At 54.0% G+C, this 68,851-nt stretch overlaps 5 protein-coding genes and 1 long non-coding RNA gene across 10 annotated transcripts in view; 3 read left to right on the top strand and 3 right to left on the bottom strand.

Moving 5' to 3' along the window:
* Positions 1–400: 400 nt before the first annotated feature.
* On the top strand, positions 401–3,280 carry Muted (biogenesis of lysosome-related organelles complex 1 subunit 5). 3 transcript variants are annotated; one of them, XM_037220006.1, is made up of 5 exons: positions 401–474; positions 1,513–1,598; positions 2,016–2,204; positions 2,668–2,835; positions 3,197–3,280. In XM_037220006.1, the coding sequence occupies exons 1-4, from the start codon at positions 453–455 to the stop codon at positions 2,827–2,829; spliced, it is 459 nt and encodes a 152-aa protein (XP_037075901.1). In that variant the 5' UTR covers positions 401–452; the 3' UTR covers positions 2,830–2,835; positions 3,197–3,280. The 3 variants fall into 3 exon arrangements, with proteins under 3 accessions (XP_037075901.1, XP_037075900.1, XP_037075902.1); XM_037220005.1 differs by having other exon boundaries at positions 3,230–3,265; XM_037220007.1 differs by having other exon boundaries at positions 430–482; positions 3,230–3,265.
* A 160-nt stretch (positions 3,281–3,440) lies between these two features.
* Positions 3,441–5,703, top strand: LOC119096701 (transmembrane protein 199). The gene is made up of 3 exons (XM_037219595.1): positions 3,441–3,488; positions 3,979–4,090; positions 4,815–5,703. Exons 1-3 carry the CDS (start codon positions 3,441–3,443, stop codon positions 5,078–5,080), a joined length of 426 nt encoding a protein of 141 aa, XP_037075490.1. The 3' UTR covers positions 5,081–5,703.
* Positions 5,704–9,242: 3,539 nt separating this feature from the next.
* On the top strand, positions 9,243–21,885 carry LOC119096702 (angiomotin-like protein 1). Its single transcript, XM_037219597.1, has 14 exons — positions 9,243–9,255; positions 10,459–10,565; positions 11,436–11,495; positions 12,721–12,792; positions 12,868–12,899; positions 13,747–13,885; positions 14,594–14,822; positions 15,336–15,493; positions 15,943–16,017; positions 16,762–16,901; positions 17,606–17,689; positions 18,551–18,697; positions 19,323–19,435; positions 21,875–21,885. Exons 1-14 carry the CDS (start codon positions 9,243–9,245, stop codon positions 21,883–21,885), a joined length of 1,380 nt encoding a protein of 459 aa, XP_037075492.1.
* Positions 21,886–26,646: 4,761 nt separating this feature from the next.
* LOC119096703 (extensin) lies at positions 26,647–30,047 on the bottom strand. The gene is made up of 3 exons (XM_037219598.1): positions 29,836–30,047; positions 29,082–29,793; positions 26,647–27,118 (listed from the first exon to the last, which is right to left on the bottom strand). The coding sequence occupies exons 1-3, from the start codon at positions 30,045–30,047 to the stop codon at positions 26,966–26,968; spliced, it is 1,077 nt and encodes a 358-aa protein (XP_037075493.1). The 3' UTR covers positions 26,647–26,965.
* Positions 30,048–51,958: 21,911 nt separating this feature from the next.
* On the bottom strand, positions 51,959–56,793 carry LOC119097003 (uncharacterized). Its single transcript, XR_005094114.1, has 3 exons — positions 56,713–56,793; positions 53,539–53,683; positions 51,959–52,044 (listed from the first exon to the last, which is right to left on the bottom strand). It is a non-coding gene; the product is annotated as an uncharacterized LOC119097003 (long non-coding RNA).
* Positions 56,794–59,897: 3,104 nt separating this feature from the next.
* The window catches only part of LOC119096859 (ephexin-1), a 10,395-nt gene continuing 1,441 nt past the window's right edge, over positions 59,898–68,851 (bottom strand). Inside the window, exons 2-13 of one of the 3 annotated variants that reach the window (XM_037219822.1) lie at positions 67,415–67,635; positions 66,123–66,454; positions 65,451–65,715; positions 64,857–65,051; positions 64,407–64,578; positions 64,010–64,214; positions 63,669–63,787; positions 63,231–63,374; positions 62,737–62,866; positions 62,080–62,284; positions 61,711–61,769; positions 60,617–60,703 (exon numbers count right to left, since the gene is read on the bottom strand). In XM_037219822.1, coding sequence (XP_037075717.1) covers positions 61,747–61,769; positions 62,080–62,284; positions 62,737–62,866; positions 63,231–63,374; positions 63,669–63,787; positions 64,010–64,214; positions 64,407–64,578; positions 64,857–65,051; positions 65,451–65,715; positions 66,123–66,218 — 1,554 coding nt within the window. In that variant the 5' untranslated portion in view covers positions 66,219–66,454; positions 67,415–67,635 and the 3' untranslated portion in view covers positions 60,617–60,703; positions 61,711–61,746. Of the gene's footprint in view, positions 60,704–61,710; positions 61,770–62,079; positions 62,285–62,736; positions 62,867–63,230; positions 63,375–63,668; positions 63,788–64,009; positions 64,215–64,406; positions 64,579–64,856; positions 65,052–65,450; positions 65,716–66,122; positions 66,455–67,414; positions 67,636–68,851 lie in introns of those variants that run through there. The other 2 variants (XM_037219821.1, XM_037219823.1) reach the window with 2 other exon arrangements.

The raw sequence follows: 68,851 nt of genomic DNA on the forward strand, positions 1-68,851 counted from the left end.
GGATGAGCTATCGAGTTGGACCTGAGCTATCGGGACGGATCTAAGCTATCGGAGCGGACCTGAGCAATCTGGACAGACCTGAGCTATCGGGACGGACATGAACTATCAGGACGGACACTTCAATCTTTGACACTACGCTTTCATCAGTTGTTATCTGCATTCATAACACTGCCTCCCTTGTGCATTTCGTCCTACGGCTGCTAAAGTTATGTTTGATAGTTCACCAGGCTCTATAATATCGTATCGATCGAGTATAGCATAGCATGCCATATCATTAACGACCCTGCATAGTACATCCAACAGGCCTTTGACGCCATATAGTGAATATGGCAGCAAACGCTACCATGATGTCCGTCCCAGCGCCTCGCTTCATCCTTGAGCGGTCTCGTGACACCTGAGAAGTGTGCGTCGTCACGCATTGGGTGGTCGTCGGGGGTCCCGCTGCGTTTGGCATGACGGATGAGTCTGTGTTTGGTTAGTATGTAAGCGTTATGGTTGGGAAATCATTTCTGAGGGAAATGATAACTGGCCTTTAAAATTTTTCAGCATTTGTACTTTGTAGTTAACCTTGAGCCACTGCGTGGTTAGGATGAAGGCTAGGCGAAATGAGTTGATGCATGGGGTTATCACGGGTGGGGGTTGGGGGCATTGCTTCAAGATCTTGGTGTGTCGGACTCTATATGATGGTATCTGGAGCTCACTGGGCTCTCAGCTAACATGTGACCTGTTCCTCATGGTGATCTTCATGGACACAAAGGTGTGTCTTCTGTTTCAAAGCTGTGTCCTCAGCTTCACTGAGTCTCAGCACAGCCAGTTACATAAACAGGGACACCCTCCTCCCCTTGGGGCAGGTGGCTTGTGCCTGCCAAGAGTAGGAGTAATATCTTGTCCAGCATAATGCAGTGGGCTGGCATGGCTGCTTTGTCTTGGGCAATACTCCAGGGCATACATGGTGGACTCTGTAGCTGGCAGTTGCTGGTTTGGGGAGCTGCAACAGTCTGTGGCATTATTACTTTTGTGGGGGAAGGCAGCCAGAAATGAGTGTTTTGTGTCAGCCCCTTTACATCTGTGTGCTGGTATTATTTGCTGTGCTGGTTGATGGAAGCTGGCTCTCCCAGTGCCTGTTATTTAGCCATTATCACTTGGTTAACATCATGACAATTTTGATTGCCAATATAGTGTATTGTGGCATAGATGGCCATTGCATGGTTAGTGCTCTTCTTCTTCTTATTTTTTTTTCTGGTGCAGAGGTAATGGAAGATCACCAGCAGATGATAGAAGAGTTTTTGACTAGGTAGGTGGTAACATTGGAAAGCTGCACTTGGTCTTCAGGATAACCAGATTATGAAAGTCAAATTAATTAAGATAAGACATTATCACGGACACCCAACATATCTGCCAGTGAAAGTTGAAGGCAGTTCACTCCGCATGAACTATATCAGGATTGTTTCAAAAGCATGGGGGATAGATGAACAAAAGCTTGTGTTGCATTAACTGGTTCATTTTTTGTAGATCATGCAACAGAGGTCTGGTCTCGACTGTTCGACCATCGACCTTTTATGAGAGGAGAAATTAAGTCTTTCATCCATCATTTTGAGGTAAGCTTTTTTCGCCATGGATCGCTTATGTAGCAGGGCAACAGAGAGCTGTGTTAGAATGCATGGAGGTTTTTTGTATTCATGTCATGTAAATTAAATATATTCATTGCTAAGCAAAACTTGCCAGCCCATGCAAGACCACCTCATTGAAAAAGTATTACACCTTGCATTATGCCATTGGGTTCCATTGCCATTGCCACAATTCACATTTCAGTGTTTTGGTTGCTGCCCCTGCTATTGCTGCATATGTTATATGTGTGAGGTTTTTCCTTTTGTTGGCGTGGCCCAACGTGCGCATGCGCAGAACAGGGAGGACCACGGATGGCGACATGGTCCGGGGGTCTGCTTGGCTGAGGTTGGTGTGCGCGGTCGTCGGTCGGACCGGCACCGCTGCAGCATGCTTTGTCCGACCCTCAGCTGAAGCACGCAGGCGGCCAGGCGCCCGAGCTGGGCACGCCGCTGCGCCAGGTGCGCGAGATCAGCGACGGCCTCGTGGACGGCTGCCGTGACCTGCTGGCGCAGACGCTGCCGACGCTGCTAGAGGACGCGGACCTGGTGCAGAGCCAGTGCCAGACCGTGCTGCGTGACGCCGGCGCCAGCGACCTGGTAAGCAGCTGACCCCACAGGCTGAAAGGAGGGCTGCTGCACTGCTGGCTGGCTTTAGGTGGGTGCCATTACAAACAAGAAAACTGGAGATGTGATCAATTGAGGTGCAACTTGAGGAGCTTTTTTTGTTTGTAATGTGCTACTCATGAAATGTGTATAATTGTTGTGATCTTTACAAATATTGTTCTTTGTTCATCTGCACTCTTTGTTTTTAGTATATCATAACTAGATTTTGCAGTTATTTCGGTTTGACTGTAAGCACTTCTTAATTCAAAAGTGTGTTTGCTGTCACACCACCCCACTATTTGCGGTACGTAAAAGTTTCGCCAACATGGTCCAAACGCTGTCAGACTGGCATGTGCGGTGCAGCCGCCCGGAGGCAGGGCTGGCTCAGGACAGAGAAGTGTCACGGGAGCAGGCAGCACCTCTGAGGTCGACTCACGCGGCATGTGGCCGGCCGCAGGCGAAGGACCGTACGGCCGAGCTGCAGATCGTCCGCGAACAAGACTGGGGCCAGTTCCTGACTGAGATCGAGCAGCTGCGCGCCCAGGTCGACCAGGAGTTCGCCCGCAAGGAGCACGATCTGCATGAGCACTACCGACGCGCCGAACGGAAGCTCAACTAGATCTGGGTAGAGTGCAGCGCACCCGCGCAGCTTTCTTGTGATTTTATCATGTGTTATCACAGCACCGTACAAATACGGCATGCAAGTCGCGGGATCAACCAGTGTAAGGTGTTCATACTGGTTCAGAGCTGTTGTATGCGATTTGACGACTGCTTCTTTGTGTACACAGTTACCATTATGAGGACTGGTAATGCACAATGCACCTGCCAATTATGGCATTTGCTCCTGCTGTGATGCTCATTCGTATATAGCCCACCAACCAATTGTGCCATTTTGTAAAGTATAATAGCATTGTGTTTGCTATGGCCGTGTTAAAACTGTCACATCTGCCACGTGTGACGGTCTGGCACGGGCCATTGCGGTCGAGGTTGCCTGCGCCGCTGACGAGCGGGGCGTGCAGGATGGAGCTGTGTCCGTCGGAGGAGGCGCGCGCCGCCGTCCGCCGGCTGCTGGAGGCGCCGGGCGTGGCCGACGAGGCGCCAGAGGGCGTGCGCCGCTGCCTGGCGCGGCCGGACGCCACGCTCGGCCTGGAGGAGGTGCGCTGGCTGCGCCGGCGGCTGGCGGCGGCTGGCGACCCTGCCCCGCTGCTGGGCCTGCTGCGGCGCGGCCGTATGGTGCTGCCGGCGCTCGTCACGCCTCCCAGAGACCCCGAGCTGGAGGTGCGGCCGGCGGAGAGAGCTGTCAGGGCGTGGGTGTGCCCGGCGCAGCCTGCTCGTGTACGCTTCAAACTGTCATCACAAAGTTTTGTAACGGTCCTGTGACTGTGAGATACCGAGGGCATGGACAATGGCGAACGTCCGGTACATCTGTAGTCCGGGTGGCATACACTTCTTGCCTGCACGGCTGGAGCGTGTTTTTACAGTCTGGGAGTTCATTTCACTGGTCGATGTGTCCTGTAGCCATTTTCAATCCAGGCTTCAACTCCCCAACTGGTATGAATTAAATCAGCTGTGAGTGCTCACAAATCCGCGTGGACCCTTAGTGTCATATCCTCCTATCAGCCCATGAACTAATCCATGCAAGAGCCAGGGGCATACTCGGTCGTGTCGACCGCCATCCGGCTGATGCGTGCGGGTTGCTGGCGTGACGAGCCGGCTGCCGGACGGGAGAGCTGGGCGGGACCGTGAGCCGCCGCGTGCCCACCGACAGGCGCGGTGTCAGCGGCTGCGGCTGGAGCAGGACGAGCGCGACTACCGGCGCATGGTGCGCAACGTCGACAACGCCCGGCTCCGGGAGCCGACGATCGCCATCGGCAAACAGAGTGAGTGTTGGCGGCGCCGGCAGCCCGTTACCGCCTGCTGAGATCAGTCGGCTACCGCCCGCTGCGGTCGGTCGGCCACCGCCCGCAGCGGTTGGGCGGCGACCGCCCGCTGCGGTCGGCCGGCCACCGCCCGCTGTGGTCAGTCAGCCACCGCCCGCTGCGGTCGGTCACCCACTGCCTTCTTCGCTTGGGCGGCCACCGCCCGCTGCGGCCGGTCAGCCGCCGCCCGCTGCGGTCGGTCAGCCGCCGCCCGCTGCGGTCGGCCGGTCACCGTCCGCTGCGTTCGGACATTGTGGCAGGTGCAGCGTGGTGAGCGACGCGAACAATCGTTGGAAGGCTTCAGTGGTTTTAATGGCCGTGGGCTATTTAGTGAAGCGCTTATGCACATTGCACGCGACGGAAGGCTGTAAAATATATTCAGTTATATATTATGTGTAACTGTGTCTACCCGTGTTATGCATGTTCAATGGTACATATGTTTTCAATATCATTAAGACCGCATTTCAAGGAACTTCAACATAATTGCGAAATCAATATTTTGCGTTGTGGGTTGGGGACAGAGAGAAAGATGAATTGTGGCAAAAATATCGTGTTTGCGCGGTTACCAACAGTTGCATGTGGGGAGTGAAAAGCCCTGCTGATGTTCTGATGTACATCCCGGCCCCCGTCTCCTCCCGCATTGTGGGAAGTATTGTTCTCACCCATGTTCCCCGCCCTGCTGCAGTGCGCGAGGTGAACGCCCAGTTGGTGGAAGTGGGCCAGGTGGTGTTCTCCGTGGCAGCCGCGTTCCTGTTCGGTTACATGGCGATGGCGGTGGCGGCCGGCAACGCCGACACGGGCCGCCGCATCCTGGCCGGCCTGGCCGCCGCGCTGGTCGTGCTGGTGGCCGAGGGCTACTTCCTCATCCGGTACCTGAGCTCTGTCGACGAGCCGCCGATGACCCAGCTGGCGGCGCCGGCCGCGTCGCCGCGCGACAAGAAGCGCCAGTGAGGCGCGCGACCGTGCGGACCGGCTCCGGAGGCAGGCGGACCGGCGCGCTGGGAGCCGCTACTGGTGCGCTGGTTACCAGGGGACTGGCGGATCGGTACCGGCAAGCCGACAAACTTGGACTGGCGGACTAGTGAAGTTTGGCTGAGGGACAAGCAGACGGGGGCTGGTCGGCCTGAGACCAGCGGGTCTGTCGGCTGGGATGATGGATGGCGTATATGAAAACAGCGGCCGACAAGGAGCTTGTGGTGACTAAGCAATGTATACTGGTTTGCATTGCCTGACCGACACGTCACTGGCCAGAAGCTGAGCTATGTTGGGTGGTGTTAAGCCGATAGTACTGTATGTTGGGTGGTAGCCTTGCCATGGCTCTTTGCAACTGAGTTGACTGCCGGACGCAGTCAGTGTGGCCTGGTGCTGGATATTTCTTTAATCGTATATAGGAATGGTTACATGACAGCAGGCCATTGGTGTTACCAGCAGAATATCTTATTACTTGTAAGAGTGTTTGTGAGCTTTGGGCTATTTCAGGGCGAGTATGATCAATGACACCTTAAGTTTGTTCTTGTGGTGCATCATTCCAAATGGTACCGCGATGCAATTTCTTAATGCAAGCATTGCATATGTTGCGTGTGTTTTAGCGTGCAAAAAAAACGGAATGTAGTGGACGTGAACCATCGGTCCCAGGCTTTGTAGCTGGATAAATTATCAGTGTGTTGCAAAAGTTGTGCCAAGAAGATCTGGTTTCGAAAAGGGTGTCTGCCATAGCGTGCGGATCGCGAGCTCCGTCGGCATGGATCGCGTGGCGTCGTGCCAGACGCCGTTCCAGGGGTCGAAAGGAGCTCCGCAACCATCAAAAGCACAACCGGTTTGCGAGTGGTCCAATGCAAAACACGTTCCTCTTTCCAAGGTGGTGATGAGCGGCCTTGGCAGGGACGGTAGATGCTGCCTCGCCTAGCTCTCAATCTGACCGGCCGGCCGATGTATTCGTACGCAGTATTCGGACATACCACCGCCGAGCCTACAGACACAGCCATGGGCTCCACGGAATAGGGGGAGGGGGGGGGGGCATGCCCCCGATTTGTGCCAAATTAGATTTTATGCGTGCGAGATTGCCTAGAGAAACACGGGGGGGGGGGGAGACAGGTGTCCCCCCACCTTTGACCGCTGGCCGTGACGAGGCGGGTCAACCCACCACAAGGCAAGCCAACCCACCAGCTCCGCTGCGGTCACAGTCTTTGGGTGACACTTCCTTCAATAATGGGTGACGCCGGAGAACCATGGCGACGCTAGCCATCCGTGATGGGACGTGGGGAGGCGGGAGTTTGTTTTGCTCCGTTTTTAGACGCACTGACGAGCGTCTAACAAGGCACCAGGTCGGGTCGTAGGGGACTCTTCCGCTCAAGGGGCCCCTCTTCATCGCTCAAGGGACGTTTTTGAAATATGTGTATCTTTTTGGAATGTCATACGGTGTCGCAGAAATTTGGCGATACGGATGTTTTAAATCGCATGAGAGTACTTTGGGGGGGGGGGGGCTCACGGAGGACATGACCGCTTCATCCCGCCTCGCCATGGCTATGGAACTGGCTATGGATGGGCAGGCATAGCAACTTATGCAACAAAGAGGGACGGGGCTGCCTGAATTGTTACGAAGACTTGAAGTCTGGGGCCAACCTGTGAGTTGATCCGTGTACGTGTGGAGAACGGACCGTGGAGGCATTATGAGTGTCGCTATGTCGCTATGATGGTGAAATTGCAAGGACGTTCTTTCGCGCTTGACACCGGCGTTGCAAACTTGGAGCTCATGCATGCTGTCGGGCAAGGCCCATACAGCCCTTACATTGGTTGAAGGCACGAGGTGGCGAGGACACCATGAAGTACAACAATTGCAGGTGCATGTGGAGCTGATCGGGATACCTCTGCACGCGTCCAATGTCCAGCGGCGCGCAGAAAGCTGTTTTGACAAGGAGGTTCTGGCAAATAACATCGAGATATCATCACGTGACGAATAGGTCGCGATGGAAAATAATGGAATGTGGTGAAACCAGCAGGACAAGAGGGCTACCGAAAAAGCGCAAGCATCCGTAAATGTCCAAAGGATCAGTACTGAAATCGGCTCCGATTCCAAGTTTTGCGAAATACATCTGATTGCTCATATTTGGCTCACGTTAACCATTTTATCCCTTTGCGAACTGCTTTCAAGTTTGGGATGTTCAGCTGATTTTATCAAACGATACAGGTGCGCCATGTATGTATTCGCCTTTCAGGCCCAATGTTGCTGCTTAGGAAAGCATCTGAGAGCGGCCCATCGTCTTTGTTGTTAGGGGTGTTGTTGGGTCCGAGGTGTCCGGATTCCGGTTCGTATCGCGTTGAATATGCATGACGGTGAAATGATATGCAGCATGTTTGAACTTCCTTAAGAAGGTTGAGATTTCGTTAGGTAACGGCATGTTTCATGTTTTGAAAAGAGGGATTCAAGTAGAGCTGAACGATAAGTTTTGAATGTTGTCGTGTTTGAACATCCAGGTATCAACGTCCAGAGATCATATTATGCTATCATGGTACTACTCCCCAGTCATATGGCATCACGTTTGAACATGTTGAAATATATGAATTGGTTAGAACATGTTAAAGAACATGAACTAGAGTGTCATGGTTTGGCTTATTAGTGATAAGCTAGGCTTTTTGCTGGATGAATTTGTAGTATCACAGTTATTGTATGTCAGAGTCTCATTTTGAAACAATCTTGCACAAGGTGTTGATACAACAAGGAAGCAAAGCTGCTTGCCAAGTTGAGGTGTTGAATAGAGCCTGCTCATTGAAACAATGCTTAATGCCCAAGTTTCATAAAGGTTATGCTTCATGTCTGGTCATTTGATGAAAAGTTTTCCTTATGCACCTTATCAAGGCTTCTTTATTGGTATGGATCTAAGCAGATTATAAGCTTCCTTGTCATCACAAGAAGGGTTAACTCTACACCCTGGGTTTCCTACTCCCTGTTCATGGTCCTGTTTGGTAGCTTGCCTCATGATTCCACTTGCTGCTTTAATCACAAGCCAGGCCATGTAATGCCACAACCAGTTAATACAAAACCTAATGCCATATGAGTTCTGCCACTATTGTTTTTTACATTCCCATAAAGCTGTCACATCAGCTGTTTGCTTTTCTGCAATGTTATGATGTAATTCAATTTTATGATCCTGCATTCAGTTTATTTATGTAGCATGCAATTTGCAGGTCATGACTAATTGATACCATTGAGATCAGACTAGATCCAGATCTAAATCCAGGGGCTGAGTGATGAAAGATAGGCAGTATGAATCCAAAAATACTGTGCAGTGATATTGATTGAACTGCTTGTGTGTGCACAGCACACTACTCTAAGATGAAAATGTGTTTTGCAGCTGTATTTTGTAGGAATTTGCATGTAGAATTATTGCATAGATTTTTAATGTGTAGGTCATGCCAGTGGATGTTATGTCTTGCTTTCACTTGTATATCAGCATTTAGAGTCTTAGCAACATAAATGTTTTCAAGTTTTGTATGTTAGTTATTCATGTAGTGATTTTGTTGATAGAGTTGTTTAGGTTTAAAATATTGTGGGCATAAGGAACTTCATGTAGAGGGTTTGTCAACAACCTCCCTGAAATGGCACAGTAATGTGATGCAATTTGTCAGTCTTCATGAGAACTTATTCTCACATCAGTTTCAACAGAAGGCAACATCAGTCATTCCTTTGATAGGTGTGTATTGACGTGGACAACTTCGGCTATGGACTTAGGACATCCACAACGCCCTCCACCAAGCTACAACCAGGCTGTGGCTCTTCACCCGCCAGGTAAATATATTTTCTTAGCTTACATTGGCCTTTATGTGCTTGGATTCCTGTGCATGGTGTTCCAGACAACAGCAGTTTTCACAGAATCTAGGGCATCTGACATGCCAAGTCATGAGGACTAGTGCTGAAACTGCTTACATATGTGCTGTTTGATGTCAAAAACATGTTGGTTGGGGCCTCAAAATGGTACAGTTATGTGCCAAGGTGTGTCATTTTCTTTTCCTGATATCACCCCCCTGGTGTCCTGTTGTTCCAATTGGCACACTGGTGGTGACATTTGGTTGGCTGGTGATTAACTCTCAGATCAGTTTCAAGTCAAGGATGTAGATGAGGTCTCAGTGTGAGCATGCCAGGGGTCTTCTACCATGGCCATCCAACTTCCACAACTGCTTCAATGAGCTCGGGTGTCAAAAATGTCATCCACTGTTAAGACTGGTGATGTCTGGTTTTGTTTTGGCACTGCCTTTTCACAAGTAGTTTTGTGTTTTGATTGCTGTACAACTTCTGCTTTTGCTGCTCATATCTGGCCATGCCAAGAGTATCACAAAAGATACTCCCCTGAACAATTATGACCTGGGCAGTCACATGTTTTACTTTTGATGGCAGATACATCTGTGCCGCTTTCCTTATTATTTGTGAAATTCCATGGCTTTAGGATCATTGCTTGATTAGAACTGATTGCTAGGCTTAATGTTACCCCTGAAATGATTTTGCCTTTAGCAGTGTTTCTGTTGTTGCTGTTTTAGTGGTGTGTCTTAGTAGATCATTGGACGTCTGGGTTGGCTTTGCTGCAGTATTTCAGGCATCAATTGCAGATTGGTAAGAATCAAGGATGTGTAATCAACATGGAGTGTCTTCTTGAAGTGGCTTCATGCCTCAGCAAATGCCTGCCATGGCATCAGATGTGTCATGAAGGCAGTATGGCCTGCCACCATGCTCGCATAGTATGGCATGGCCCATCACCATGTTGACATAGCATGGTATGGCCTGTTGCCATGTTCACATAGCACAATATGGCCTATTGCCATGTTCACATAGTATGGCATGGCCTCTGACCATGTTCATGTAATGTGGTGTGGCCTGCTGTCATGTTCACATAGTGTCATGTGGCCTGTTGTAATGTTCACATAGCACATTGTGGCTGGTTGCTATGTGAACATAATGCAGTGTGGCCTGTCACCATGTTCACAGCACAGTATGGCCTGTCACCATGTTCACAGCACAGTGTGGCCTGTCACCATGTTCACATAGTATGACATGGCCTGCCACCATGTTCACATAGCGCAGTGTGGCCTGCTGCCATGTTCACACAGCTTGGTGTGTGGTAGTGCCCATGCAATGGTGGTCCCTTGTCTGCCGCAGGCGTGCGCACTGTGAGCGGTAGCGTCACCATGTTCACAGCACAGTGTGGCCTGTCACCATGTTCACATAGTATGACATGGCCTGCCACCATGTTCACATAGCGCGGTGTGGCCTGCCGCCATGTTCACACAGCTTGGTGTGTGGTAGTGCCCATGCAATGGTGGTCCCTTGTCTGCCGCAGGCGTGCGCACTGTGAGCGGTAGCGACACGGACGTGTCCACCTCAGCCGAGAACCTGACGCACGAGGAGAAGTATGTTCTCAGTCACACAGAGCGCCAGGATCCCCAGGTCAGTGGAGGCCTGGTGTCACTCATGCCTGCTTACATGCCTATCACTCAGCAGGCGTCTGGTAAGTGCGGTTTGCTTCCACATAGTGCATCTTTCGTGGATCCAGACCCGTGCTTCCACTACGTCCCAGCGTCATACTTTCTTTGTATGCCAACTTACCAGCCATTTTCTGTCGGTAGGAATGACGGAAAGTATTGGTCGCGTCTGTGTATATTTTTGCGGGCGGAGTAAAAACAGCTCATGAGGAAATGGCCGGGTTCAAATGGATTCTTACATTCGTGTTTGTTTGCTTGCATCCCAACGTAAAATCGCACGTGGCTGTACCGAAGCTCATGAAGGCAATGGAGCAAGGTCTGACTGTCCTCTGGTTCCAGGGTGAAGAGAATTTAGTGAAGACTGCCTTAGCAGGGACGGATTTCACGACCCCCGTAGGAGCGATGGAGTGGGCTAAGAGGTGTGTAACATTCACTAAAGGTTTCTGAAAGAACAGCGCAGTCACTACTGGTAGCAATCTGTGTATGTGTATGTTTGCTGTCGTGACGTTATCGGACGAGACAGTTGTTAACATGGTATACTCAATGTGCGACAACGACCCTTCAATGGATCTTGCACGCGTTGCCCGTCTGTTGATCATCACCCGTCGCACCGACCTGGAACGCTTGCCATCGTTCCATGCTTTACGCCAGTCGCCGTGTGACGTCATGTGTCGCCGCTCACGCCGACGTCATCGGGTCGTCACGCGTCCCGTCCGCCGCCAGTGTGGAGAAGGCGCTGAAGCGGCCGATGGCGCCGCCCACCGGCCGGCCGCCGCCGCAGTACCCGCGCCCGGGCGCCGCCGCCGCCGCCGCTGCCGCCGCCGTCTCCGGCCAGATGCACTACAACAGCCTGGAGCGGCTGCTGCGCGAGCCGCCGCACGTCAATGGAAAGGAGGTGCGGCCGCCGCTGGCTGGCGAGCGCGCGCGCTGTGGTGTGTGGTGGAGCCGTCTGTGTGGCGCAGGTAGAGCCATCTTTGGCGGGGCGACGGAGCCGGCGCCCCGCCTGAGATGGACGTCAGATGCTCTCCAGCATCTGACGTCTGTCGCAGCACTCCAAAATTCATCCAGTGTGGTGTCCAGAATGTAAATATAAATTAGCGCTCCCAAAATCTTGCTTTCCTGGCGGTCTATGCACGCAATTTGTTGGAGCTAATCTTTCGCCCTTTGACCCTGAATCCAGACATTGACATGCCCGACCTATTTGTCAAGCCTGAGGCGCTTAGATGCCGGGTTGATTGCCATCTGGTGCAATGCTGGTTGACTGTTTCTGAGCAAGAGGAGGGGTAACATGCATTGAACCCTAAGCCAGAATACAGTAACGTGAAAAGATGCTGACATTTCGGCCACCGAAGCGGCCGTATGTTGACAAGCAGGTCTGTCGGCACGGTCTGCTGGGGCGGTGGTGCGTTGTGTCTTGTTAAAACACTTGGAACTATTTATGGGGCAGCTTGTCTCCACCGGTTGTCACGCTGTCGTGGAATATTACACCCGCCTTCCGTTATGGGTGTCACGTGCCAGTCGTCACAGTCCCGAGTCGATAGTGCGCCAGCCGCCGGTCGGCCGGCAGCTGGCGCACTATCGTTGACAGTGCGCCAGCTGCCAGTCGGCCGGCAGCTGGTGCGCTACCATTGACAGTGCGCCAGCTGCCAGCCGGCCGGTAGCTGGTGCGATACCGTCCGTTGAGCGGGTGGCGCACCGCAGTCGGAGCAGTCTATGGCTGCACTGCTGTCTAGTTGGCCGTAGTGCGTCTGCCCCGTCTGTCGGTGGCCGTTCTTGATTCGTGTGTTGTTTCGGGGTGGTGACGTCCTTCAGGTGATAAGCTGAGTGCCCGCTGATGGTCGGCTGAGGTTCGCTGATGGTACGCTGACCACCCGCCTTCGGACGTCTCTAAGTCTCCTAAGACTCCTCTCTGATGACTCATGATAACCGGCTTTTGGTCCGCTGATGAATGGCCGACTGTTAGTACGCTGGCGACCCGCTGATGACCGGCTGTTAGTTTGCTGATGACCGACTGTAAGTTTTTTAATGACCCACTGATGACCGGCTGTCGGTTGATGACCGGCGGTGACCCGCGGTCGGTCTTGCGCCGCCCGGCTGACGGTCCGGTGTTCCCCATCCAGACGAAGCCGGCAGGCGGCGCGCTCAGCGACAAGTCCAACTCGTCGTCGTCGAGCCAGCTGGCGCCCGCCGAGGCCGGTGCCGGGTACGAGGCGGCGGCGGCGGCGGCCGGCGCCCGCACCGACAAGTCGTCCATATCGCGCTCCCAGCCGGACCTGAACCGCGGCGGTGACCCGCTCCGGTGAGCGCGGTGGCGCCGCGCGCTGTACACGCCGACTGATCATGGCTTAAACGAATTGTTTCTACTTATCTGATAGTGTGAGGTATTACCTTTAACAGATGTACTGAAGATGCTCGTGGGCAGATGTTCGCGAGCGTAGACATTCGTAACTGATAGTGTGCGTATCGCAGACGTTTGTTAGCGCAAATGACCGTAACGGTTAATGTACGTGCAGCAATTATTCGCACCACAGATGCTCGTACGTTCAAAGGTGCGTCGATGCCAACGTACGTTTTGCACCGTAAATTTCTATTAATGCCCAATGTTCATTTAGCGAATGCTCGCAGAAGCAAATGTTGTGCGTGCACACATAAAGAGACAGACATGCGCTTCTGGCAAAGTTTTGTCAAGCCGATTCAACTTTTTTGCGTGCATGCTTGAGCGTTTGCGATTTGTGCATGCGTACACTAGCCTTAACGAACACCCGCGTCACGAACATTGCAACTACGAACATTTGCGGATAATATCATTATCATGCGGATAGCTGCGGTTCGAACATCTGCGATACGACCAGCTGGCGTACGTTGGCGTTTGCGAATGCCTGATGGTGACTTCTCAAGAGCGCCCAACGCTTCCGCTACGGCTCCGTGCTGCGCGGTTTTGTGCGCCTGTGAGCCGCCTGGCTGTCTGCAGCGGGTGCGGGACGTTTGAAGGAAGCCGTGTACCGCAGCAGACCCCCGGGGCAGTACTGAGAGCCCCCCGAGCGGCGGGTGCGGGACGTTCGACCTGAGCTGTGTGCCGCGGCAGACCCCCGGGCCTCCCGAGCGGTGGGTGCGGGACGTTTGACCTGAGCTGTGTGCCGCGGCAGACCCCCGGGCCAATACCGAGAGCCCCCCGACTACGTGGCTGCCAATGCCAACGAGATGATGCAGATTCTCATGCTGGAGAACTCGACCCTGAAGCAGGAGATCGAAATGTACCAGAGGAAGGTGCAGAAACTACAGAAGGTGAGCGCGATCTTAAGTATGCTCACGCATATGGGCTATTTGGATTGCATGTTGGTGGTCTCTGCGCTCTTCAAAGACGCTTTGAAAACCTTGAAATGCTTCGTTCGTAAGGAGGCTTAATTGAATTGGCTTGGAGTGGTCTTCCTGGCTTTTCGGGAATCATTACGTTGCAGGTTGTATTTTCCTATCGTAGAAAAAATGAAATCGTGTTAACCTTTTTTGTCGTGATGTGTTCAGATAGGCAAGTTAGCTTTACATGCAAATTGCGCCTTGCAGGCCCGCAGTTAAGACATGTCCGCCGATGTCGGCCGTGTTCCTCAGTCGGGAATTGGAATGTGATCAAATTTGTGTCCGGAGAATGCAACCCTTGTCGTGAGATGGTATGGTGCTACCAAAGTCGAAGCGAAATGTGGAAGATGGCGCGCAACCGAATCCAAATCCCGAGCCGTTGCTTAAAAACAAACCGAAGTCGGCTTCGTCGCGATGCCTGGTCACCATTATAGCCGTGGCCCTCTAATGCCTTCCTCAGCAGCACTTCGTGGTGCCAAACCGCAGACATCACGAATGCACGCATGACACCCCAGTGGTTCTCAGCATCAGCATCACACCCCAGTGATGTTCGGTGCCAGCATCACGCGTCATCCCCGGTGATCGCCGGTGGTGTGCGCGCCCCTGGCTCGCCTGACCGGCCGGCCGTGTCTCCGCCAGTTCGCACGCGAGCTGGAGAAGCTGCAATCCGACTACGACGACCTGGTGGAGACGTGCCGCCGGCGCGAGCAGCTGGAGTACCTGGCGCGCCAGAAACTGACGTCCGAGGTGCGACGCGCCACCGACCTCAACAACAGCCTCTCCAGCCAGCTGGACACCTCCAAGCTGGACGAGGACAAGAAGCAGACGGACCGACGCGAGCTGCTCATCCAGCAGCTGGTTACGCAAAGTACGTCGCCGGCGCGCGCCGGCCGACCAGCTGTCTGCTAGCTGCCAGCTTGGTGATCTCGGTCGCGGTCCCCTCGTGCCATTGTGCGCTGGTTGCGGGCAAGTTGATTCTGTGCGGGTGAAACCAGTGTGGTTTTCCGTCTTAAGAAGTGATATTATTGAAACTGCTCGGCTATTCTCATCAACGCTCGGTTGTTTCAATGTGTCGATGATGGCTCAATATGGACTCCAGTGTGTCGATGATGGCTCAATATGGACTCCAGTGTGTCGATGATGGCTCAATATGGACTCCAGTGTGTCGATGATGGCTCAATATGGACTCCAGGGTCATATTCCATCGAGTAGCACCGATGTAGCCTGTCTGGTGGATAGTCTATTGTGATAAGTTCGCGTACACTGTCCATTAACTGGCGGTTATGCCACCTTGCATATTCGCGTCATTCGGTGGCGGTCGCTGCGCGCCTGTGTGCCCGCTGGGCCCGTCACGCCCTGAGGCTCGCCGCTGTGCCGGCAGACAAGGAGCTGCAGGCGGTGAAGGAGCGCCAGGAGATCGAGCTGACGGCGCAGCGCGCCACGCTGCAGGAGCAGCGCCAGTACATCGACATCCTGGACACGGCGCTCACCAAGGCGCAGGAGAACGTGGTCCGCGTCGAGAAGGAGCACGCCGAGCGGGTCAGTGGGCGGCGCTGCGGCGCTGAGGCCAGCTGGGCACGCTGCTGACGGCCCGTGGTGAGGGCGGGCCGGCCGCACCTCACGCCTAACTCGCGTCATGTTCTCGGCTGAAAAACAGCTCTATGGTGTTTTGTCTAGATCTGGTGGTGGTGTGGAGCTGGAGGACGTGTCGACTGCCGGTGGCTATGCAGCGCCCAATCGTCTAGGTCTCGTCCGCATGGGATGGGGCGGGTATTTGGTGGGTTTTAAGGTACAAAATGGAACACCATAAAGTGCAGCTTGCCCCCGATAAGCCAACTGACCACTGATGGTGTCGGCTGGCCGCGTCTGACCGCGCCGCGCGTGCACAGCTGCAGACGCAGTACGTGGACCGGGCGACGTTCGTGGAGCGCGTGGCGCAGCTGCAGCGGGCGCTCACGTCCTGCCAGCTGGCCACCGACCGGCGCGAGGCGGCGCACAAGAAGATCCGCACCGACCTCGAGCGCGAGATCGCCGACTTGAAGGCGGCCGTCGCTGGCAAACAGGTCAGCATGGCTGCCGCTGCTGTATGGAGGCGGCTCCGGGGCTGGGGTGGGGACGGCTTGAGTGCTGGGATGGGGGTGGAGACGGCTCCTGATCTGGGGGAGATGGCTCCTGGGCTTGGGTGGGGACGGCTCCTGGACGGGTGTGGGGTGGGAGCGGCTCCATGGCTGAGGTGGACACGGCTACAGCGCTGGTGAGGGGACGGCTCCTGAGCTGGGGTGGAGACGGCTCCTGGACGGGTGTGGGGTGGGGGCGGCTCCATGGCTGAGGTGGACACGGCTACAGCGCTGGTGAGGGGACGGCTCCTGAGCTGGGGTGGGGACGGCTCCTGGACGGGTGTGGGGTGGGGGCGGCTCCATGGCTGAGGTGGGCACGGCTACAGCGCTGGTGAGGGGACGGCTCCTGGGCTTGGTTGGGGTCGGCTCCAGGGTTGAGGTAGAGTCTTCCTGGGCTGGGGTCGCCTGGTCCAGAGCTGGGGCGGGTGGATATGTCTCCAAGGCTGGGGGAAGATGCAGTGCCGGTGCTTCTGGGCATTGCCCAAGTCAGCTCTGCGGGCGGGGACTAACCTGGAGCTGACAACTGCAAGCGATGTCTGTAGATTGTTACAATTCCAGATATCGAGAACTGAACATGGTCTATAATGTCGCGTCATTCCGGTCTGTGTCACTTTTCCATCCACAGTTGCCGACTGCGAGTGGCTGTGGCGTGGTCGGCCCGTTTTTCACCTCCATTTCTCTGGCGCCCAGGGCGACGATAACGGCAACCCGCAGCAGTCGGAGCTGGCCGACATGCGGCAGAAGCTGCGCGACGCGCACGAGCGCACGCTGCTGCTGGAGACGGAGCTGGCGCACTGCCAGCAGAAGTTCGTGGACAGCACGCGGGACAGGTGCGTCCCGGCGCTGGCGGCCGCTCCCAGCCTCGCATGGCCTCAGTCGGTCAGCTGTGCAGCGGCAGCAGTCGGTGTTGTGCTGGTGTGGTCGCTTGGCTGGCGTTGGTACGAGCGCTGCGGTGCGGACGGTGCGCCACCGTGGCGCCGGTCAGTGGCGGCGGTGGCGCGGCGCGGCGCGGCGGACGCTGCGGCCCCACGCGGCGGCTGCGGGGATTTTTGCGAAGACGTGGTGGTGCCCTGCCTCAAGTGGCAACGGAGACATCCTCTGCCGCGCTTTTTCCTTCGCGACTGGCCTGGTGCGGAGTATCCGGACCAGCTGGGATGCGTGCTGCGTGAAAACCACGATCGCACTGAGTTAATCGCGCCCAGCGGCGCGCGCTGTTTGCGAGCGGGATCATTGATCGCGCCTGCCAAATGAATGGATCGTCGCCAGATTTCGGTCGGCACGCTCGCCGCCGACTGGTTCATCCGAGAGGCAGGAATCAGGAGTCAGCCGATGCAGTCCGTGCCGGAGACGCACGCCACCGTGCGGGCCCTGTCCCGCCTCCCCCCGACATGGCCGCCGCCGTGCGTGGGCCACGCGCTCCGCCGCCGCCCGCCCCGCCGCCGCACGCCGCAGCACGACACCTGCACGCGCTGGCGCATGTCCCGGCCGCGCCCGTGCGCCCGCCTGATGGCCAGCGGTGTGTGTGTGGTTCTAGTGAGCTGATGCTGGAGCGGTCGGTGGCCCACCTGGAGCCGGGCTCTCTGCACCTCTCCGGTTCGCACCCCTCGCTCGAGGAGAGGTGAGAGTGGCGGAGGCGCGCGGCGGCTGCTGCAGAGGCGGCCGCTGGCAGACGCTGGCTGGCTGACGTCGGGTGGAAGCGTGAGCCGTGCCGCTGCGGTGCTGTGAATAGCGATATGAGAATGCATATAATATGGATGTGTCAGTGTCTTTTTTACGTGTAGATGTCGCCCACATATCGAATCCCCCATCAGGTTTGTACGTGGTGCACGTTGATTCTATTGACTGCAGTTTTCGTTTGAAATGATCGCTGAACGGTAGCAACATGGTTGTTTAATAAGTACAAAGAGGTGTTCAGTATGAAAAGCGATAGTAACACGGTGTGTGTTCGCTGAAATTAAGCCCGTCAATTTACCCTTAACCCTTCAGGAAATTGCAAAATGCTGACCTTTACCAAAGTAACGAAGATGACGTTTGGTTGCGATGCTGGTCCGTGCTGTGGGATGTGGTACTAATTCGCTGCCTGACTGTGCTGAGCTACGGCCGAGTCTTCAGAGCGGACGGAGAGCCACTGTATACCGAGGCTCCGGGGTCTGTTCGGCCGTTCCACCGCGTCGACGGAAGAGGGGACGGATTTGGTGTCAGCCGCCTGGGCTGGGGAAAAGACGCCGGTTGCCGAACCGTCCGGCGGGGTGCTGTGTCTGGGGAGGGGACATCCCCGGGTTAGCCACCGCCGTGCTGTGCTTGCGGCAGGTGCTGTGTCTGAGGAGGGAGCACCTCCCCCCCCCCCCCTCCCGGGTCAGCGGCTGCCGCGCTGTATTGGCGGCAGTTGCTGTGTCTGGGGAGAGAACGCTCCAGTCCCGTAGTGTCGGGTGGCTCCACCTGACGCCGCCAGCTGACACGCTAGACCGGGGCCCGACAGGGTGCTGGGGCTGGAGGCCCGGCTGGTGGAGAAGGACGCCATGATCCGCGCGCTGCAGAAGCACGCGCTGGAGGTGCCGGCCATCCTGCGCAACCCGCACAGCCGCCAGAGCAGCCTGCAGTCGCTGGCCGGCATGAACGCCTCCAGGTGAGCCGCCTCCACATCGGGCCGACGCTCGGGGCGCCTTACCAGCCGCGGCCTTCCGCCAGACCAACGCTCGGGGAACCTTACCGACCACAGCCTTCCACCGGACCGACGCTGGGAAAATGACACCATCTACATTCAAAGCGCCAATAAAGGCATTTCTACCGCCTCACCCCACTTTCCTCCTAAAATTGAAAAGCGGTCTAGCCCCCTGCTGAAAAGAAAACTGCAATTCTGTGCTCGGCAGGGTTCAGGGCTCCTATGCCGAGTGATAGACCTCTAATTTACCAGGAGGTACGGTTAAACGTCAGAGAAGCAATCATTGTCAGTACTCGGCGCTCCATGCTGTGCTTATGATAACGACGTGTCTCCATAAGTTCTCAGAAATGCATCGTGGACTTCCTGTCTGCCTTTATTCCATTGGACTTTCCGTCTTTGACTTTGCTATTTTAACTTATCCTTGTTGACTTTTAGTCCTTGAGCCTTTTCCATTCGATTGCTGTCCCCATCGACTTTTCTCCCTGTCGACTTTTTGCCGTTCGACTTTTTCCATTCGCTTTTGTGTCTTGCCGCCGTTGGATGCTGCTGCCGCGGTGACGGGGTCCCCTGACGGTCTGTTGGTTTCCAGCTACGGCGTGAGTCAGCACGGCTACTCGAGCTCCGTGTACAGCAGCAGCCCGGGCCGACCGCCCGGCTCCACCAATGCCGGCTCCATGATCAACATGAGCCGGCTGCACACAGGTCAGTGTCCAATTCTAGAATTGTTCGGCGGAACAGGAGCTGGCTGAACAGAGGTCACTGTCCCCCTCCGGTCCCGCTCAGGTCAACAGGAGCTGGGTGCACAGAGGTCAGTGTCCCCCTCCGGCCCCGCTCAGGTCAACAGGAGCTGGGTGCACAGAGGTCAGTGCGTCCCTCCGCTGCTGTTGCGATTAACATTTAGCGACTGAGTCGCTACCGCCGGCCGCAACGGAGGCTCAGTCTGTCCCTGCGGTCATGAGGTACCGGTCAGATGGTTCGGTCCGGCGGCCTGTTGTCGGCAGCTGATGCCGTCCTGTCCGCCCACAGTCGGCCTGACTAATGCAGTCTGCGCCGTGCGCCCACCGGCCAGCGGGCGGTGGCCCGGCTCACATACCCACCTCCCACCCGCGTGCTTGTGAGCCTTGTGAGAGCGGGCAGCGGAGACAGGCAGCCGGGCTTCTGGACCAGGCGTAAGGCGGTGCGGTCACTCCACTCATGTGTGTAGGTGCTCAGCGTTTTAGGCGCATATGCCAAGGGCGCCAGGTGAACACAACAAAGTCCTGATCACTCTGGCGATAGGAAATTTTGGCACTTTTTGCAGAGGCTGTTTTATGTCATGTGTTGCCCCCGGGTGTGTAAATTATACGTCTCTCCGTCGTCCGACTCTTGAGATATTACAAAAACGGCTGAATTTTCTGGAACCGGGCTGTTAGGTGCGCCTGTCCCATTGCTGGATTCGGCCGTCAGATGTCGCCAGTTGCCTTGGGAATCAGCAGGCATTGATAATTCGAGTTGCACGTGCCGGTTTATCTCATCATAACACGTAATACGCATCAGTCCGGGAGTGATTTTCTAAGCATGGTATTTGCGTACGGTCTGCGCGTGATTTTTCTTAAAACCAGCTGGAGCATCTGCACTTGTTCACTGGCAACGCAAATTAGCACAATAACCATATTCCACGACGGCTACTAGAAGTGAGATTTTGCCATCCAACGTCGACATTTATTCCCCTTTGTTAAAGGTGGTAGTGTGCGTGCGTCACTGCCTGGCAGTTTTTGCAAATGGATCACTCACTATTTTCACACAACTTCAGGCCAATGTGCCTTTGGGTTCGATACGCGTTGCACGTGCGTGCGCCGCACGTTTTCCCCTCAAGGCACGGTTATTTGCCGGCTGGGGTGTCGCATCAGGCCGGTAGGCTGTAGCACGCGCGCTTAAGTCAATTTCGAGCGATGGTCAGAATTGTTCAAGTGAAGGGCATTTCAGCTTAGCGTTTACGGCAAATAAAGACATGCAATCCACCGGCCTTGGGTTAAGTTATTTGTTACCATTATGTTTCTTCACGGCTTAATTTCCCGTCTTGCCCATCGTGTTAACGCAATAAATGCGCGACCTTTGGAAACATGTACAGCCCGCTCTACTTACAGATTTCAACGCAAGTGGCACCGTGTTCTTGTAGTATGGAGCAGTCATCTATTTGACAATTCCCTGCAAGCGTTCAGGACGCCACGCTTGTCTTGGTACTAAATCATTCACTATCGAAACGTCCACGCCCCGCTACGTCAATTATAAACTGGAAGACAAATGGTTACCAATAACATGAAACGTTTCTGTGCTGAGCATATGGCGCAGGTTTCTTTTAAACGATGTTCCATTAGTGCTGCTAAATGCCGCGTTCCATAGGGATGATTCTGGTGTCCAGATGGACACATGTTGCGGAAATGCTTCAAGCGTATTCCCTTTAGTCAGCTACAGTGAATGGTAAGGCGTTGCAAGAGTCGACATTGTATTGATGTTGAGCACTGCGGTGCTTTTGTAATCTTTCCCAGCTGGGTCGTTAGTGTGACCTAAACGAGCCGGCCTTGTACCTGCCATCAATGCCGCCCACTGGGGGGTCGACGGTCGGCACTTAGTACTTATTAGGCAACGTCAGCTGGCTGCTGTTGTATGATGAATCAGTGGACGGCGGCCGTTCGGCCACGCCGCTGGGATGGGCTCGCCCCCTCCCTCCCGGTGCGGCCCGGCCGGTGACGCGGCCGGGGCGTCCAGCAGCTGTTGGGTCCGGCGCGCCCTGTCGCAACCGGCGGCCGGCCGCTGGCGGAGGTGGCGGCCGGCTCTTGACGGCGCCACTGGGCCGCTGGCGGAGGTGGCGGCCGGCCCTGGAGGGCGCCGTCCGGCCGCTCTGCCGGCCTGACGAGCGGCCGGCCGCCCGCTCTGAGCCCCGGCCGCGGCTGGACGCACTATGGAGGGGATGCGCCGCTGACTGCCGTGACGCCATCCGTCCGGGGCGATGGCGTCGCTGACTGCCGTCGCGACGCCATTCTGGACGGAGGTGGCGGGGATGTGGCAGGGACACTGATGAACCATGCCGTTTAGCGTCAACACACTTGTGCTTCGGCTCCGTGCATTTGTTGCGCTTTCAGGCGCATGCGCGCCTGCCAGATCGGGTGTAGACCGCCCTGATGGATTGTTACCAGTTACATGCGCCGCGCGATTTGTCTGCGACTACTGTGTGGTGTTGATGAGTCCGCGCTGTTGACCTGCTATCGTCCTAAGCGGCATGTGCATGTGCCAAAGCCATTTGCTGGAGATTACTTTGTCACCTATCAGGTCAGGTCAGGTCAGGTCAGGTTAGGATGACCGTGTTAGGTCGTGAGACTCCCGCCGGTTGGGAGCCCCACGGATGGAGTCGCACTGCCACGCACTGTCTCAGCTTGGTATGTCGATAGCGAATTCATAGGATGTGTCTTGCGTCAGCGGCGTATGAATACGCCAGAAAATAGGCTGCCGTTTGACGGCTGCGTCGGTGTCGTGTTGTCGTGTGACATGAAGCGCCGCCGGCGCTGCCCCGAGGCTCGCATTGCGCCGGTACAGCCGCTCTGTCCGTGCCCTGACCGGACGCCGCCGCGCCGTTGCAGTGACGAGCACGCCGATGACGTCAGAGCCGCGTCACGCCGTCTCCATGGCGACGCTCGGCGCCGACATCTCGCTGCTCAACTCGAGCCTGGCGGCGGCGACCGTCTCGGCAACGGCGCCCAGCACGGCGGGGCCGGCGCCGACGCCGGCGCCGGCGCCCGCTGCCGCCGGCTTCGCCACCGACTCCGGCGCCTCCATACTGCAGGCGCTGCAGAAGGACCGCGAGGTTTTCCCCGAACACTATTGGCACGTCTGACGGCCGCTAGGGTTCCCTCGCGCGGCGGCGGTGCCGGCCGGCTGCCCGGCCGCCCCCGCCAAACGAACGCGGCCTTTGTCAGACGCTAGACGCTAGGATAACCAAAGTTGCTACTCGCCGTGATAATCCTATTCATTAGCGTTAGTCGACGTCCTGTGCGCTGTCGTGGTGTGTGTGTGGCCGTCCCGGCGGCGGCGGCGCCTTGCTTGTGTTCTGGCCGGGTCCCGTCTTCGTGGGGCGTCTGATCTGACCCTTCTACTGGTGACCCGGGCCGGGCCGCACTCCTCGAGAGGAGCTGGACTGGTGAGGTCCGTCCGGGAACCCACGGCACTTGCTGGTACACAGAGGCATTCTGGTGTGATTTTGCACGCGATGGCAGATGTGGCAGGCTGAAGTGCATTCATGCTTGTTCTTGTCAATCAGAAGTTTTTGCCAGTTTAACGAAATTTTTGTCCTTGGTCATTTTTCATCGAAACTACACTGTCGATGTCTGCCAAATGTAGCAAGTCTTCAGAGCCCTTCTAGCGCAACGCAATGGAGAGCAATGCCAAATCCTGAGTTAGTCTGTTTTTTTTCGCCAAACATCGTCTGTTCGATGCGCGTGGCATTGACATCGAAGCAGGGTGAGATTAGTTCTTAAGTTTGATGTTTACAGTAGCTGTCCAACAGTGTTAAAGCTGCCACCAATGCAGTCTTAAATATTGGTAAAAGTCAGCACGGATTTAGCGCTCATTTCACTGTTTTGGTCCCTCCACCAACTACCGTTTCGGATTAGCGACTTCGTATCGCATTGGTTAAGACACGAATGGCTACTCCGTGGCGCACGCGGGGCGACCTGTTTCTGATTTGCGTTAAGTTGACACTCGTTGCGTTTTGCACGACCAGATCTTCCTAAAGAGCTTAAATGTTGGGAGAGCGTCTAAGGTAGCCGGCGTTGTACGCCACTGCTCACCAGGCCCAGCTATGGACTGTTGCGCGTTCCCGCCACGTGCGGCCGCGCCGGCGTGTTTGTCACCGGGCCTCTGAGTGGCGCCCCGCCCGCGCGCGCCGACCGCTGTCCGTCCAGGTGCGCCGGCGCCGCGCTGCGCCGCGGCCGCCGTGCGACCGCGAGCGCGGCAGGCACGCCCCGGGGCCGCCGCCGGCCCGACTGGGCAGCGTCCTCCCCTGTGCCTGCCTTCCACTCCACGTGCCTAGACATTTTCTAACCCGTTCGGATGTGGCATGGTCAGTGGCTGTACTCCAGTGGGTCGGCGCGCATGCGCAGACCGACCGCGGCCGGACGCCCAGCGCCCGGTGCCACCCTTGTGGCGGCGGTTTCTTGCTTAGTGTCACAGTGTGTCGCGGTGTTGACGTGCCCGACCGTTGGCCGTGAGCGTATGCCAAAGCGACCTTGGCGCAGTTTTTGTGGAGCGACCGAGCTGCCATCTCTTCGCGACAATATGTAGTGCCAGTTGTGCTTTCCTCCGCCAGAGTAACTGCATTTATGGCGGGACGTCGGTGTTTGGAGGAAACCAGGCTTCCAGTCCGTCGCGGCGTTCTCGCCGAATCTGTTGGCAGCGGGTCTGCCCCTTGTGTTGCCCGCCTGTGAGTGATGTAACCGATGAGCTGACCATGTCTTTTCTGTCCTGTCCCTCGTCGGCGCCGAGCCGACATTGGTGCCTAACTTTAGAAATAAATAGCGTCGATGTTTTTACTGTTGTTCTGATATTGTCGGCTCTTGATCGTCAGAGAGGTTCATTTGCTGACTGCCAGCATGAGCTATGCTGTTTTGATGATACGAAGCTGTGTATTTCTGGGCGCGATGTCTCTCCCAGCGCAGCCGAAAACTGTTTTTGGATCGTTGCATCACATACACCACATAGCTGCTACTTTAGTTTATTTCTTTTTTAGGTCAATTTCCCCGAAGTTAAGTTTGCCACTTTACTGTAGTTACCTTACTTAAGCGCATGGACTTCTCATCGTATTCGCTGTGTGAGGCCTGGTCTCGGCTACTTAGTCGACTTGCGTAGGCTACGGTGTCAAGCCAAACAGACATGGTCAATCTCTCAGTCTCCCATTAAAACCTCAAAGGCGGCGACCTTGGTCAGACCAACCTAATGCCCATGTCTCCACGCACCATTGCTCTTACGGACACGATGAGAGAACGTCTAGGGTCGAGTGAATTTAAGCCTCGGAGCCTAGGCCTCCAGTCAGATGGTTGCAGTGTGGTATAGTGTGTTGTTAGTGCGCGCGCCTGCGGCCAACCTCTGGAGGGGGGGGGGGGGGGGTCTATCGACCGCGGCGATCAGCGGTCGCCAGGACGCCGGTCTGTTGATGGCGGGGATGCAATGGCAATGGTTAATTTACGCGGCGACTTTGAAACTGCCCCACAGCCGTAGGGTACTGACGCGGCCTTAAAAGAGTCCAAACGAGAAATGTGCAGTTTCGATTGATCCCCCCCCCCCCCTCTATAAAAAAACAATTGCTGTTTGCGGTCTATGATCGGTCAATATTGCTGCGGAAACGGAATGTGTATGAGCGAAACCCCCACCCCTCGCTCCCAGGAAGTCTGACCATTCGCGTTTAACACGGGAAATTTCCTCTCGTCTGGTTACAGTGCCACTGAACCCAATGTGTAGCAGATGACGTGAACTGATCGGTGCGCTTCTCTCGGTGCGTACCCATCTGTATCCGTCCGGGAGAAGTAACAGCAGCATGGGCAGATGCTGGCCCGTTCCGTTCTGCGTGCGCTCGTTGCGACGCTTCGGATGACGTCACATCTGGAGCAGATGACGTGTCGGCCGGCCGGAGCCTTGCCGGCGGCGCGCCATCTGTCGCGATCTGGCGCGCGTGCCGCTGACGTAATCTGACGACAGTTAGTCACCCTCGGTAATCGCTGTTTTGCACTGCGCAAGACACAGCGCGGCTCCGGATGAAGTGAGCGGCGGTCGGCGCGCGGGGTGGCGCCTTTGTTGGCGCCAGTCAGCCACATGGCGCGCCACTCGGGCCGCATCGTGGGAACGCCACCCGCCGCGCGTCAGCGTCCGGCCGGGACGGCGCCACTCTCCACCAGCGCGCGATCGAGAGCAGCGAGCGGGGAGGCGTTTTCCGACGCAGGAATGATGACGCGTTGAGGAACGAAGTTGAGGAACGAACGATTCGGGTCGTCAGTCTACCGAGCTTAGTTGGCAACAGCGGGCGGCAGAACTACGGCAGGATCAGGACGACGGCAGCACAGTAACATCCCAGAAAACATCTTGGTGTAGGCTTCGACGTAGCTCAAATAACGTACTTCCCTGAGAGTTTAAGCTGCACCTTTGTTGCGTTTGTTTCATCCTCGTAAATCCTCTCAAAGGTTGTCACTAATGCTCCAAACTTCTCGTGCTCTTCGACTATACATTCAACCACGCCTTCTCAGTGTGTTCTTCTTCTTCTTCTCTTCTTCTTCTCAGTGTGTGTGTTGCACCCTCCTCAGTGTGTGAACGTGGAAGGAAGCACTGAAATGCTTTTGGATCGGAACTAAAAGTGCACCAGCCTTGCTGTCAGTGCCGTCGCAACCCACGCCCCTGTGGCGAGCTGACCTTATCACCCTTGCCCACATTGGTCAAAGCTGACCGATGCAACTCGTCAAAATATGAAAAACGTGATTGGCTGGTGAACGGTTACGACCGGCAACGAATACCACCACTGGTTGAATGGCAACGGTCAGCAGACCGTGAATCACCCACACAATGGTCGGCACACAGAAAGTCCCTGCCATTCACCCATGTCAGTGCCGGTCCGGCTCGTCGCGGCACTGCCGCCGCAGCCAGGGGAACAATGACAGCGTACCTGGTGGTGACCCTGCACGACCCTGTGGCGATCGGCCGTGCTCGGCAGCTCCTGACCAGCTCTCTGGCATCGGCCGGCTTTCCATGACATGCCCGGCTAGAACCGCCAACCGCGAACGGCGCGTGTCCGGGGACGCCGAAGTTTTCAGCTTCGTTTTCTTCCCATGTTGAGTCGTGTTTTCATTAGATTTTTGTCAATGGAATTCAGTAATTAAAGCCCACGGCATTGTCGCACAGTTAGATTCGTGTATTGTATAACATTTCTAGGAAAATAAGCCGCACATATTTCGTAGACTAGCTTGCCAAAATACTCAGCGTCATACACGCGAAAGAGAAGTCATACTTGCTTAAGTTAACACTCATATTAGATCCGTATGTTGTAATGACAAGCAAACCATACGACCGTCCGCTTCAAAGAGCTTTAAATATTACACGGCGTGGTAATGCTTCACTGGCTGACACCGCCCCGCTCGCTAGCTTGAAAGACACAATCACCCGTCGACCACAGTCAATCCCTCGAGGCTCGGCTGGCCGCCGCGCCCGCCCTGCCACCTAGCGGTGACCGGGCGCGGCCTGTTTGGCGATGGGCGGCGCCCGGTAGTTCCTGACGACCAGGTCGGTGCCGATGAGCCGGCCCAGGCGCGTCCACCACGGGCCGTAGCCGCCCGGCGGCGGCGGCGGATAGCCGTACGCCGCTCTAATGTGCTGTCGGGATGAACAGGTAGACCTGTATCAGAAGGAGGGCAGACAAGGTCATGCAGGGGTGCGCCACCCCATCACCGGCCGCTGTGCGATCAACACGGCACTCATCGTCGCGCGCGAGGGCCCTGTGCAGGGTGGAAAAGACGCGAAGGCTACGCGTGTCACCTTGAAGCCTTTACACGCAAATCCGGTTTCCCTTTGCACGCAAATTCGGAATTAGCAAACGAAGGGAAGATGGGAATGGTGGTAAACATGCAAATGATAGTGGATTTAGTCGGCATCGTCTTTCCCCTGCTAAGCCATGAGGGTCAACAGCCATAGTTTTGTTTTATTTTGGGTACATGTCTAAACATACTTTAGTTGTAACCATGAACCTTTTACTCCATTCTTTGCAAAATAGTAGCTTGAACACTGCAGGAATGCACATGCTTTAGTCATAAGATACATGCGAGTGTGAAGTTTGAGCTGTGGATATGAAATGAGTGTTTATAAACTCAAAAGTATAATTTAGCATAGCAGTTACAGATAGTTCGGCATTTTCCGCACTATCCAACAAAAAGCGACATGCTAAAGGATGCGTGGTAAGTTCTAGGGAATCGGCATGCACACTTGGAAAGTTCGTCTGCAAGCCCCAAAACTACAGTTCGGCTAGCTTCAGGAGTCGAAACTGGGATGACGATATGAGAACAAGATGGGACCAGACAAGAGCGAATCTGAAAAGCTGAGCCAAAACACTGCGCAACTTTTGCATAGCTGCACCGAAACAGACACAAGGATTACACAACATTTACTGTAGTGAGACCAAGTAATGTGTGCAAAGTGCCGATTGACGTCAATGATGCATTACAATGAGTGTCAACTGACACACAGTGCACACATCATGAGCGCGCTAGGCGGGAGGAGACCGTGCGTGTTCTCTTCACGCCATTGCTCTAGTGTGGCAAGAACAAGCCCGTGGAGGATGCACCGCGCGCGCCTGGAACAGCGTGTGACTAATGCGTCTTACGGCGATTGGCGCGGCTTCTAATGAATGACGCGCCGGACAGCTGAATGTGTGGACACGTGCTGACACCATACACCTCCCATGGCGTCATCGCCGCAAACTAATGAACACGGCGCTGATTGACAGGCGTGACGGGATGCGCGTCACGCGCGAGAGCGTGACGGGCGGCGCGGGATGCACCGACGGTGATGACCTCAGCGGTCGCACGCGCCCGCCAATGACCCGTCGCGTGCGACGCCGTTACGTCGGCCGTGTCGCCTATGCCAGTCGCCCGTGACGGCCATTTCAGGGTGCGCATCACATCTGCGGTCTTCAACGAGCCATTTCCGGCGCCGATTGTGGTTGGGGACGGCGTGACGCCAGCCCAGCATCCAGCCTCGAGCCCGCAACATGGCACGGGGGCGGGCGGGCGCTCTGTATAGCTGGGCTGTGGTACCGCTCTCGTCGTGTGACGAGCGCATGGCGCGCGCCGGTCGGTAGCGCGAGCACCGCCGGACGACGTGGGAGAGCCGGCTGGCTGAGGGCGGCCACAACAAGACCGGTTGGACGAGCTGGGGCGCCACCGGTCGGTCCTGTGCCCGTGAGCGCGAGCCCGTGTGTCTCGCTATAATTTGTGCGTACATACTCGGGGGCATTCACGCACGTGGTGCGCTGTTCTGCGCATCGCTGCGCGCGTTTCTCCGAGTGAGCGTTTCTGAACGGCCTGCCATTGTTCCTTGCTGTACGAATGTCTTTCTGTGTGCCTGCATACGGCAGGGGTACAAGTGTTCTCGCGTGTAGGCAATCTGTGCGTCTCAGCAACAGGGACACGAAGTGTCCCCGTGAGCGTGATCAGACCTATCCGTTCGCCGCGCCGCCGGGCGCCTGTACCTCCCCGCGCGAAGCCGACCCCGCCGAGGAAACACTCACCGAGGCGCCAGTGAGCCTACCCGCGGAACCGACCGCGCCGAGGGGAGCACTCACCGCAGAGCTGGGCCTTCCGTTAAAGTGCGGCGTCGCCAGCAGGCCGGGCAGGTAGTGGCCGGGCGCGTACGCCGGCCGCACGGTCGGACTGCGGCCGTGCACGCCCGCATGGCCGTAGCTTGCCGTGCTCGCTGCGTCCGACACGTAGCCCAGCTGGCTCTTGAGGCCGTGCGCGAAGCCCCAGGAGCCCTTGAGTGGCAGCGCCCCGTCGGCGTACGGCATCGGCGCCGGCGACTTGTACGGCATGTACTCAATCTCGTAGCCGGACGCCGGCTTCTTGGTCGCCTCGTACGTGGGAGGCACGTACTTATGGTCGTCTGGCCCTTCGTACGTGACGTGCTTGGGCAGGGCGGGCGCGTGCTTGGCCTTGTGCGCCACCGGGCCCAAGTAGCTGCGACTTGGCGCATACACTGGCGCCGCGTAGCCGGACTTGGGGGCGTGGTATGCTGGCTCCGGGGCCTTGTAGTCGGGCTTGGGTGCGTGGTACACTGGCTCCGGGGCCTTGTAGTCGGGCTTGGGTGCGTGGTATGCTGGCTCCGGGGCCTTGTAGTCGGGCTTGGGGGCGTGGTATGCTGGCTCCGGGGCCTTGTAGTCGGGCTTGGGTGCGTGGTACGCTGGCTCCGGGGCCTTGTAGTCGGGCTTGGGTGCGTGGTACTGCTGGCTCCGGGGCCTTGTAGTCGGGCTTGGGTGCGTGGTACGCTGGCTCCGGGGCCTTGTATTCGGGCTTGGGTGCGTGGTACGCTGGCTCCGGGGCCTTGTAGTCGGGCTTGGGGGCGTGATACTCAGGTTTCGGAGCATGGTATTCTGGTTCTGGAGCGTGATACTCAGGTTTCGGAGCGTGATACTCCGGTTCAGGAGCGTGATATTCAGGTTCAGGAGCGTGGTAATCAGGTTTAGGAGCGTGATATTCAGGTTCAGGAGCGTGATAGTCAGGTTCAGGGGCGTGATATTCAGGCTCGGGGGCATGATACTCGGGTTTTGGAGCATGGTACTCCGGCTCAGGAGAGTGATACTCGGGTTTCGGAGCATGGTAATCAGGTTCAGGGGCGTGATACTCGGGTTTAGGAGCGTGATAATTGGGTTCCGGTGCATGATACTCAGGCTCTGGGGCGTGATACTCAGGCTTTGGTGCATGGTACTCAGGCTCAGGGGCGTGATATTCGGGTTTTGGAGCGTGGTACTCAGGCTCAGGAGCATGGTACTCAGGTTTTGGAGCATGGTACTCAGGTTCAGGTGCGTGATACTCAGGTTCTGGAGCATGGTACTCAGGCTCAGAGGCGTGATACTCGGCTTTAGGAGCGTGATATTCGGGTTTCGGTGCATGGTACTCCGGCTCAGGGGCGTGATACTCAGATTTTGGAGCATGATACTCGGGCTCAGGGGCGTGATACTTAGGTTTAGGAGCGTGATATTCAGGTTCAGGAGCGTGATAGTCAGGTTTAGGAGCGTGATACTCAGGTTCGGGGGCATGATAATCGGGTTTCGGAGCATGGTACTCCGGCTCAGGAGCATGGTACTCGGGTTTCGGAGCATGGTACTCAGGCTCGGGAGCATGGTAGTCGGGTTTTGGAGCATGATACTCCGGCTCAGGAGCGTGATACTCGGGTTCGTGATAGTCAGGAGCAGCGTAGGCGGGGCTAGGGGCGTGATACTCTGGCTCGTGGTATTCGGGAGCCTTGTAGCTCGGCGCGCTGTACTCTGGCTCAGGAACAGGCTCGTAGTAATCCGGCTCGTGATACGCCGGTGCGGGAGCTTTGTACCCCGTTTTGGGGGCGTGATACTCGGGCTCTGGAGCGTGGTACGCGGGTTTGGGCTTATGATAGCTGGGCTCTGGAGCGTGATAGCTAGGCTCATGGTAATCTGGTGCCTTGTAAGCCGTCGGTGCATGGTAGTCCGACCCTATGTGTCCTTTAGGCTTGTGGGCTCCTGCGCCGTATCCTTTGGCGTGAGCAGCGTAATCCCACTCCATATGGGGCACCAAGATATCTCCCTTTCCCTCGACATGGTGCGTGCGGTGACCCTTGGCTTTTAGGTGGTGCCCCTTTGGCACACCGCGAGCTGCCAGCACGTAGTCCCAGGCGGTCTTGGGCGCCCGATAGTCCTTCACTATGTGGTGATCCGGGTAGTCATCGTAGACGCCATAGCCGTGCCCGCTGTGATGAGACGACTTCGGCCTATGATGTGGCATGTGCTTCGACGACCGGTGTGGCATGTGGTGGGGCATATGATTCGGCACGTGATGCGGTACGTGCTTCGGCGTGTGGTGAGGCACATGCTTCGGCATGTGGTGCGGCACATGTTTCGCCACGTGGTGCGGCGCGTGCGCCGGGGCATGGTGCGGCGCGTGCGCTGGGGCGTGGTGCGGCGCGTGCGCGGGGGCGTGGAGCGGCGCGTGTACCGGGGCGTGGTGCGGCGCGTGCGCGGGGGCGTGGTGCGGCGCGTGCCCGGCGCCGTGGTGTGCCGGCGGCGGGATCTCCTGGACGCTGGCGATGGCGTGCAGCCGACGGCCGGAGGCGGCGTGTTCGCCGCGTAGCGCCAGCTTTCCGGCGTGGTGCGGCGGCCCGCCGTGCACCGGCTCCGGCCGGAAGAAGGTCGAGTCGGCCGTCAGCGCCGCCAGGTTGGGCGAGCGCCGCCAGCGCCGGTGCGGCTGCGAGCGCGCCACGCGCTGCGCGAACCCCGCGCCCACGAAGTCGACATCCGTGTGCAGGTTGTCGTAGAAGCTGCCGATGGGCGGGAAGCCGACGGCGCCGAGGTTGGGCTGGCTGGACTCAGCTGCCGGGCGTCTCCAGCCGTACTCCGCCGGCTCAGGCAGGACCAGGTTCTCGTACTGCTCGTGCAGGGGTACCGGGCGGTGGACGGGTGCCGGTCGGTGGACGGGCGCCGGTCGGTGGACGGGTGCTGGTCGGTGGACGGGCACCGGCCGGTGGGCGGGCGCCGGTCGGTGCAGCGGCCGCGCCCGGTGGTATACACGAAGCGGCGCCACCACCGGCCGCCGCGTGGCCGGCTGCGGCGCCGGCGCCGAGTAGTAGACCTTGTAGCGGTGGTAGGGCGCAGGCGCCGGCTGCGGCGCCACCGACTCTTCCGAGTACCACTCGGGCTCGCGCACCTGCCCGAAGCTGAACTCCCCCTCGTAGCGCCCCGGCTCGAAGAACACCCGCACGGGCGCCAGCTGCGTCGGCTCAGGCTGACGCAGCGTCTCCTCGTCGTCATCGACGCTGTTCTGGTCCACAGCAGGCCGTGGCCGGTAGCGGACCCGCGGCGAGTAGGTGGTGACACGCGGGCCGGCGGCCGGCGCCGCGGTGGGGGCAGCAGGCTCCTCCGCCGCCATCAGTTCCGTATCCACCGACTCGGGCTCCGCCTCGCCAGCCGAGTCCGCCGCCTCGCGCTGCCGTCCCAGCATCGCTCCATCGCTCTCCAGTTCCGAGAACAGCTCGACGTCGCCGCCTCCAGGCGTGACGTCACCGGCGTCCGGCCCGTCGCCCGAGGCGTCCTCGAGCTCGAGCGTGACGAGCGGCGCGGCGCGCGCCGGCGGCTCGGTCGTGGACTGCGGCAGCCGGGCGCCGTAGCGTGGCCGTCCAACCGATGTCAGCAGCTCGTCCTCTGGATCGGCGGTGGCGCCCTGAGCCGCCAGCCGGCCGACCGCCGCCAGCAGCATGGCCACCCGAAACAGCAGCTGCGAACAAACCGCCGTCAGGCACGACACAGCAGCGTGGCCGCCCGAAACAGCAGCTGCGAACAGACCGCCGTCAGGCACGACACAGCAGCGTGGCCGCCCGAAACAGCAGCTGCGAACAGACCGCCGTCAGGCACGACACAGCAGCGTGGCCAGCCAAAACAGCAGCTGCCAGCAGACCGCCGTCAGACACGACACAGCAGCATTCCCACCCGTAATAGCAGGTGCGAACGAACCGCGACTTTCGCAGCTGCTGAACCGTCACAAAAGACACGCAGTAGAGTGGTTACCTGCGACAGCAGGCGAACATGGATTGCCGCCGGACAGTTTGCAGTCTTTGGAACCGCTGCAGGGTGTACAGCAGGGCAGGTGGCCCCGTGACATCCAAAGGAGGACACCTGAGATCGGTGCAGGTTTGGAAGCTTGTTCGGCGGGATGTTGATGATGTGACAGGACGGTGAGACGAGTTGTGCGGAAGAATAAACATATGAAATTGATGTTTTTTCAGACCACTTACAGGTATCTCGCTCAGCGCTCAGGGAATAAGCTGTAGCTGGCTACTCAGTTATTTTATATGCTGCAGAAACGAGCACCACGACCACAAACTGGTCCGTGCATGGCGGAAAACTTGAGGAGGGCCGGTAGGGGCTGCCTAGTAACAAGTGATGGTTTGGCATGCATTTTTTTCTGAATCGCCCTATCCCAGCAACGTCACTGCCTACAATACAGGCGTTCCATGCAAAAGTAGTCTTACTAAGATGCAGCGTTATGATTTAAACGATAGACGAGCACGTTGGTATGCTTGGCAATTTTATTTCAGTCTGCATTACAAGCCGTTTTTGAGTGCACATCAATCGAGAGGCTGGCTGTCGGAGCCGGATTAAGCAACAGCGGACATCACTGTCATAGCTGGTGGTGCCGGAGGAGAGCCTAATGGCATTTGCCGTTACAAATCCGACACGAATACTCTTAACCGACAAAGTAGTGTTGTCGCGTAACGAGCCATGCTCCATTTCAGCATTTCAACAATTGAAAATGACATTTTGATCACACCAACGATATCGACTGTGGTGCAGGGCGCGGCGAAATTAAATGTACCTGAGACACATTCATATGCCGCCTTACTGCATGGTGGCTGTGTGTTTCATTCCGTCATACTCCATTTGCAGATCATCGCGACTTATGAAACCGCCAATTTTAGCACTCACCCTGATTGCCGCAGGCGGGATACATTTCATGGGAATGATGCATGACGATAAGCCATGCGCAACTCTCAAGCTGAAAATGAGCGAAGAGTTGGAGCTTGAACCAAGAATGAATGAGGGAAAGAACTACTGGGATCAAGCTGACCCAAGGACGGCTGTCCTGGTCTCCATCATGCGTCGAAGATGATTGGTTGTCAGCGCACGTCATGGTACCACACTGGTGATATGACCAAGGTCCGTGGCAGGTGATTGTGCTACGAAACCAACCTCAATGCCATAGTTATCTGTCACCGTCGCTGGCAATTCACCTTAAAGACAAAAAAAAAAACACCGACAGACGGCTGCCTTGGTTTCATGAACCGAAACGCATTTACAAAGCCAACAATTTATAAAGGGCGACGTTCACGTTCAAAACAACATCAATTGTCTGATTATATGTGTCAAGGTCCGCTGGAGTCCGGCGGCTGTAATCCGGCCGCGTGATGACAGCAATTACGCCAAGTCTCCCACGCCGAGAGGCCGCGTGGAAAACTGAGCCGGCTGCAGGCGGCAGCGGCCGCCGTCGGCAAACGATTGGATGATTCATGCTTGCGCGAGCCGATTGCGGAATGTTTGCGGCTTTTGTCGAGTGGCGGCGCCCGTCCCGCCGAATCAGAGCGTCAGCCAATCAGGCCACCGAATCAGAGCGCCAGCCGGCGTGTCAAGGCGAGGCGACGGCGACCGGTCGGTCCGCCGAGACGGGCAGCGGACCACACAGTCTGTCTTCGGCGAAATTCACACGGTCTGATGGCGTGACGGCTGTAACCGCAGAGGCTGCGGTTGGGCTGTTCTCGGCCCATCCGACCGCGCTCACAGCGCGGACGTGTCGTCGGGTTGGACGTATCTCCACGTCATGCAGTTAGAACCCATGCAGGGTCCTTTCCTACCTAGGAGCGGCTGAACTGTTGCTTACGCATTAGATACTAGACAAGCAAGCAACCGAGGTCCCTGGCAAGTGAACAGGCGCACAATGTTCACTTTCACAGCGGCAGTTATGATAAGGAGGAAACAACGCGCAAACTGCTCCAGCTCACGTGGCTGGCAATAGTTTTTCACGTCTCCTTCGCATAGCTGGGGGTATTCATGTTGTCATCGAGGTCCTGCCAAAAGCGAGGGGAACGAGGCGCAACGAATCGCACGTGCCTCCCAGGCGCAGCCATACCAAATCATGGGAAAGATATTCGGCGTTTATACGAGATTGCCTTGGTGATGCATGAAATGAAGTGTCCACATTACTTTGCTACCAGCAGAAATATGCTATTCATCCAAATTGATGACTGTTTGGTGGGACAATACAGTTTCCAATGACGTCTTAAAATGGGTCTTATGTAGGCTGTATTCATGTATGGTAACCATGCACAGAAATAATGCACTTAAATGACAAGCTGTGAGAGTTGAGTGATCATGGTAATTCGCATTGCATGGAGGGAGATGCTAGGCAGCCAAAGTCATTATCCACAAAAAGGTTGTACATTTTTGACTTAATCCAACAATTTTAAGGCATTTGAAACCTGCATGCAACGTAATTCGCTGTTGCCAAGTACCTACAGACGCATTGTTCCTATCGACTGTATGGTCTACATCGACATGTATATGCCGTATACATGTATAGGTATATGGTTTTACAACTCATTTAACCGCTCAATCACGCAATCTGCATTCAGCCTGTTGCAATATTGAAAGATTAAAGATCAGGCAAGATGTTTGACAGATCGGTGCGATGGGCTAAGTTTATTGTCAGGCTTGTTCAGGGAAGTTTTGCCGGAAAGTAAAATTTGGTGCAATTCAAGCGAACAAACATAGACATATTGCGACATTGTCTAGTAAATAACAGAAGGCCACGAGAGGAATGAGGACAACAACGAGCGGACGGAGTCTTTCGTATTTGAGTAGCAGATTTACGTTGTCAAAGTGACACTGCATAGGGCGTCATCACGTATTGTACGCATGTTGTAATGTTTACCAGTGGCTCACAGAGAATTTAAGATACTTTCAGGGATCTTAATAGCTATGTTATTCCGCATTGGTTGTGCTGGGAAGTGCTTCTAGGAATCACTATTATCTCTTCACACCACTCATTGTTTGCAAACTTGGAATGCGTTGTCTAAATTCTTTCCGATGGAATTATGCGGTACCCGTGGAGGACGAACCTGAAGGAGGTTACTTATGTAAAGAACACGTGATTGAAGGCACAAAACATAAACCATAACTGCATAGATAACATCACAGTTTTACCAAATTCGATACTGGTCTCTCGGCAATAGAGAGGGTGGCGCAGCTGTTGAAATCGCAGGAATAGGAAGAGTATGATATCATCGGAGGCTCCACCGCCGTGCAATTTTAACTAGGCGTCAAAGGGACATCCCCGCGCTTTCGCCTCTTGTATCGCTTACGAGGAACCAATGTCGCAGAGAAGCGAAGCACAATGCGTGAGTACTGATCTAGTGTACAGCCATCTGAGGTTCATGAACTGTCTATGACCAGTGCCCAAGTCCAGGCCTAACGTGAACTGTCGACGGCGGCGGCGGGGCCGTAACCAAGGGAAGGCCAGGGGCCGTGCCCCCCCCCCCTCCCCCACGTGAGCCAAGGTGTTGATTTTAATTGCTGGGTGACGCCACATGGTTTTGGCTCTAACTCCTTGGGTTTCAAAGAAAAATTTACATTTCCGCCCTCCCGTCAGGAAAAGACTTGGTTGGCTGAGTGCCTGGACCACAATCGAGGCGCCCAAAAGCCCCAATACTACTACTACTACGACTGCTAAATGCATGTACAGCGGACATACAGTGTACTATGGAGCATCGTTCGCGTCCCGGGAGTTCCCCAAACTGCGGCTTACAAGCTGCGGCATCCACGTGGTGCTGTCTTCACTTTCAGTCTAATCGCTGGGTTCGTGGTTTTCACAAAGTGAATGAAACGCGCGGCGCTCCATTACCGTTATTTCAAATGTCAAGGTGCATTTACCGCCACATAAAAACGACATTTGTCATACTCCGGATGCCAGACAGCAGATAGCGCGCCAATGTCAACGAAGGCCATGATCTGTGATGGTACCAGTGAGAAGACACCGGTCGCACTGCTCTGGGTTCTGCCGGGCTGGTTCAGACCCAGCTGGTTTCTGCCGGGCTGGCTTGCACGCAGCGGAAGCAGCCTCGCTCGGAGGACATTTTCTCGCACTGCAAATCATATAGTGCTGAATGCAAGGACAATTTTCTCAAACCGTTCACAGGCACGAAACCAGCGCGAAGCGAGGGAAGGGGATAAGCGCTTCCGGAGACGTGTATGAAGACATGAACATGGTCACAAATGTTGCACCGTACTGAAGAGTATAGCGCATTCTTTGCCGCTAACTTGTGAGCCTACGCGGCATATTATAGATTGTTTTGAGCATCTTTTCAGATTATGTAGGCGTGATAGGTATCATATGGTTTTCTTCTTTCTTTCTAAACGCAGAAGCCCATAAAAATATATGTACGAATTATGTTGTGTGCACAGCGCAATAGCCACTTTCAGCTCGGTCATTACTAGCGAAATAGGTGCATGGAAAATAAATACCATTGCATAATGTGAACACAATAAAATGTATAACACCAGTGCTGAAATGGTTGGGAAAAGCTATCCTCTTTTTTCCTCAAGTGTATGTTCCATGCGCTTTACCTAATTGTACTTAAATAAACCGCTATTTAGCCATTACTCTTCGAAAACTTTCGCAGATTTAACTCTCTGTTAGCTTGTAACACAACTAGAAATCCTATTGTTGAAGATCCTGTCGGTCCTAGTGCTGAGTAAAAGAACTACAGGCTTTCTTCAGGCCTTCTACCAATCCTCCCTCGCAACAAAGACAGGAACTCATCTCAACTAAGCCAATTACGTCATCAGAGGAAACCAACCTGCCATAGGCATGTGACCCATCCAGCCCTGAGGGCAGAACGCCGCCGAGCGTTGCCCACTTACCATGCTGCCCGCGTGCCGTGTCGCTACCACTGTCCGTGTCGTGTGCTCTCCCGAGTAGGCGGCGCCTCCCGCCGCTGCCAGTCAGCCTCGGCGCCCGCTCAGACCGTCTGCCGAGACACTGGAGCGGCGCGTACCACACTTCACCACCGGCCGCGCCGACGCGTTTGGTGCGCACAGTCGCGCACGTGCACCCTATATAGTTTTGCGCAATTTTGGGCAGCCGTGAATCTTGCGATCGGCGGCGGCGGCGGTGAAAGGCCCACGGTCAAGTTCGGGCGGCGAGGTGCAAAGCCAGATGTCGTGTGGAGCGGCGGCGGCAGAAGTGGCGCTAATTGGGTCGTCTTGTGCGGCGCAGTTCCTCAGAAGGCTCGAGGGCGGCCCCGCCCCGGCTAATTGGAGTCGGGCGCTGGCATGTAGCGGCGCGCCAACCGTGTCAAGACCAGGCCGTCTGCAATGTGCCATCGGACATCTGTCGAAGTAATCGGCTCCCATGGCAGTCGCTTGGGCAAGAGTGATATCTGATTTATAGCAGTGTTGATTTGCAAAGTTCGATGTCGTCTGCATTTTGCTGGCATAGCCGCAGCTCCTCGCGATGAAAAGCCCGGGGCCTTCTCATAAAGGGCTCCAAAAAACTGACGTCACCGTTGCTGGGGTGAGCAGTCGCAAGCCATGACCATCCAACACTGCAGCTTAATTTAGCGTGCTGCGACTCCAGAAACAATGTTCCAAGATACCACAGGCAGCTGTTCATGGGCACCTCTAACAAAATATATGGCACAATCTGCTCTCGCCACTGAAACCATCGCTGTACTTACGCTACATCTGCGCTAAAACCATTGCAAAAAAGCAAACTGTACTTGAACGGTTCGGTGCCTTGCGATAGCAATATTTACACCGGTAAGAGCAAATCGCGCACCGAAATATCCCCCCCCCCCCAACCCACATTCTGCCCTCCACATCCGTTGCTTCGTGCTGCCCTGGCGAAGGCCAATATCTAACGTAGAAGCAATGTTCAGCCTATAAGATAGTAAGTGGCTGCGCATCCAGTTTGGGTCAAATGGCGACACAGTGAATACGAAGTCAAGCTGCACGCGTGCAAAGCTGTGCAGCCATCCGTCATTGCTTTGGCCACCACGAGGAGAGCACATGACAGTTCTCCTCAGTTCATCCTCCGCAGCCGGGCTTCGGAGCCAAATGTTGTGGAGTGCGGCCGTATTCAGACGTTTCCGTGAGCTGGAACATGTGGGCTGGCTCTGAAAGAACATTAAGCCTGTTTGAACACTAGTGTGGCTCATTTACGTGTGGTCGATTTTAGATGGCCACTTTGGGGTGCGTGGGGGTATGCGGTAGGTAATCCTACGCGCCGTGCCCGTCATTGGATCTACTAGTCGTTATATGATTATGGTGGCAACATGAAGCATCCGCACAGGTCTCGTAAAAGTCAATTACATGTTTCCCACACAACAAAGGGTTATTTCCTGATTTTCACACTCCCACAACCACTTAATGACGTGGAGTCTAATTTCAGGCTTGAGCTCGCTGCACTCTACTCATTCAAATAATCGGCTGTCTTTCCGTGTTTATGAAGTTTGAATAGTCCAATCATGAGCCGTTGATTTTATGCCTTGTGGGTCCGCTCAACGGTCGGGTGCGACCATCCCAAGCAGAGGCTTAGGCAGAAGCAGAAGCTTTGACCTGATTTGGCCATCCATAGGTAGTAGTAAGAGGGCTTAAGGTCATATATCATATTTATTTATGTATTCGTTCATTCACTTATTTATATATGCATAACTGAAGACTAAATATATACATAGGCTAGCCTAGACTGTATATTGCTCTGGAAGGGAGTGTCAGGGCAGTGCGTCGCCGTGGATCCAACCGGGTCACTAGTCAACGGTGATCGCAGTTCACCTCTGCCCGCGACAACGCAACGGCCGCGGTACAGGTACCATAATGCAAAAATGTTGCATGGTGTCGCACGGGTACCAGCAACGTCACTGTAGAGCAACAAACGTTTATCGAGCTGACAAGGTTCTCACAACCTGTACCATGAGCGCGTCCGCCCCAGGGACAGAGCCCACGCCGACCTTGCGTGTGGCCGCCAGGGGGCGTCCGAACAGCGTCCACGTGACAGCGAGGCGGCCGAGCACCCATGCGGTGAACATTAGAACCTGTCGCCATTACCGAACGGATCTGGCTAAAGTGGCGATGTGAATCATATTTCATGAAGTAGGTTATGAAAAATGGCCCCACAAATTCCATCGCGCAGTCACGGAAAACAGCCATAAGTGTCTAGCTTAGGGACCAACCGCGCCGTGCGAAGAACCGGCATTGCGGCACAGTCTATGTACGCAGTGCTACGAGCCTCGCAACGTCGGAGATGTCGGCTTGTTGAGCGTGGCGGTACGCCCAAATTTGTCATCGAAATGCGTTAGCGTCACAATAGATTACGGCAGTCTCCAAGTGTAGCAAAACGCTCGGTGGGGTATCTCCCCACCGCCATTTGCAATAGCCGCTTCGAACTTTGGCGTTTGAAGAGGTCCCGGCGCACCTAAAGACGTGACGCGCAGACGTCATGTCACTCCGGTGATTGCCCCAAAACCTCTTAATCATGTATCCCCCTACACGCAAGTCTCTCCTAATCTTGCTGAAGGCTCAGTTCATGGTATCAAGAGGCTCTCCCATAAAAAGGGTCTGGCAGCTGGAGTGATGTGCTCCTATTGCTTGCAGATTGAGTAATGTGCTCCTGTAGATTGGTTTCTTAAGCCTGCAGGCGACTTGACTGTTCTGTTCTTTTACGGATTCTACGCATTCATTTTTAATATGCACATAATATCATAGATAAATGTATTGTGCAATATGCCTGTCAGCCTCAAAAACGACACCTGTACCACTGAATCGCGCGTATGACTACCGAAAGTTTTAACAACGGCTCCGGCAGATAAAAATCGTAAAATCTATCGTTTCGTCTACTGCCTGACGATCATATCTCGGACGGTTAAGATTTGCCTGCGCGGCATGTATGAACAAATAGCGGCCAGTGTGGGCCCCGACGGTCACCGGATGTGGTCCCCCAATGCCTGAGGCTAGAAGTCACGTGATTTTGTGTTAGCAAAATTGTGACGTAGCATAATCTTCTCATGCCCCCGAACGGTTCTCCCATGCTGCCTCTGAAACTATTTATATGATATATATAGATATATATATATATATATATATATATTGATATATTGATATATTGATATACAGGTAGTTTTATAAAACATCGTCGTGTGCAAATCTTAGCTTAAAACTTAACTTGAGCAAAACAAAGCTAACAAAGTCGGTGTAACGCTCAGCAGCGATAATTATCCCAACCATACTTACATGCAATTAAATATGGGTCATCCAAATGAAATCGTACTTCCCTGCTCTGGGACCGAATAGGTTATTCAGATATTTCCGAAAGGCAGCTTTAAGTTCGTTTTTTACCACCGTGTTAAAAAACGGTGGCAGCTAGCATGGGGCCCTCCGTAGATGGATACTCAGGGGTCGCCTGACATTGCCCACATTTCTGGCATTGAACGCCGTGGACCTCATGCCTGAGCCAATAACCGCTTTTGACCGGGTAATGTCTAGCTTGACCCCGTAAGGTCAGCAAACTGGCCTTCCTGGCACCACTCGAACGGTATAATGCCACCCGGTGGTAAACCATACGACTGGCAAACATTTCAGCAACTCCAATCCTCCTGGGTCACGATATTTGTGCAGCCCACTGATACCACACGACATAAGCATGACCTACACCACGTCAATGACACCTTACATTTTTATGAGACATTCACAACCTGTGCATGCTCAAGGTACTAAATGACATTAGCGTGACCTGACCGACGTAAATGGCATCTTACCTATAAATGAGACATTCACAACCTGCGCATGCGCAACGTGTGAACACCATAGCAGGGATCCTTCGTTTATGGATAGTTATAAACTCATCGATCTTGCTAAAATTTCTGTCAATGCATCACGTTTATCTCATCCATGAACCAGCATCGCCGCTTTTTTTTGGGGGGGGGGGGCGCTGCCTAGCTTGACCTTCAAATGTCAGCAGAAGCCTTGTTTGACCCTTCTGTACACATGACCAATATAAGGCCGCCCGTTAGACAATGCACATACTTTTTGCACCTACAGTCGCCCCGTTCACGTCTTACTGGCATGCATCGACAATAAATGGAAACAGGTCATGACCAAGCCGAGCTCAATGACAGATCGTCTATATCATTTGCATTATATGATATATAAGTCACATGAGATACTCTAAAAAACCGCTTCACACCGATGGATGGGCGTATAGAACACTGAGTCAGAGAATGGTTTCGTTTTACACAGAGCTTGGGGAAATTTTCGAGACATTGCCGAGAAGTATGGAAATTTTGTGTTTAGGCAACAATCTAATAAGCGCTCCTTGGATTTTGTTTCATTGTATGCATTTGCGCCGTCTTGATATCACGCACAAAGTGATGTCAGTTTTTCGCTGGGCATCCACTAGTTCTGTCTCAAAAATTCAGCCACGTGACGTTTGGCGATGTCACATGGGCCGATTAGTACAAATTACTGTCTGTTTTAGGCAATATGTGAACAATGTCTAAAGGTGAAGGTATCATGAAACCATTTTTGGACTCAGTACTTAATGGCGCGTTGAGCGAAATACATCAGTTTTCAGGAAATGTCTCATATCTAGGTGACCTGCCGCTGAGAAGGGCTGACCCCTGACCTCTTGGAACTTGGTGACAATGACTTCGTAAACATCATGACCATGAAGACCGGATGTGCTTTAATATGGACACTTGGTTTACAAACCGCTGGGCCGTGTCACATAGCACGTTTGGTTTGAAAGGGATAAACTAGGTCAACTTGTTACCTAGCGATCCGCCTAGGCAATCCCAGCGAAATTCCAATGTTTCCCCATGTCCGTGATCGAATGGGTGCACCAACAATAATGCTAGCAAAACCTATTGGCCATTCGTGTGCATTTCGTGAGGTGTTGTCCTAATTCCTGCAGTGTTTCTAACAACACGGTGGTCGAAAAATCAAAGTCAGCTGTTTTCGAGAATATCTAAAGAAACCAATCCATATCCAGGCAGAGAATGGTACCATTTATTCCAATAGACCTATCCTCAACTGTACGCCGTTTTCAACAAAATCGGATGATCAATCAAAATCAGCTACAAAGTCAAAATCAAACTCTTTTTGTCTCCAAGGACAATTGAAAACACGAGGTAAAGACTGAGCACTACGCTGAGAGATGATCTAACGAGAGTATCCGGCGCCGCCTCCTGATTGCATGGGAAGTTAACGGCAGTACTGTGTCCAAAGAACAGAATGGAATCTAGGATTTTCAATGGTCAGCAACAAAATTAAACATATACATTTGCTAGACACTCTTACGTCATAGCCCACAATATGTTCTGTGAGCTACAAATAGTCATAATAACAGTCTTTCAAACTCCATATGACAGTAACGGACAATATACGTTACAACACCGAGCTATATAAATGTGATGAATACATACAGCTCAGAAATGGACCAGAGGTATCCAGACGAACAAATGGTTTATCGGGGTAAATGAAGAGCTAACGAGACACGAGATGATCAAGCACCACGGGGACGGTACGGCAAATGGGACTGGCGTAAGACTCAAGAATGCTTTAAAGACCTTACACCCTCGCCATCCCCGAGGTTAAATTAGTTCTCGCAAATACCACAACACGAATGATCTCCCCGTTAATCACAGCCGGGTATCTGTAACGGACGTTAAGGAGCAAGATGGTATTTCCTAACTTGGATAACTATTTTTGTAAAAGCTGTCTGCTCAGGTGTTTTTAAGGCCCAGTGTATCACGAATGCATGGATATTTTGATCGAAACAGTCCCGACGTAAAATTAAACAAAACAAAAAACTGACAAAACATGCATCGAGCCGAAGCTTCAACTTGAAAACAGGCTAGGAGGCAACACTGCTCTTACAGGCCAGTCAATATGCGGACCATATCAAAAGGCGCACAGCCGGCAGGGTGTTGTGATTCGAGAACCTATTCACAGGTGCGAGATGATAGGATTAGAAGTGATATGTTTGAGAAAGGCAAGAGCTTTTAAGCTCTGAGCCTCACCAAGCCGGCCTCGAACATTCTTAAGACAGATAATAACGAAGCGTGACCCAAAACACGAACCGAGGCTCACGATCTATGTGAATCAGCCTGGTCAAAACCCCGCCACCTTTCACCGAGCCGGAGGGCCAGACGTGATAGAATGGCCTCGCAAGCCGATTAGAACCAAACGCTCTTCAACAATGGCTAAATGACCAGCGTCAGCCGCTTCGTCGCAGCCGCGTCGCTCATGGCGTGATAGACATTTCCAGCGTCGGTCTTTCAGAGCGGGCGTGATTCCTGAACGCCGCCGGGTTTCCTCAGCCGCCGCGGTCATTTATTAATTTCCGAGCGGCGCGTTTCGACGCTGGCTGGCGGCCGGGCCCAGCCTTTCGCAGGCGGCCTGCACTGGCCACCACACGGCTCGCCGGCCATTGTGTAACCAAATACAACATGCAGTCATTAATTAGCCGGCGCGCGCCAAGGACGCGCCGAGCGGCGTCATCTGGCGCGTCGTTTCGCGCGCGCCACCGCGGGCGCCCCATGACAAAACGACCCGGCGCGTTACACAGGCGCGACGCGTGAAGGGCACGCGGATGGGAGGGAGGGGCGGGGGGGGGCGGCCACCCAGTCGGCCGCTGATCACGGCCCATCGCCGCCATCAGTCACAGCGCCGCCACCCGGCGCGCGCGCGCGCGAGCGGCGTGCCGGAGCCGGGCGCGCTTAGGCCGGTGGCGGGCCAGCTGACGGCAGACCCACAGGCGTGGTATGCTGCGCAGGACGGCAACGTCGCAGAACGACTCGCATCTGGATATTGCAGCAGAAGAATATGACCAGTTAATGTATCTGAATGTTTTTCAAGTAAATCCCTCGATTTAAAAAAAAACTGAAATTTGATCATGACATGATTAGATATCATCACTGGAAGTGTCTGCACCTGATTCATTATAACTCGTTCTCGTTATTACTTTCAACCCTTAATCATTTTGTTCGCTGCTTGTTACTGTGACAGGCTAACAATGAGGGACAAAAATGCCACAACTGATGGTATTTCACTTAACAATCATATGGTCGATGGCAGCACAGACAGCAGTCAAGGAGATTCAGTAATTTTGTGTTGTAAATTAGCGCGAAGTAATATAAATACGACACCCTAATGACATGCATATTACGGCCGAGTCTTTCCCTCCGTAACAATTGACATTTATCGCAAACTCTACCTGACCACGGAGCTATCACAGCCGCTATACAAACCTGAGTAAGGCTCACGAGCACCAGAATGATAGATTGCAGAGGGTTAGCAATAAATCTGTCTGGCACGGAATCAGAATATAAATGCGTTTGAACAAAATTTTGTTTTTCTGCATTGCCATTTTGTAAGCTAAACTGGACCAACAATATGAGCTAACGACGCCACGCTAAAAATTTCCAATTTGTTTTTTTCTCACGAGACCTTACAACAAAGCAATTCGGGTCTTAACTTCAAGCAAGAAAAATGTTAGATACACAGTATTAAAACGTGAGATGCTGGGCTAGATCCAATAAGTCGAAGTGCAAGCGCTTTAATGGGTCCATGTTACATGTTACAATCAAGTTACCAATCCTCATGCTAATGATGCCGATCTCAGGATCAGGGCTCTGAAATCGCGGTGCGCTAACAATGATCCAGCAATCCCGATTTCATCAGTAACGCGTGTGGCCTGCATGGATTGAAGATGGCCAGCAGTTAAGTACTGCTTTGACCCGGCAGTACAACAAATTCTGAGCAAGGGATTCTATTAGTGAGGACAAGCCGCCCGCGAGTTTTGAATTAATTTGTTGGATATGCGACCGGAGCGCCACGGCGCAGCAATACACTCCCATCCATCGCAGCAATTTCCACGAAGCGCGTGACTGCTACAGTCATCAGCATGTTCATCTATCATGATAATGTAGCTTGGGAATCGAAGCGCAGCTGGTAGCAAGTATCAGATCCGCATCCGCGCCGAAGGAAAATCAAGCGATGGCTCAGCGCGCATCCCCGCCATTTCAGACAGTTCTTGAGCATTGGCAGCTACCAATCCGTACTGGTCTGCGTGTGCTGCCTTCGGGTCGGGTTTGGTCGGAGCTCTGTCGTCCTGCGCGGGCCACCTCGGAACTGTGGTCGGGGTAACGCGCGGGGAGGCGTCACGCTGGATACTACCGCAGCGCAGCCGTCCTGCCCTGGCTGAAGACACCATGCCGTAACAACCACAGAGGAAATGGCGATGTGCGGCAGACGGGTCGCGCGGCTGTTCAGGCGGGACCGGGAGTCGGGACACTTCGAGGCACCGTGCTCTCACCTGGCAGGTGTGTTTTGCCAAAGAGGCAAATAATCGGGCACCGAACTATAGCGCTGGAAACGGTTTGTCAACATTAAGGCATACCGCGAAATAGCTTCGTCGCTTCCAATGATGATGCAGCGACTGGCCGGAATCGGACTTAATAAAAATATGTTGTGGCAAAGGAAACGACGGAGATCATGAATTTACGATGCACGCAGGCGAATAAGATAGAAGTAACGTCGCGATGTAGCTAACGCACGCGACTCGAACAAGGCGACACAATACGAATCACGTGAAGGCGCAACAAAATCAAGCAACGTAATTTCGCCCACAGTGCAAAGATGACAAAGGCAAAATGTGAACGCGTTCATCCAACGCCCATGCATGTTCCGGGATGGTGGAGCGTATGGCATTGTTAGTGTGTAGTTAGTTGGCGTACGTTGCACCTTTATGTGCAAAACAGCCCGTAAAGACCGTAATAACACAGCTCACGCTATGGAACATGGACACCCGTATGTCAACACTTAGTTCAGCTAGGGACACCACTTAATGTATGGCGTTCATCAAGCTGATCTGCTCCGGCGATCGAGCGCCAGCCCTGGGGTTGACATTCCAATAGTCTGCGTTAAAGCCCGGGCACCAGGTGCGCGAGGACCACTGGACGTGACCACGCGCCAGGTGCGCCACCACCGCCGCCGAGGGCCTTGGCATGTCAAGGATGGCGTCCACAGCTTGGTACTAGCGTCGATTTCGGGCGCATACAGCGTGCCTCGGTGACGTCTTAGTACGACAGGAGTAAGCGATGACAGGACCGCAGAGTAAGGGGAATGGTGGAATGGTGGAATGCGTTGGTATGTCCCATTCCAAACAGGTGCGGGGAGCGGACCGACATTTGTGAAACTGATGAGAGGAGAGTACACATTGCATTGAATCAAAATAGCTTTTAATGATAACATACGTTTTAGGCGTTATTTTGAGTAAGTTCTCCGTCACCGACCTTGTTGACAGTTGAAACATGCACCAGAGAATATAACAAGATAGAGAAATGGAAACATTTCTGATCGAGCTTGTATCTTTCAAATTCCAAAAAATTTCTCTTCTGGGCTTTGCATTCGTCTTTGGGCTTCGCCCAGAAATTTGTACCAAAGGTTAACCGACAGAAAAATCAAAATCTTTAATATGTCTTTTCCGTGCTGTCAGCAAGGCCAAAGGACCAAAACGTACATTCACATTGGAAGTTCGTTTTGATTCTATTGAATACTTAGAAGCCTTTACATTCCACAGGCGCTAAACCATCGGAGAAGAGTGGGGCTGAACGACGTGTTTGTCCGCAAACATTAACTTCTGATGGTTTGTGTTTTTTTTAGCAGCTTTGGTGGTCCTAGACCCCGTCTAGTGAGCTGAGACCACAAGCTAAGCTGGATTACAAACATTTCGTGGATGAACGAAGGGGATGAGCGGACCCTAGCACTTGTCTTTACCGGACAGATGTAAAAAAAAACGTTCTTTTCACGTCTGCTAGTGGGGACAAATATTGAATTTGGCAAAATTTGAATGCCCGACAGATACAAAGCTCTGCCTCCTAAGGGGTTCACACACGGAAATAGCGTGATCTTTGAAAGACACCATTGGTTACAAATGCACTTCGCATTAATCTATCACCCTCACAGACCACGCAGATTCTGGAAGCTCCATTCCAAACGAATGGAAGGGAGTCTAAACATCGAGACCAGTGTCATTTACGAGACTGGCTTGTGGAATCAGAACTGTGTCACAGCAAGAGCCACGTCAGGCAAAGCGGGGGCCGTCAGCCGTGTGGAGACCCGCCATCGCACCGTGCGTCCCGTGCATTCGTCGGCAACCAACGACTGCTTCAGACCTGCGCCATGTTAGGTGGTGTGAGCTGATTTCAAAATCCACCAGTTTTCTTTACGGGTCCTTGGAGACCACAACTCGTCGCTAGGATACATGGCCCCGCCCTTGAGTACTGGTCGTGGGATCTCCATCGCCTCCATCGCCCTTGAATACTTCGTGGGATGTTCATCTCTAAATGACCGCGGCTTCATTGGTTCATCGAAGTGCTGAGGTCGTCTACGTGGCTCCCGTCCATCGGAATCCTCCTGACGTCGTCTCCGCGACCCTTGTCCATCGGAGTCCCGAGGTCGCCCCCGCGGCTACCTATAATTCATCGGAGTCCTGAGGTCGTCTCCGCGGCTCTCGTCCATCGGAGTCCTGAGGTCGTCTCCGCGGCTCTCGTCTATCAGAGTCCTGAGGTCGTCTCCGCGGCTCTCGTCCATCGGAATCCTGAGGTCGTCTCCGCGACCCTTGTCCATCGGAGTCCCGAGGTCGTCTACGCGGCTCCAATTCATCGGAGTCCTGAGGTCGTCTCCGCGACCCTTGTCCATCGGCGTCCTGAGATCGTCTATGCGGCTCCACTTCATCAGAGTCCTGAGGTCGTCTCCGCGGCTCCCGCCCATCGGAGTCCTGCGGTCGTCTCCGCGGCCCTCGTCCATCGGATGCCTGACGACCTGCGGTCTGCGGTCTGAGATTGCCGAGTCTAAACGTTGCCTCATTCGCACCCATTGCTGTAATTCATATGACCTTTGTGGTACCAAATGAGTGTCGTGAGCGGTACTGTACTGTCCATCAGACAACGTTCATGGAATCCACCGAATGGCAGTTAACCTTCCCTCAGTAATGGGGCCTACTTCACGGACGAAACCCCGGCGCTCAGCGGCCGTCTGTCGGGTCGCACGCGGCTGGGGTGGTGGAGCGCTCGCCGCTCCCGCGGTCAGCCTGGACCCAAACCGCGCCGAGCCTGCGGCTGCGGTGGTGGAGTGCCCGGTTGCTCCCGCGGATCAGCCCGAAGCGCTCACCGCTCCCGCGGCCAGCCCGGACCCAAACTGTGTCGGGCCCGCTGCTGCGGATTCTGCTGCACCGCACCAGCCCAGCCAGCCTGGCAGCCACTCAGACATCGGGCTGGATGCGGTCACTGGAAGATCTGAGCGAGGACACGTCGCTATGACCACATAATTCATCCCTTTAACACAATCGGGACTAGGAAAATGTTCACCAGTTGTAGTTCTAAAACAGGCAGAAGATTTTGGTTCTTAACGGCTTTCAAACCGGTAGCAGCTGTAACCGGTAACAACTGAAATTTGCGTTCCCTGTGGTCCCTTTTGCGGCCTGCATCCGGCTGTGACGTTACGGATGCTTGAGTGATTACGCTCCAGCGCTTCCATTACGGACGCCGTAACAGTAAAAACAATGTTACTTAGTAAGCACCTAATTACTTGACACCTGCCATACCCGTGTTATGACTATATTGCAAAGCTATCACGGCGTAGAAAGAAAATGCATACCAACACGATAGATACTACCTTGAGAATAATGTGATGCAATTTTCCGCGAATTAAATTTACCAGCTACTTTTCGGATAGATTCAATGTTCTTCAAATTAATGAACGTAACGAAAATTTCCTTGTTTTGCCCTAAAATGAGTTGGTAATCTTGACTCTAAGTAGCTTGCCGTTCACGACACATCTGAACAGCTGAAATCCTATCATTTTTTGTGCCTTGCCAGTCTTGTTCGGAGCTCACTTTTGATTTTCGTTGATCCAATTTGTAGCGTCGAGCGTAGGTCGCGACTACCCCATTACCTCGTCTTATCACCTATCTGTTGCGAATAGCCTTTCACTCAGTCGCGTGGGGCCAGCTCTTCTTCAGGCGGTCCCTGAGGTATTTCGTCAGCTGTGTTCTGGGCGCTACTTTCGACCTCGTTTTGTTTTGGGATCTAATCAACGGAACACATATGTTTGAGCGGAAACCTGTCAGTTAAATGCTCAGAAAACGTGTAGGGGAAAACCAAGACGGGTTTGTGATTTCATGTTTTGTCGAGCGTAAGGTTATAATTCCATTGAGAAGCTGTTTTGCCACTCAAACTTCCAGACAGCCGAAACATTCAAGCCTCATCCTTTGCTTTTGAGCGTTGAGTTATGGACCCAACAGTCATGCAGTCATCATGTTAGAACCGTTACGTAATATGGCACTCGTCTGCGAAAGATCCAAACTTTACAGGACTTAAACGGCATGAGAACATTACTGCGGGCGTGAAAAAATGTTCGATAAAAAACTAGCACATAGACTACGCTGCAACTTCCTGCATATTTACCTGACAAACTACTTTGGGTGCGGCTGTGTCCATTAATGTGACTGGTCACGTGGCTGATTACGTCACAGTTCAAATAAGACATCCCCAAATCCTGGGACATACCTTTTTTGTCTTCATGTCGTATGTTCTTTGCCCTACGTAAAAAGGCACTAAGCTTTTGCCCAGAAACGGCTCGCGCCGCCGTCTGTATTACATGGAGAGTCCACCCTTAACCTTAAAAATGAGCTGCCGTTAAAGGGCCTCAACATCTGACCAACGTCCTTGTGCGCTACACCATCAGGACCACTGCTAGTAATTAGGAAATGCCTCCAATAACATAATCGTAAGTCGCAACCGCTGTTTTCATAATTGACATACACCGGCCATGCACCGGTCCGTTATAAATATACAGAAAAAAGATACGAAGTATATTCTGTGCGTCATTAAGAACGATTGAACATACACCAACGTAATCACAAGCTGTCATCACCACACTGCACAGATCTAGCCAATAGCACGTCGCTTTTCGCAGGTCGTTTAAAACATCTCACTGGCTTAAACTGTGAAGGACAACGGCATTATCAATTGTCTGCGACTGCAAGCGCGTCGCACTGCTTCACTGTGACGCATAGCTGTATTACATTCTTAGAAACTTTGAAAATATAACACTGGCATTAAGGCGCATCCCTAATGAAAGCAGGAACGAGACTGATGAGCCTCATTCCAGACGAATTGATCTTCTAAACCATGCTGAGCGAAACAGCGCGATGCGACAACGACGAGAATGCATTGTTTGCGATGAGGGGGCGGGTAATGACACCATCCTCAACAACTCCTCTCAGAAAGATTCTCAAGATCCTCACTGAAACAAGCCGCTGATGCACACGGCTCTATCTTGATCACCACAGCGCCGACGCGCTAGAGCCACCGCACACCGTCGTCACCGACGACGAAGCGTCGCTGCCAGACGTCGGCGCCGGCGTCGACGCGCGCCAGCACGGCGCCCGGCTCCGGCTGAAGGCGCACGGCGCGTGTCACGGCCGCCGCCCACTCGGCGCCCATGAAGTCCCAGCCGGCGGCGGCCGACAGCCGGTGGCGCGAGGCCACCACCACCAAGCGGCGCTCGCGTGCCAGCCGCACCAGCCGCCGGCCCAGCTCGCGGTAGCGCGCGTCCGCCCGCTCGCCGACCACGCCCAGCGCGTGCCGGTCGCTCCAGTAGAAGGCCGACAGCGAGTCGACGGCCAGCAGCACGAGACCGGCGCGCTGCTGCAGCTGCGCCAGCAGCGCCTCCAGCGTGACCAGCGCCTGGTGGCTGCTGGTGGCGGTCAGCAGCTGGAGGCGGGCGAGCGCGGCGCGCGCGGCGGCCGGCTCGGCCAGCCGCCGCTCCAGCAGGCGCAGCAGCCGGCGCGGCCGCACGTGCCGGTCGGTGTCCAACAGCACCACGCCTGAGGTACTGTCGCACGCCAGCGCCGCCGCCACACACTCCTGCACCAGCTGCGTCTTCCCCGAGCCGCCTGCAACACCATCGGATCTGATGGAACCGTGTTGGCGGCAGACGAGCCACGCGCCGCCCGTGGCCGCGGTGGGTGATACAGAGGGTCGCACGGTTACGTGAACGCAAAGCCCACCAATGGCACGTCTTTGCCACAGCTTAGTTCAGCCGATACCAGGGATTGGGCCTACTAAAAACTCATCGAATTTCGTCTTTTACACAATAACACAAGAATTGTTGTTGCAACTATGCGTTTGCTTATCAACTGCAAAAGACAAGCAGAAAATAATCCATATCAATTTTTCCCAAAGGTGAAAGAAGGAACGTGGGCGGCATATCATCATCTGAGCCGGGATTGCGCTGAGCGCAACCGGTATGCCCATAATCTAAAGCACTAAGGCAATTTGGTGAGCAGACTACACAGCCATGGCTACCAGCACCTGCGGAAAGGAATGCGCTTTTGCATCGGGCCGGGCGGCGGTCAACGCGGCATCTGAGCGCTTTATGCTTCACAAATGAGCCGGGCAGGTCAGATACATGGGCCCAGGGTCAAATGACAACGGATTTGCGCGCATAAACCGCACGCGGAAGCGGCGGAAGGCAAGGGCTCTGGAAGCACGGCATTATATTTACATCTTGGACATCCTAAAGAAATAATCTTGGAACGCTGCGCGACGTTCGTATTACAAGCTATTGAGTTCAGGCACGGAAGCGTTGGGAATGCATAGAGATGAACGTCTTTTTCCAATGATGCAGCTTGGATGAAAAGAACAGCATGTCCAAATAAATGTTCGCGCGTTCTACATACCGCCCAGTGGTCAGCGGCTCCTGTCTCATGTTTCTGGGGGCGGCAAGCGACTACATGGAACGATAAGCGCTAATGTCTACAAAGATGCGGAACGTTAGTCTAATTTCTATGTCAAGCTCAAACTAGGTTCTGCCACATGTCTCTGCATATGAGTGGGGCAGCTGGTAATGTAGTTCAGAGCAAAAGGAATGGGAAATCACGGCATTTAGTTGTGCCTGCCAGAGGACCCAACAGGTAGCGCTAGTGTGCGTCCTGGACCGCGTAGGTGGCGCCGTCTGGTGGCTGCGTCAGCTATGCTGCTGGCGTCCTCTGTCATGCCGCGCTGCTGCGACTGCATTTGTCTATGGCATGATTGCGACATGCAGCTCATCATTATGTTTGCACGTAATGTTGTACATACTGTTGATGCGACATACGTCGTTACCAAGTCCCGGGAATCCCTGAAGCTAACCTGCCCAGAACGTTGCACACAGCACGCCCAGTTGCCACATTTCAAAATATGGACCTTAGTGGACTACAGCGTAGTCAGCCCACACGGCCTGACAGAAACGCTGCGCCCTCTCCCAGTCTGCTGTCGCCAGGCTCCTGTCTTTGAACACAAACACATATAAACATGTGCTGAGAAACAGGCATAGCACATCACAGGCAAGCCATGCAGCACCACTGCCAGCCATGGTGGCCACCGCTGACAGTGACAGCCATACTCACTGGGGCCGCTGATCTCTATAATGTCTCCTGGGACGGGGAACTGGCTCCACAGCTCTGAGAGCACCAACGTCAGGTCTGGTCGCGGCGCCAGACGGGCCAGAAGGTCACGACCCGACTCCGATCGGGGGGAGTCAGTCATCGTGCCCTGAAAAAGGCGGGTCCCGTCTTTTACATGTAACCGCTGCACCTGGAGAAACGTAGCAACATATAGTTTGCATTGCAACAGGTCTGTTGGTGCCAATGAAGTAGGAAGCTGTCGCCGTGCCAAACATTTTACATGGCATATAGCAAAAACATAACCCATCATCCTGGCAAACTCTGAACGTCACAGGTATTCTTGCACGGTCGACAGCTCGCGCTCCTGGCATCAGATTGCTGAAACACGCTGCTCGCAGCCAAAATGGCCACGACAGCTGAGCGTAACACCACAGCAACTTATATATCAAATCGGAGCATGAATACATGAGCATTGGGAGGGCAGTGTTTCCGCTAAAACTTCGAGGAAATCAGCCGTTCCAAAAAATATTGAGTCGACGGCGAACTCCGACACTGACTTAGTCACGCGGTTGCTTCTCACCAGTGCAGGCGTTCACGGGACCAGGCTATTAAAAAATCGTCATTTGCTATGGATTGGACATAACTTTTGAGAGAAGAATGACAGGCATTTGGTGCCAGCAAATTCCCACACAGGATATATTGACACTTTCGCGCTTCGTTGTGGGCCGTGACGCTAACGCCAAAATGCTGTGTAACGAAGCATCTGCGAGCGCAACACTTTGGGGAATAATTGCAACATTGAGGGAAAGTGCACTTCAACAAAAAGGACGACGTGCAGCAGCAGACCTTGCGGTAGCCTTCTACACATTCGAATTACGCAATAGTTTCGGGGCAGTCCAATCTCTTTGAAGATGGTAACCAGCATGCAGAGCTATAGACTTAAGTCAGCACAATGAACACAAGGGCAGGACTTCCTAAACATTTAGGTGACTCAGGACCAGAGTTCAGCATTGGTTCAGCTTCCAGTGCTCTGATATTTGGGCATGTGTAATCCATTTTTCGGACTTTGTTATAATTTTCAAAGTATGCATTCTAGTAAATATATGTGGGGTAGGACACACACAACCTTGCATCTAAGCTGCTGATAAGAAGGGCATCAGGTCCAGGAGGAAAATGGTTTTTGGAAGGCTAGGAAAGGAAATCAGTTCACTTGTCAACCACATGAGCATGAGCAATTTATGGGAGCGAGTTTGGCGATTTTGTTTTCCAGCAGACTGAGAAGAAAACTGTGGCCCTTGCCCCTGGTCTCGCGGAATATCTTGTGTTTAAAGCCTTTTGAACTTCGTGCTGTCAAGTTCCAGTGTATAACTGTTTTAAGCATGGGGGCAGTGGGACTCTAGTACGCCATTGTCGTAACGACATCACAGTGCAGTTCGCGACCTCCAGGACGCGAAACTCGCGCCAATGGGTGGCAAGAACGCGAGCATGTACCCTCAACCACACATGCTAATACTAAAGAATAATTAGGTCTAAAATCTGCCTATGTCTGGCTTCTGCAGGCTTCTTATTGATGTTAAAGGGCAGTTGGAAAATGTTCATTTGTTCCCTCATTGTGCATGCATTTTTCTGCCTTGAAATGCAAAACTACCTGTGAATTTGGTGGAGGATTTTTGGTTTTCAACACAAGGTAAAGTGTGCCTCTGTTAAGACCAAATAAGCATTTCTTATCAACAAATTGTATCTAACTCCTTCAATTTGAGTGGTACATTAAACATGTGAATGTTTCAGAACTTATAATAAAGTATGACACAGGTATGGCATTACCATTAGATGCAGCATATTTCATTTGCTCTTGGCAACAAAATATATGTCAAAATACTCAAAAGTGTATGCTGGTGGTTTTCCAATGAATGATAGGGATTCTGAAGCAACTTCCCAGCATCCCAGAATTTATGAAATTACTGTTAAAATGTGAATTTACAAATTTCTAAATTGCCCAGTACATCCAAAGATTTTGCACCATCCCAGCTCTAAATGAATGGTTTTGGCACCCTGTGCAGGGAATCCTCAGACATATTCTAGTCCATTAAGCCCATCATAAATGCATATTGAATTGTGTCATATATGTATGCATTATATATATATATATATATATATATATATATATATATATATATATATATATATATAATACATATATTGCTGACTCTTCACAATTATTGAGGATTGTACCACTACCCATTGAAAGGACTCACTGGTTTTATTTAGCTGCTAGCTTTAGAAAGTAATGTACTCACACCTGTCTATTGCTTCCACAGCAAATAACTTTATCACCAGGATGCACAAGATTGCAGAAAAATAAAAGCAGCACAATTAGGTAGCTGCTAATCACAAAAAACATGGCAATGGTGCAATTGAAACACTTGGGGTGTGCCACTGCCAGGAAAGTATAATATAGTAGCAAAGTTATCATGCAAATGTTGTGGTAACTGACTATCAGCACAAAACCCTCACATATTTCACCAACACAGGTGGGTGACTAGGTACATCACCTACCAACACAGGTAGGTGATGGAAAGATGGTTGCCATTACACCACCCTACTGAATGAATATTTTTTAATAAAACACTACACTGCAATCATACAAGAAATTTGTGTCATGCATGAATAAATTAAATAGCAGGTGAAATACTTCAAAAACTTATATTATTTAACACTGCTGTAATAAATACAAAAAATACATGTCATACATGTATGAATTCAAGGGCATGCAAAACATTTCAGAAACTAAAAATTTTACAACTGATTTGATTACACTTCACCCAAGATGAGAAAATAAACATATAGGTAGAGGAGGCTGCAGTGTCAATCAATGCTGGATTGTCCTACATTTGGCCAGTCTCAAATTGTCGCAACCTGCACCAACTTCTGCCAAACTAATGTTATTGTCCTCTCAGATCTTTGAGAATATTTGAGTGCCATGGGCAACAGCAGCTGAGAAGTAAACCTAAAATAGAACCCTAAAACCAGGGGTTTTTACACCAGCTTTTTCGAAAATCGCGCGCATTTCGCTTCGGTTCGAAAGACATTCGACCTCATACCGTTACGCGGTAAGTCGCCTGTCTTATATGTATCTATTTGTTTATAAGTTACGTCACACTTGGAGGAGGGATTTACCGATTACATCATCGATTTTATTGCTTCGATTATAAACTCTCTCCCCGAGAGGGTCCGAATGAGTGCATTCGTTAGATAGCCTTGAGCCTTGAGTGCATTGATTATGCGTTATATTTGTATCTTGCGCGCCATTTCTGACAGGCATATTCACATTGAAATGCTGCATAAAGAAAAGCGCAGCACATCGAATGAATAGCTCTGCTGGGATGCGTCAATAATGTTGTAAGAATGGTTCCAACCAGAATGTAAACTATGATATCATTCTAGAGAGGCCTTAGCATCGAAGCGAATTTAGGAGGGCAACAATCTTACCACTTTTGTATTTCATGCTTGGCCCAGACACGGTTCACTTCGGGCGCTCCTTCAATGTACCGTGAACGTTATGAACTGTGGGCATCATGATACGTACCCTATAGGCAGGGCGTCCTCGAAGACCGATTTGGTGCAAATTTACTAAAAGAGACGATTTGTGTACCTTATCAAAGGCTGCTGTTAAGTCTAGGAAGAGTACACTGGTGACATCTTTCATCTGAAAGTAATTTTTTTGAATGCCGCCTATATGTTGTACAGGGTAATTAATGCCGCCTATATACTGCACTGAACCGTCTGACCGGAATCTGTTTTGGTGTGGCGAAAGAGGGTCATTGAATTCGAAATATACCACGATGCGACCGTTTGTCATCCGTTCAAACAAGTTAGATCACAACTGGTCGAGGTGATAAGTATGAGACTAGAGGGATAAGAAGGAGGCTTGCGAGGGTGCTAGAGCGCCAAGTTGTGCGTCACGCGTCGGATGTCAGTCCGCACACAATAGCCCGTAAGGACACCATGCCAAACAATTGACCGCGGGTGGTTGCGCCCAATGTTCGCATGTCATGTGATGTTCCTAGAGCATTGAATTGCAACGCACGTAGTTCAGTTGCTGAGTTCGATTATAAATTATGTAAACCCTTCGCAATTTGCTCCCCACGCCATAGCGGTCGCCTGCTTTTCAACAGTGCGCCGTGCAGGGTCATAAAACATTGGTGTTGGCAGCCGGGTCCGATGCTTGGGTATCGTACAATATCATAGACCCAATGTTAAGAAACGCCCACGGTTTCACCCGCTACGTGCATTTCAACGTATCGCGATCTTTATAACTCCGCGGCAACGTGTACACTACGCACCGACTAGCCGCACTGATTTAGTAATTGCCATGCGTGGGTCACATCAAACAGCTAGGCCCAGGCAGCCATGTTCGATGTCGGGTGTCATGTAATATGCTGGAAAAAGTGCACGGCTCCGCTGACACTTTTATGCACAAATATGCTGGCAAATTTTAAGTTATTTTGTATTTTGATCTTCGAGCTCCGAGCTCCGAGGCCTTGCGAGCTTCACGTTGATCACTAATACACCGTGCGGAGCTCCTGATTGATGCTGATATGAATAGCACTATCAAAACAGGCACTATCGCGGTTAAATAGCACTATCAAACAGGTGCCGCGGATTAGGAGCGACGTTCGGGTATCGTGCGATAGTGCTGAAGCAGTGCTATTAGATGTGCGGTGTCTGAGTTGAGCTGCGCGCTAAGCCCGATCACAAATATTCTCAAAACGCCGCCGTAGTTTGTCATCCATGTCTGGAGCGGCCGCCCGCCGTTCAATAAACGTCATGCGTAAAGCACAAAGAGGCGCCGGCGGCAATGCCCAGTGTTTAGGTCTCATACGACACCCCAGAGTCATTGCAATCCGAACGGCCGCGGTGCCATTGTCCAGCATGTTTTATTTGAGTGCAGCCGTAGTTGTGGACGATTCGGCGGACTCTTGGCCACATTCAATAATGCGTCGTAAGTTGTCCTATGAAACAAACGGGTGCCGGCGGCCGGACCCGATGTTTGCGTGCCTTGATGTAGCCCCGATGCAGTGCTATCAAATGAGCAAGGCCTCAATGGCCCAGTTGGATTGCAATAAAAGTTACGACGTTGCCGAAGTTTACTCCCTACCCCTAGAGCTGCTTCTCACCTTTCAACGATATACCGTGCGGTGGTAGATCTGCTGTCGCCGGACTTGGCGACAATCCACCAGACAATGGCGTTGGTGGATCTGCTGTCGCCGGACGTGGCGACAATCCACCAGACAATGGCGGTGGTAGATCTGCCGTCGAAAGCTGGGCTTGAGCACGAGATGCCTTGACTCACCCCCGGACTCGGGCTCATGTTGCTGCACTCAGGTTCGTTCTTGCGCAGTACGCACCAAATGGTGCGTTTGCTTTCAAATTATTTTGTTCTGTAGTTACTGTTTTTTCCTCGTCTTACTGCACGTCCGCTCATGCCTCAGGTGAACTCAGCAGCCGAATAAAGCGTGCGATATTTGAACAGTTTGACGAAAGACAAAAAAAGGCAGCAAGTCCATTACTTAAGCCATGTCTCGAGTCTCCCATCCCGGTCCAGCGCATCGCAGCACGTCGTGAACCTGTGAGATGGCGGACGCCCCTTGGTGACCTGTGAGCCGGTGGGCGCCCCTTGGTGACCTGTGAGATGGCGAGCGCCCCGTGGCTGAACGCGACGCTGCTCCCCTGGAACACACCTCGCCGCCGAGCGCGCCCGCCGACTCCGGCCACACGCCACGGATCGTGGCGCGGTCTCTGAACTCAGTACAGTCTCAGACACTACACGAGCCAAATTCCGGCGTGAACGGTGCTCAAGCTAATCAAACTTTCCGGCTCTTGTAATCTTAGCCATGCACCAGTGCCGTGCGACGACCGCGCGCACTGAGCAGCGCATCTCTGGCTCCACAATCTCTCAGCTATGACTGCGTTGGTGGTCGCGATAAAATGAACACTCATCTGCGAGTGGCCTTTGACAAAGCATCTGTGACTTTGGCTCTCTCATTTTTCACCCAGTGGTGTTCAGAGTGAAATACCACTGTAAACCGGATTTCACCGGATGACCTCATGCTGATCCAACAAATATCCTTTGTCGTCTGCCCACGTCAATCTTGTGAAGACCCTGGTTTGAGCGGTCTCCACAATTTGTCTACTGTTTGGTAAATAACGGTATAAGGCGAGCACAGTTTGGACATGAAACTAAAACTGCGAAATTCGTCTTCTCAGAAAATGCCACGGACAGCCGTAACAGCCGTAAAAATTCCACGATGAAATCATGTCTATCTCGAAATCATCCGTCAGCGGCACAAAAACAGGCGAGATTCGCACACAGAGCATTCTATATTGCATTTCAATAAAGCATCTTCAATGACACGTGATCAATATGTACATTATTACTCAGCAGTGGACACATGCAGTCTACATCGCAGCACCAATGCATACGGACAACATTTATCGAACGATAACTTGATGACAAATCATCACTGGGTGAAGCAGAAGTTATTCACGACACTCAGAGGCTGAGTAAATAAACATATTAGTAAACCACCTCTAACAGGGCATATCGATGTCACTAAAACAATATCACAATTGGTTTGGCAGCAACAGTCCCCTGTTACCAGCTTTTTGAAACAGGAATGTGACCAAGCGCACACACGCGTCTCTCGAGCATTACGGTTACATCCCCCAGCGCGTAACGACGGACGGTTGGGTCCAACACGTGGGACCGGCCCTCGGCATGAGCACCACTCTCGCCCCAGAGAGAGCTCCGGCGTCCCTGCCGCGGCACCAGGCCGCGGCCCGGCCAGCGCCCAGCGCAGCGTCAGGATCCAGGGGCGAGCCCGGCCGCCGGGCGGGCTGCCCACACCAGCCGGGCCCGCTCCCACCGGTCAGCGCCCTCAGGCGGGCGTGGCCCGCTCCGTGGGCGGGGAGCCGCCGCGCGCCGTCTCCTTCTCGGCGCGCAGCTTGCGCTCGCGCTCCTGGCGCAGGAAGTCGCCGGTCATGCGCAGCAGCTCGTACCGCTGGCGCAGGTGGCGCGCGCGCACGTGCTCCGACATGATCTCCTGGCACCGGTTGCTCGGGAACCAGCCGGACGTGGAGTCGAGCAGGCGCATGCCCTGGTACCAGCCTGGGGGCACGGCGGCGGGTCAGTCGGGCCCAAATCAGCCGGGGCAGCGGCAGAAACGGCGCCACTGCGCAGCCGGAAAGTCATTGTAATTCCCCTCTGGTAATGCCACATCCGCAGGTAAAGCCCGCACCTAGTTCACCTATCCTGTCATCCAGTGCCTATCAAAAGCGCCAATGAATCCAATAAAATGGTGTAATCGTGTGTTAAACGCACATGCAAAGTTCACATGTGTGTCCATAAAATCCGTCTTTGTTAACATGTTCAAGATACCTATGAATGCACCAATAAATGCATTGACGATTGACTATTCAGTGAATTTTAAGTTCATTTTATATCAATGCCACATCACATCATGGCGCATCACCTTGAAGAAAAGACAGACACAAGAAGTTGGCACATTCCTAAAACGGTAACTAAAAGAACCTTCCCAATTACGGCCGACTTTCTAGCAAACGTTATGCAAAATTCAGGCAGACAAAAGAGTGGGACGGAGTGCGATGGTGCCAAATGCCGTGACTACGACGGGAAGAACGTTGCGTTACGCAATTCCAGTCAGATGGATAGCAGCTGATTCAAACCGACAGTGGACGCATCAGAAGGACAAAACAGAGCGCATCTCTACCACAGACGGAACTAGGTCTGGCATATGCATAAGAGCACAAAGCGCGTCAGAACGACTTCAGCCAAGCAAAATGGAACAATAACACCAGGCGAACAGAATCGACAAGAAACACCACGTCTGGTCAGCATAGACTTGTCAAGAGCACAGATCAGCGCACTGGTGCGTCCCGTCCATCACGTGGAGCGAAAGGCGTGACCGAAGGCGCGTCCGGGCGATCGCGGCAACGTCACAAACCACGCCACGCCGGCAAACGGTGCCCCTTCCCCCCCCCCCCCCCCCCGTTTGCCGCGCCCTCCACCAAAGCCACCACGGCGTCCCTGCGGGCCGCAGAGCAAAGCAGGACCAAGACTGGAAGGCAAGCGGTCAGCAGACGAGGCTGGCTTACGGAGTGGCGCCGCGTCTCTGGTCGGGGCCGCCGAGGTCATGAGGCTGCCGCGGCCGCACCTTGGAGAGCAGCCAAGCGTTAGTCGGCGTCCTGCCGCGCCGCGTCACAAGCGGGTCCGAGCCGCAGCCCGACCGAGACCTCGTCTGACCCGCGACCTCGCCTGGCCCGGGCTCCAGTGTCCTTGACACAGCCAGCATCGCTCCCCCGCCGCAGCACCGCCCCCCATCGTCAGCAAGTCCGCCGGCAGCCGTGCTCAGCGAGGGCGTCGCGTTAGCGCCAGGAGCTCAGAGGCGGGCGGATAGGCCAGGCAGCGCGCGTGATGTCGGTGGCGAGCCGGCGCGGAGCCGGGTCAGCAGGCAGCGCACTCACCGTCGGGCACCTTACGCAGCACCTTGAGCACGTCGCCCACGTGCAGCGTAATCTCGTCCGGCTGCTGAGCGGCGTACGGGTGGACCGCCAGCACCTGCGGACAGTCCCACGTCTCGTACACGGTCTCGGTCTCCGTCTTCTGCGTCTTGGGCGTGACGGCCTCCACCCAGCGCACGCGCTCCGACTCCACCGGACAGCAGAACAGCTGCAACGGGAACAGAGGCAGAGGCGTCAGGTAGGGTGTGGCAGCAGCGGCTGTCACTGGGCTAACGATCCGCGAACGGGCAGACCGCACCACGCAAGAGCCAAACCAGTCAAGCATAGATAAGGCTTGTTTCCACCACATGGCAAAGGCAACTGTATCTGACAAACAGAGCACACAGGAATCGATGCTGCCAAGCGCATCACTAACGGGACAACATCATACGATCAAAGATGTCCGGCACGTGGGAGGGCCAAAACCCATTTTGATGCAAGTTCTGGTCAGGGATCGGTCAGTGCTAAGCATCAAAAAAGTGCATGCGTCTTGTAGTATCAACCATATGCAACACAAACGACAAAGATAACATTCGTGACGCATACGACGGTTAACAAAATTGATCAGAAAAGGAGCAGGAAACTCTCGGTTGTATGGTCCCAGCCGGAGCTGGCACGCACCATTTCGACCGTCTTGCCCTCGTGGTTGCTGAGCAGCGTGAGCAGGAACTTGTCCGCGCGATCCTCGGCGTTCTCGGTCAGCTGCACCATGTTCCGCAAACAATAGTCCAGCACGAGGTAGAAGCCGTCACTGTAACCGACGCCAGCCGCCCTCACCCACTGTGCGTAGTGTCAAGCGTGGACAGAAGATTGCTGTTGCGTTTGCTCCACAGCAGACATGCATCTTTTGAACATTAATCATTGCTGCGGCTCGTTTACAGGACTTGGCAAGTGTGAACGATAAGGCCCATATGTGTATAAGGTGAGGTGGTAGGTAACGGGAGAGTGGGATGAGGGAGCAGGTGGGATGAATGTTGGATAACGCGGCCAAACCCACGCTGTCAGATCAGAACAGCCACAGGCAGCAATATCATTTACACTTTATGATGGGTTTTATCAGTGTCGTTCTGGCCAGAATGTGCTCACGCTTATTCGGCACCGGGGAAAATAATCACCTTTTCCTCTTGGAGATGATCAGCAGGTCGTTGAAGAGGAACATGTGGACGGTCTGTTGGCGAGCCTGTTTGCGACCGAAGGTCAGTTTGGAATCGTCCGCCTTGCAGACAGTTCGCACCAGCTCGCCTTTCTTAACCAGCCACCTGTGGAACAAACAGCTGTTTCACGACCTTGCCGTTTGGTGTGTACTCTGATCGCATATTGTACAATAACAAACATGAGATTATTATGACTGAAAACCTTTGCATTCTAAGTAACGACGAATGCCATGCAAGTATGAATGCAGATAGAACGAGCTCAAAAATCCCAGCCTTCTACCAACCCAACCAAGGCCGCAGCCAGGATTTTTTACATGAAGTGGCGGAATCCCCCCCCCCCCCCCCGGCTGTGCCCCTGAATCCAGCGCATCGTTCCTCAAAGCGACCTGGCATACAGACCTGCTGCCCGTGACCAGTGGGAAGACCTTGGTGTCCTTGAACAGCAGCTGGCGGCTGATGGATACCAGCTCCTCCAGCCGCTCGTTCCGGCGCGCCTCCTCGTTGCAGTCCTTCACCAGCTGACAACGGGCGAGGGAACGTCCGTCAAGACACCGGTTCCATTCAGTGTGGCGTGGAATAGGAAACGCCTAACTGAATCACCAACGCGTGGTGATGCCGTTTGATGATGCTTACAGAAGGCTCTTCCAGTATCGCATAGTATAACTGAGACGGTACCGCCAGCCTAAGACTGAGCTCGATCACCTTTGGAACCATGCCACGGCATGGCTCGAGGAGCTGACCTGCGTGAGCGTCTGGTAGGCCATCTGGCAGCTGTTGTACTCCGGATGTCCGGGCTCCAGCCTGACCAGGATGGCCGACACCAGCAGTGGCAGCCGCGTCACCCGCTGCATGGGCAACATCAGGAACGAGTGCAGGCTGAGGCTCTGGCACTGGGACGACGATTCCAGCCGCCGCAGCACCTCCACAAACTGCGGACTCTTCTCCCTGAGAACGGGATTGCGCCCGTCTCAGATCTGTCCACGAGCGTAGCACCGGGGCGAAGGACTTAACCCAAGTCATTAGTTGCATTATAACAGTCAGTAGCATGACAGACTTTCCAGTGTCTCGTCACAATAACTGGATGCGACGTGTCTATGCGATGGCGACGACAAATACTGGCAGACCGCACCCACGCACCTGAGCTCCTTCAGCTTTCTGTCCTGGATGATCTGGTTGGCGCAGTAGTGTTTGTACACGTGGAAGTGGGAGGCAGCGTGAGTCTGGATCACCTGACACAGGCCTCGCAGCATCACGTCCTCCTGCCAGCGCCGCTCCAAATCCGTGAGGAACGCCTCCGAGCACTGGCGCACTGCAAACCAACACCGCGTCACGTATCCGCCAGGTGGCACCAGGCGCACCGCAAAAGGGTCGGGTGTGACGCACGCGTTATGGGAGCGTGGAGACAGAGACAGACTTGTTTGGGAAGCACCCCATTTGTGGCTATGCATCCCTCTAACTCACAAGGCAAAAGTGAATTCACAGCAACAAGCAAAGGTGAGCGAAGGTAGCCTGTTCGAGCCCCTTTGCGGCGTCCTAACCTAACCTAACCTAACCTAACCTAACCTAACCTAACCTAACCTATGCTACCTTTGTCAGCGTTTGAGAACAGGGCCTGGTAGTCGGCCTTGTTGAGGATGCAGTCAGGCGACTGGAACTGGCACAGGGTAGGCTCCTCCCTGAAGTGTCGCACCAGCACCGACAGCGACTTCTGGTAGGAGGCCTCCGAGCTGACCACCTCGAACATGGCCTCCTGCAGCCGCTTCTCGTCGCTGCTCAGTTTGTCTGCCAACGCCAGGTGTCTCGCGTCCAGACACTGCGCTGCTCCGCTGTTAGCCACTTATTTTGAGCTCTGAGTGAGACATCATATGCACTACAGCTACTCAATAGAGGTTAAAAAGTTACGGGTTAGGTGATTTTACGGCTTAGTTTACTGTTTACAGGCCAACAACATCGGTATATTTTCGTAACTCGTGTAGCTTCCCAATTTATAAGCTATGGCAATGATCTCACACACATCAGAAATCGATCGCCTTTCGACTTAAGTTAAAAAGTGACAGCGACAGTAACAGTTTGGCAGTTTGACAGTGGCTTACAACTAAAGGGTACAGCAACACTCTCAGACATGCACACCGTCGATGGTCCAGCCGAGACGATGCCTTCCCGGCCGGCGGCGCCACTCACCGAGGATGCCGCTGTTGATGACCTCCGGCAGCTGACACCAGAGCGATCGCTGGCCCTCGGCCGGCGCCGCCAGCAGCTCGATGGCTGATGGCCGCGAGTGGAGGCGGCGGCGGGCCGGCGGCGGCGGCGGCGGCGGATCCTGAGAGCCGGCCGCCGCGTCCGGCGGCGCCGCCTCGCCGTCCGGTGGCGACTCGCGGATCGTCTCGTAGTCGTCCTCCGAGCCGCCGCTCACCGACTCCTGGTAGCAGCGGTCCCGCAGGTACACCTGGAGAGGAGACGGCGTCAGACGTCGCACCTGCTACAACAGTCGGGCTCGAAGAGGCAGACTTGCTACACCTGAGGTCAGCATGCTTCCTGCATGCTAACCTCAAGTGTAGCAAGTCCTATGTGTACCAGGTGACACATCCGGATGCCACCTGGTAAAAACGGACATGCTACATGCCTACAAGACATATGCCTGCTGCACCCAGAGAGCCCAGTAGCAAAGAAGCCACCCGCCCTGTGGACAGTTTTGCACAGGTACTGCCAAGCGGGGCGAGGGCATGACGCATGGACAAGGGCAAGGCGTAGCTGGCAGCACAAAGGGAGGCTCTGTCTAAGGCAATCTAGACACTTACAACGCACTATGTGAACACTGGGGCGCAGTTCCAGGCGGGGGGAGGGAGGTCGTACCTGGTAGAGCGGCTCCTTGTCGAGCAGGCTGGTGTACTGCTCCTCCTCCTCGACCCCCGGCTCGGCGGCGACCGCGGCCGCATCGGTCGACAGCATGTACTCGGTGTTGTCGTGGCTGGAGGCGGCGGCGCCCGGCTCGGGCCGCGGCCAGGCCGGCTCAGCTCGACCGGCAGGCGGCGGCGGCCGCGCGCCTCGCGCCGCCGGCGGGGGCAGCGGCGGCGCCTGCTCCGCGTCCACGGAGGCCGAGTGGCGGAATGGAACCGTCGCCAGCGGCCGCGCCGCCAGCTGCGACTGCGTCGACAGCGAGCGGACCAAGCCGGGACTAGACGAGTCTGCCGGCGGAACGGCGGCGTATGGGGACGGCCGGCGCCGGAGGCCGCGCGCGCGGTTGGGGTCGCCTCAGCACGGCCTCGAGACCCAGGACCCTCCGCGGGGAAACGGTCAGCGGCAGGAAGGAAGGCATCAATGCAAGATCGCAACGAGCAGCAGTGCCGCGTGAATTATAGGTTTAATGGCGTGCAATGAAACGGAGTGCTTGAATCCTGCCCTGTTTGTCATGGATTTTGAGCGCTGGCGTAGATGCGCTGTCGTTTCACCTGGTTCTGATGAGCACGCCGCACATTTCAAGGGTACTCATAGTTTCGATAGCAAAGTTGTTCTAAGTAACAAACGCCACATCACTGCGATAGGTGACTCCGCTTGCTGTGACCAGTCACAGCGTGACGGAACACATCACAAACACACACACAACGCAACAGTATGCAGGCAGTCACATGTGCCGCACCAAGCACACCTTTGCCCAAGCTAACATAAAAAGCTAACACCAGCACGCCGAGAATGTTAGCAAGCACGAATCGGGTGTAATCCGGCAGGATTAACACCCAGAACCGAGGTTTAAAGCCCCACGTAAGGTTATCAGTAAGGGTAAATGCGGAAAGCATTGGCGCGAGAATCTCCCCGGGAAGACACTTTTCTTTAGAACTGGCGTCGATTCCGTCTCCGGGAAGAAAGGTCTTTCTGTCTTTTTGACCGGATCTCAAGCTTAAAACAAATGGTTGAATCCATTGCAGTGTCCAGCTTTCCAGGAATCGCAGTCCGATAGTGGCCAAGTTCAGCAAATTTACAGCTATACCGCCGTTGAACAAACAGAAAAGACCGATTAATGGACCAACGAAGGCTGTGCAAACACTAGTGCTATCGCAGGCCCGTGTGCGGTGGTTTGCAGCTGATATCACGTCTGTGGGGGGGGGGGGGGGACACACACCGACCCGTGCCGTGTGATGGGGCCGTACCAGGCGAGCGTGCCGGAAGCGGTGAGTTTGCGGAGGCGGCCGCGGGCGGCGCTGGCGGCGCCGGCGGCGCGGTGCGCGGCCTGACCAGGCCGAGACTGGGCTTACGCGCGGCGGCCGACGAGACGGCCGACTCGCGGGACGAGCTCGACTGGCTGGAGGGCAGGCGCACGCGGGCCGCCTCCGCCTGCTGCAGGCTCGACAGGCTGTCCGTGTCCGACCGTCTGCCGGGAGCGGCGCGGGCATGATCACAGATGGCGGCGGCGGCGGCGGCGGCGGCGGCACATGCGCGCGATTCAAACGGACAGCTGCGCGGTCATTGGCGGACACGGCAGGCGCGCAGAACTCCCGATAGACAGCAAAAGGTCACGGTGACGGACACAAATGGGCTTGGAATGCTGAAACACCGCGGCAAACGTGGCTTCAAACAGTCTGAGAGGGTCAACAGATCACGACTATCGACGGTATTCTGGTCACACACTCACACACCAGACCACAGGCGCCAGTGGGATTCGGAGCCGGCAGAAGGGAACTATCGGATGGGAGCGGCGTTGAAGAACCTCGGGTTCACAAGCTGGGTCAGTTTCTGGCTGGCGTACCCAGCCTGATAGCAGTGCCTGGGGCGGACACTGGTGACCAGCGTTGAAGAAAAGCATGCGCTGGGAATGACACCGTTGCTGACATTCTGTTCCCACCTCATTATAGCATCCATCGAAAACTTGATGGATACACATCACCAGGCAGAGGGCATGTTTGAACGCACGGAAACATAGACTAGTCCAGTGCAAAGTCCAAATGTGAACGAAGCCGCCAATGTTGGCAATTGGCAACATGGCATATTTGAATTCGCGGCAATACTCCGCAAGCACACGCCGACCCTACGTAAGTACATGATGTGCGTGCATGGCATGGGTGTAACTTTTCAGGGTGTGTGACACCTTGGAAACGGCCGTGAGATATTCGTAGCGCCTTGGTTGTGATGTTTGAAGTTGAACCGGCCAGTTGAGATAGCTATTACGTTGGACAAAGCAAAACACCCAGACGAGAAGCCAGCAAATGCAGCAAGACCCATTTTTCTTAGCAGCAAGGACTTTCAAGCCAGCCTCAATACCACAGCGGAAATCTGAGATAAATCTCCCATCGTTATGCCTCATTCATGCTTTTCAAATGACGAGTCAAGGTTTCAGGGTCCCGTAATGGGCACTGGGAGCAGACAAATCAGGGCACGCAGGGAGGCGTATCAGGAAGTGATACAATCCAGTCAAGGCCCGTGTGATTGTCTGAGCGGAACTGATCCAAACTGGCTCTGCAACAAACCTGCAAGGCGTGAAGGTAGCCGGCAACGTGTTGCGAAAAGGAGGACATGATGCGAGAGAACATATGGGTGTAGGAGATCGTGCAGGTTGTAGCGTGAAGGATGCAGGAAGAGATCATAGCTGG

The sequence above is a fragment of the Pollicipes pollicipes genome, unplaced genomic scaffold (assembly GCF_011947565.3).
Source record: "Pollicipes pollicipes isolate AB1234 unplaced genomic scaffold, Ppol_2.1 Scaffold_4295;HRSCAF=5057_pilon_pilon_pilon, whole genome shotgun sequence".
Taxonomy (NCBI): domain Eukaryota; kingdom Metazoa; phylum Arthropoda; class Thecostraca; order Pollicipedomorpha; family Pollicipedidae; genus Pollicipes; species Pollicipes pollicipes.

Bases quoted from the DNA above. Each gene is read 5' to 3' on its own strand.
- LOC119096702 (XM_037219597.1), top strand. The intron at 11,496-12,720 runs GTGCGGCCGCCG...TTCCCCATCCAG, and splicing joins CGCACGTCAATGGAAAGGAG to ACGAAGCCGGCAGGCGGCGC. The intron at 15,494-15,942 runs GTCAGTGGGCGG...GACCGGCGCGAG, and splicing joins AGAAGGAGCACGCCGAGCGG to GCGGCGCACAAGAAGATCCG.
- LOC119096701 (XM_037219595.1), top strand. From the start codon at position 3,441: ATGGTGCTGCCGGCGCTCGTCACGCCTCCCAGAGACCCCGAGCTGGAG. The intron at 3,489-3,978 runs GTGCGGCCGGCG...GCCCACCGACAG, and splicing joins CCAGAGACCCCGAGCTGGAG to GCGCGGTGTCAGCGGCTGCG. The intron at 4,091-4,814 runs GTGAGTGTTGGC...GCCCTGCTGCAG, and splicing joins GATCGCCATCGGCAAACAGA to TGCGCGAGGTGAACGCCCAG.
- Muted (XM_037220006.1), top strand. From the start codon at position 453: ATGACGGATGAGTCTGTGTTTG. The intron at 1,599-2,015 runs GTAAGCTTTTTT...TCCGACCCTCAG, and splicing joins CTTTCATCCATCATTTTGAG to CTGAAGCACGCAGGCGGCCA. The intron at 2,205-2,667 runs GTAAGCAGCTGA...GGCCGGCCGCAG, and splicing joins ACGCCGGCGCCAGCGACCTG to GCGAAGGACCGTACGGCCGA.
- LOC119096703 (XM_037219598.1), bottom strand. From the start codon at position 30,047: ATGCCCCCGAGCCTGAATATCACGCCCCTGAACCTGACTATCACGCTC. The intron at 29,794-29,835 runs GCCCCGGAGCCA...CCCGAATACAAG, and splicing joins CCCCCAAGCCCGACTACAAG to GCCCCGGAGCCAGCGTACCA. The intron at 27,119-29,081 runs GTGAGTGCTCCC...TCATCCCGACAG, and splicing joins ACGGAAGGCCCAGCTCTGCG to CACATTAGAGCGGCGTACGG.